The 50,558-nt window shown below is 52.7% G+C and overlaps 3 protein-coding genes across 13 annotated transcripts; 1 reads left to right on the top strand and 2 right to left on the bottom strand.

Moving 5' to 3' along the window:
* Positions 1–11,142: 11,142 nt before the first annotated feature.
* Positions 11,143–15,466, bottom strand: LOC104064917 (alpha-2-macroglobulin-like). Its single transcript, XM_009567317.2, is given in 8 exon segments — positions 11,143–11,156; positions 12,241–12,282; positions 12,447–12,549; positions 12,653–12,721; positions 12,879–12,917; positions 12,977–13,054; positions 13,149–13,205; positions 15,398–15,466. Coding segments are annotated over 8 exon segments (471 nt in total).
* Positions 15,322–21,883, bottom strand: LOC104064916 (1-acyl-sn-glycerol-3-phosphate acyltransferase alpha-like). Of its 2 annotated transcripts, XM_054088472.1 has the most exons (7): positions 21,747–21,883; positions 20,190–20,880; positions 18,380–18,513; positions 17,899–18,074; positions 17,666–17,761; positions 17,215–17,287; positions 15,322–17,037 (listed from the first exon to the last, which is right to left on the bottom strand). In XM_054088472.1, exons 2-7 carry the CDS (start codon positions 20,372–20,374, stop codon positions 16,766–16,768), a joined length of 936 nt encoding a protein of 311 aa, XP_053944447.1. In that variant the 5' UTR covers positions 20,375–20,880; positions 21,747–21,883; the 3' UTR covers positions 15,322–16,765. The 2 variants fall into 2 exon arrangements, with proteins under 2 accessions (XP_053944447.1, XP_009565611.1); XM_009567316.2 differs by lacking the exon at positions 21,747–21,883 and having other exon boundaries at positions 20,190–20,884.
* Positions 21,884–31,361: 9,478 nt separating this feature from the next.
* Positions 31,362–47,819, top strand: LOC104064915 (vasoactive intestinal polypeptide receptor 1). Of its 10 annotated transcripts, XM_054088755.1 has the most exons (14): positions 31,362–31,446; positions 31,694–31,779; positions 38,447–38,561; positions 42,042–42,149; positions 42,867–42,976; positions 43,249–43,346; positions 43,984–44,116; positions 44,595–44,748; positions 45,302–45,362; positions 45,653–45,719; positions 45,828–45,919; positions 46,139–46,268; positions 46,591–46,632; positions 47,027–47,819. In XM_054088755.1, exons 2-14 carry the CDS (start codon positions 31,708–31,710, stop codon positions 47,117–47,119), a joined length of 1,275 nt encoding a protein of 424 aa, XP_053944730.1. In that variant the 5' UTR covers positions 31,362–31,446; positions 31,694–31,707; the 3' UTR covers positions 47,120–47,819. The 10 variants fall into 10 exon arrangements, 9 of the variants coding, with proteins under 9 accessions (XP_053944730.1, XP_053944732.1, XP_053944727.1 ...); XM_054088757.1 differs by lacking the exon at positions 46,139–46,268; XM_054088752.1 differs by having other exon boundaries at positions 46,591–47,819.
* Positions 47,820–50,558: the final 2,739 nt, after the last annotated feature.

The following is a 50,558-nucleotide window of genomic DNA, read 5'->3' as shown; positions in this document are numbered from 1 at the left end:
AGGATGGATGTTGCCACCCAGACAGAACCATGCAGCTACCCAGACCCTGGGCAGTGCCACACCAGCTCATTCCTCTAGTACAGGCTGCACTTGTGGGAGCTGTGCTCGCGTGGGGGAACTCCTTCACATGGTGGCAGAGCTGAGGGAGAAAGTAAATAGGTTAAGAATCTCATATCAGGGAATGTGAGATGGAAATAGATCTTTGGAGCAGCGCCCTCTCACAAACTCAGCAGGCTGCTGGAGCCAGTGTGGCTAAGCAGCTCCCATCTACAAACTGCAAGGCTGGGGGAACAAGAGATGGGGAATGGCAGCAAGTTCCTGTCCGGCGCAGGAAACCTGCTCCCCCCGCCCAGACAACAAACCCCCAAATCACCCTCAAGAACAAATATGAAGCTCTGTAGGTGGATCCTATCCCCAAGCATGAAGAAGATGGTTCCCACAGCCTAGAAACATTCCCTAGGCTCAGGCATCCTCAGAGGACCTTAAGAACATCCTCTGTAAAAAAAAGAGGAGAGTGATTGTCTTAGGGGATTCCCTTCTAAAAGGAGCAGAGGGACCCATCTGCAGACCAGACCCGCTCCACAGGGAGGTCTGCTTCTTACTGGGGGCATCAGTGAAGGATGTCACTAGAAAACTTCCTTCCTTGGTGAAGGAGACAGATTATTACCCCCTGCTGGTATTTCAAATAGGCCATGATGACTTACAGCGCAGAAAGCTGAAAGCCATCAAGAGATACTTCAGGGCTCTGGGGAGAAAGATGGAGGGCTCTGGAGCACAAGTGGTGTTTAGTTCCATGCCAACACTAAGGAATAAGGAACAGGAGGTCAAGGACAAACAGCTGATTAATGCCTGGATCCGAGCCTGGTGTGAGGAGAGAGGCTTTGGATTCTTTGATCATAGAGTGACCCACACACGCCCAGGCTTTCTTAATAGGGATGGGTCATACTTGTCTCCAAGGGGGACTAAAGTACTTTCTAAAAATCTAGCTAGGCTCTTAAATAAAGCTGTAAACTAGATGTGAAGGGGGAAGGGGAGGAGACCAGGCTAGTTGGGAATGAGCCTGGAAGTGGGACTCCAGTGACTGAGATATGGTGTGCTGGAGAGGACCGCCACTACATCACCACAGAGCAAGAGGGGGTGAGTACAAGTGGGGACCGCAAGAATGAAACTGGCACTGTGGAGTTAGTTATTCCAAGGACCAGTCCATTGGGAATGAACTCTATTCCCTTTATGAGGGCTGAAGGTTCATCAGCCCAGCTGAAGTGCATTTACACCAATGCACGCAGCATGGGCAATGAGAAGAAGGAGTTGGAAGCTGTTGTAGGGCAAGGTGACTATGGTGTCATTGCCATCACAGAAACGTGGTGGGATGACTCACATAACTGGACTACAGCTATGGGGGGGTATAAACTCTTCAGGCGGGACAGGAAGGGTAGGACAGGAGGCGGGATAGCCCTCTATGTTAAAGAGTGCTTTGATACCCTTGAGCTCAATTATGGTGAGGAAGGGACTGAGTGCCTGTGCGTTAAAATCAGAGGAGTGCACAAGAAGGCAGACATTGTGATGGAAGTCTGTTACAGACAACCCAGCCAAGAGGAAGCAGCTGATGAGCTCTTCTATAAACAGCTGGGGATGGTCTCTAGATCACTACCTCTTGTCCTCATGGGTGACTTCAATCTTCCGGATATCTGCTGGGAGTACAACACAGCAGAAAGGAAACAGTCTAGGAGGTTCCTGGAGTGCGTGGAAGACAACTTCCTCACAGAACTGGTGAGTGAACCAACAAGGGAGGGTGCCCTCCTGGACCTGCTCTTTGTGAATAGAGAAGGCCTTGTGGGGAATGTGATGGTTGGAGGACGCCTGGGACAAAGCGATCATGAGATGATAGGGTTTTCACTTCTAGGTGGGATAAAGAAGGGGATTAGTAAAACAGTCACATTAAACTTCCAGAGGGCAGACTTTGGACTGTTCAGAAGGCTGGTTGGCAAAGTCCCATGGGAGACAGTCCTTAAGGGCAAGGGAGCCCACGAGGGCTGGGCGCTCTTCAAAAAAGAAATCCTAGCAGCTCAAGAGCAAGCCATGCCCATGTTCCGGAAAAGGAGCCGGCGGGGGAAAAAAATAGCTTGGTTGAGTAGGGAGATCTTGAGATGCATCAAAAAGAAGAAGAATGTCTATGCACTTTGGAAGAAGGGGCAGGCATCTTGGGTGGACTGCAGGGAGGAAGTGAGATCGTGCAGGGAAAAAATCAGGAGTGCTAAGGCCCAACTAGAAATCAAACTGGCTAAGTCTGTGAAAGATAATAAAAAATCTTTCTACAAATACATCAACAAGAAAAGGAGGACTAGGGAGGATATTCAGTCCCTACTGGATGCAGAAGAAACAACAGTGACAGGGGATAAGGACAAGGCCGAGGTACTTAATGCCTTCTTTGCCTCAGTCTTTAACAGCAAGGAAAGCTGTTAACCCTGTGTACAAACCCAGGAGCTAGAGGAGCAGAATGAGGCTCCCATGATCCAAGAGGAGGCGGTTAGAGACTTGCTTGCCCAGCTAGATGCCCACAAGTCTATGGGGCCGGATGGGATCCACCCAAGAGTATTGAAGGAGCTGGTGGATGTCCTTTCCAAACCCCTTTCCATCATCTTCCAGAGGTCCTGGCTGACTGGGGAAGTTCCACTGGACTGGAGGCTGGCTGATGTTGTGCCCATCTACAAGAAGGTTTGCAGGGAAGATCCAGGGAACTACAGGCCTGTCAGTCTGACCTCAGTGCTAGGGAAAGTCATGGAACAGGTAATCTTGAGTGCTATCATGAAGCACATGCAAGAGAACTGGCTGATCAGGCTCAGTCAACACGGGCTCATGAAAGGCAGATCTTGCCAAACTAACCTGATCGCCTTCTATAACAAAGTGACTCGACTACTGGATGGGGGAAAGGCTGTGGATGTAGTCTTCTTGGACTTCAGTAAAGCCTTTGACACAGTTTCTCACAGCATTCTGCTTCAGAAACTGTCAGCCTCTGGCCTGGACAGGCGCACACTCTCCTGGGTTGAAAACTGGTTGGATGGCCGGGCCAGAGAGTGGTGGTCAATGGAGTTAACTCCAGCTGGAGGCCAGTCACAAGTGGGGTTCCCCGGGGCTCAGTACTGGGTCCAGCTCTGTTCAATGTCTTTATCAATGACCTGGATTGTTGGGAAATGGTTAAGTGAAAAAGGACATGAGAATGTTGAAAAATGGATCGAGGAATGGTTAAGTGAACAAGGACATGATTTAACAGAAAAGCTTTGTGAGACACGTATTGTATAAATGGAAACCTTGTTAAACTCTAGGTGTGGATATGGACTGAAAGAACAAGAAGGCATGCAAGGAGGAATCTCTAAGAAGAAACTTCTGAAGGACAACTGAATCTTTCCCAAAGGAACAGGATGGAGCACCAAGCCCAGCTGCAACTGTAATATAACTGCAAGTAGATAAACGGAACTCGAAGTAGCAACATAGTATTAATGAATTAGCAAAGGACAATGAATCAATAGAGAACAAATAGTTTTAAGTAACTAATCATGTATAAGGTGCAACAAATTATAAAGCACAAAGCATCTTTTGAATGTTAGGGTATATAATCCGGGCTGATTTTGAATAAAGTCGAAGCTTGCTTTATCACTCACACTGAGTTGTCCGCTTGCTTCCCTCGCCGTCGACACTGGATGAAGGCAAGTTTGCAGATGACACTAAGCTGGGTGGAAGTGTGGATCTGCTGGAGGGTAGGGAGGCTCTGCAAAGGGATCTCAGATATGCTCAGTGGCATCACAAATAGGCAGGCTGTACTGAAACATTCCCCTACCTGTGGTTTGCAGTGGAAAAGCTACCAGAGAGGGTACTAACAAGCAGCAACATTCCGAGCTACCAGGTTCCCTGAAGCAGAGAGGCAGACGGGTTTTATTCTGCACGGGAAAGTCACAAATGAAGAAACTCTACTACAGCGTTCTTCTATTCCTGATTTGCAGTGTGCAATGAAAGTGCTACGTGGAGAAGGAACTAACAAGCAACAGAATTCAGGGCGACAACGTTCCCTTTAGCTGCTCTTGGGGAATTTTAGCAAATTTGCTGCAGAGCTTTTCTGAGCATAGTCCAATCAGGGATGCCAAACTGTACTAAAGAAGTCTCTTATCTGTGCTGTACACTGTGGAGAGAAAGCGCTAACAAGAGAATTGACTAACAAGCAGCAGCTTTTGATGGTAGCAGCTTTCCTCAGGTAGATATGCATCTCGCATTGAATAATGCAGATGCGCCTCAATGTGCATAGTGGCATCACAAGCGATCAAGCTCTACTAAAACATTCCCCTATTCGTGGTTTGCAGCATGCAGTGAGAGAGCTACCAGAGCAGACACTAACAAGCAACAGCATTCGGTGCTAGCAGCTTCCCACTGGTAGATATGTTTCCAGATTTCCAGTTTTGCAGATGTGCCTCAGTATGCATCGTTGCATCAAAAATCAGCAGGCTATACTAAAACATTTCCCTATTTGTGTTTGCAGCTAGCAGTGAAAGAGCTACAAGAAAGGACAGTAACAGTCAGCAGCATTCAGTGCTAGCAGCTTCCCTTTGGCTGCTCTGGGTGAACGTTCCCAATTTTGCAGCAGTTTTCCTGAGCATTTCCCACTCTCAGATGACCAATCTAGATGAAAACAGTCTCTTATTCGTGCCATGCTCTTTGTAGTGAAAGCGCTACCAGAGAAGACACTATCAAGCAGCAGCACTTGGTGCTATCAGGTTCCCTTTTGATGCTGTTGGTTGACATTCCCAGCTTTGCAGCAGAGTTTTTCTGGGCATTTTCCACTCGCAGATGACCAGTCTATTCGAAATCAGTCTCCTATTTGTACTGTACTGTTTGTAGTGAAAGTGCTACCAGAAAGGACACTAACAAGCAGCAGCATGCACTGATAGCAGGGTCCCTCTGGTAGATATGATTCCAGTTTTGTAATTTTGCAGAGGCACCTTAATCCACACAGTTGAGTCCCAAATCACCAGGCTATACTAAATCGCTCTCTTATTTGTGCTTTGTGGAGTTCTGTGAAGGCAGTACCAGAGAAGACTCTAACAAGCAGCAGCATTCTTTACTAGCGAACTTCCTGTGGCACATACTTAGACTGGTATTGCTGTGCAACGGAAAATCACGAAGAATCTCTACTACAGCTTTCTTCTATTCACGGTTTGCAGTTTACAATGAAAGCACTACAGAAGAAGGAATTAACAAGCAGCAGTATTTGAGACTAGTATCTTCCATGAGGTAGGTAGTTTTCCAGATTTCCTGTTTTGCAGAGGCGCCTTGCAAATGCACAGTGGCATCACAAATCAGCAGGCTATACTAAAACTTTCCCCTATCTGTGGTTTGCAACTTGCAGTGAAAGAGCTACCAGAGAGGACAGTAACAAGCAGCAGTATTTGATGCTACCAGGTTCCCTGAAGCAGATAGGCAGACAGGTTTTACTCTGCACGGGAAAGTCACAAATGAAGAAACTCTACTACAGCATTACTCTATTCCAGATTTGCAATGTGCAACAAAAGCGCTGCCAGGAGAAGGGGCTAACAAGCAAGAGCATTCAGTGCTAGCAGGTTCCTCCTGGCTGCTATGGATAAGCGTTACCAATTTAGCAACAGCAGGTTCCTGAGCATTTTGCACTTGCAGATGACCAATCTAGATGAAAACTGTCTCCTATCCGTGCTGTGCACTGTTTGTGGTGAATGAGCTACCAGAGAAGACACTAACAAGCAGCAGCATTCAGTGCTAGCAGGTTCCCTTTAGCTGCTTCTGTTTAACGTTCCCAGTTTTGCAGCAGAGTTTTTCTGAGCATTATCTACTCACAGATGACCAATCTATACTAAATCAGGCTCATATCCGTGCCATGCTTTTTCTTGTGAAAGCGCTACCAGAGAAGACACTAACAAGCAGCAGCATTTGGTTCTAGTGCATTCTGTTTAGCCACTGTTTTTTAATGTTCCGTTTTACAGCAGAGTTTTTCTGCGCATTTTCCACTCGCAGACGACCAATCTAGAGGAAAAGTCTTTCCTGTCCCTGCCGTGCTATTTGTAGTGAAAGAGCTACCAGTGAAGGCACTAACAAGCAGCAACATTCGGTGCTAGCAAGTTCCTTCTGGTAGATAATAGTCCCGCTTTCCAATTTTGCAGATGCACCTTATGGGACCCCCAGGACCACTCAAGGACCCCCTGGAGCCCTCTAGGAGCTCTAGTACAACTCTAGAGATCCCAGGTGCCCCTCCAGGGACCCTCAGCACCTCCCAGGATCCCAGGAAAGTCCCCTCTAAAGCCCCTGGGACCCCTCTAGGACCCACAGGACCCAATTTATGGACACCCAGGACCCCTCCAGAGCCCTCAGGATGCCTCTAGAGAAACCCAGAAGCCTTTAGGGACCCGCAGTACCCTCTAGGACACCCAGGACTCCTTCAGAGACCCACCGGACCTCTCTAGTGAGCACCAGGACCCCTCTGGGGGCTCCCAAGACCCCTTTAGGGATCCACAGGACCCCTCTAGGACCCTTGGGCCATCTTTAGGGACTTTCAGGACCCCTCTAGGACCTCCCAGAACCCTCTAGGGACCCCCAGGACCCCCTCTACAGACTGCTCCAGAGTCCACAGGTCCCCTTTAGAGACCTCCAGGAACCCTCTAGGACCCCAGGACTACTTTCAGGACCCCCAGGTCCCCAGTAGAGACCCCTCTAGAGCCACTAGGACCCCTCTAGGACTCCCAGGACCCAATTTAGGGAACTCCCCAGAACCCCTCTAGAGCACTCAGGATGACTCTGAAGACTTCCAGAACCCCTTTAGGGACTCCTCTAGACTCCTATAGGATCTCTGAGACCCCTTTAGGGACCCCTAGTACCCACTAGGACCCCCAGAACTCCTTCAGAGACTCACTGGACCCATCTAGCAGCCCCGAAGATCCCTTCAGCGACCCCAAGGACCCCTATGACCCATCTAGATACCTATCTAGAGCCCCTAGAACCTCTCTAGGGACAACCAGGACCCTTCTAGGCACACCAGTATCCCTTTAGGTACCCCCTGGACCCATCTGGAGCTGCCAGGACACCTCTTGGGACCCCTGAGTCCACTCTAGGACCCCCAGAATTGATTCAGGGACCACCAGGACCCTTTAGGGATGCACAGAACCCCTCTAGGATCCCCAGGACACCTTCATAGCCCCCAGGACCCCCAGGTTTCCTTAACGGACCACAAGGACCACTCTAGAGATACCAGGATCCTCTAGGGGACATCAGGACCCACAAGGACTCCTCTAGTATCCCCAGGACACCATTTAGGTACCTCCAGGACACCTCTAGAACCCTCAGGATTCCTGTTGATCCCCCAGGACCACTCTAGCGCCCCCAGGATTCCTCTGCAGACACCCAGAACCCCTCTACAGTCCCCAGAACCCATTTAGGGACCCCTGGGACCCTTTTAGGGACCCCCAGTACCCCTCTAGGATCCCCAGGACTCCTTTATGGACCACCAAGACCACTCTAGAGGCTCCAGAACCCCTCTAGGGACCTCCAGGATTCCCAAGGAGTCCTCTAGGGGCCCATCTAGAGCCCTCAGGACCCCCTTAAGACTCCCAGGATGTCATTTAGGGACCCCCACGAATCCTGTTGAGCCCTTGGGACCCCTTGGGACCCAGGACACCTCTAGGGAATACCAGGACTCATTTAGAAACCCCCAGAAACCCTTCATAGCCCCTAGGACTTCCTGTTAACCCGGACATTTCCAGAGTTCCACGGACCCCTTTAGAGATCCCCAAGACCCCTTTACGGCCACCAGGACACCTCTAAAACCTCCCAGGACCATTCTAGGGACCTCCAGAACCTCTCTATGACCTCCAGGACTACCTTAAGGATCCCTAGGTTCCCTCTAATTAACCCCAGGGCTCCCCTAGAAACCCCTCTAGAATCTACAAGAACCACTTTAGCCACCCCCAGGACTCCGCTAGATCCCCCAGGACCCAGGATCCCCAGGATCCTGATGACCCCTTTTGAACACCCAGAATCCCTTTAGGTACACCAAGGACCCCTCTACGACCCTACAGGACCCCCAAGACGCCTTTAGGGACCCTAAGGACCTCTCTAGGACTCCTAGAACCCCCTTAGGGGCCCCCAGGATCCCTCAAGGGCACCCAGAATCTCTCTAGGGATACCCAGGACCACTCTAGGATTGCCAGGACCATTTTAGAGACACCTTAGACCCCTCTAGGACTCTTGAGACACTTTTAGGGACCCCTGGACCAATTTAGTCACCCCCAGGAACCCTCCAGGTCCTCCAGGACCCCTCTAGATACCCTAAGGACCCCTCTAAGGACCTCCATAATCCCCCACAACCCCCCCTAGGGAATCTTCTAGAGTCCCCAGGACCCTTTTAGCGACGTCCAGGGCCCCTCTAGGACCCACAGAACTGCTTTAAAAAACCCCAAGATCCCTCTAGGGAGCCCCATGACCCATGAGGACCCCTCTAAGGACCACTCTGGAGCCCCCAGGACCCCTGTAGTGACCCTCAAGACCCATTTAGGACCACATCAGGACCAGCCAGAATTCCTCTAGGGACCTCTCTCTTGCCCCCAGGACCCCTTTGGAGACCCCCAGGACCCCTTTTAGAGAACCCAAGCACCTCTCTACGACCCTCAGAACTGCTATAATAGCCCTCAGGTCCCCTCAAGGACACCCAGGATCCCTCTAAGGATGCCCCGGACCACTCTAGGATGCCCAGGATACCCTGAACCTCTCTACCTCCTCCAGGACACTTTTAGAGACTCCCACGACCTGTCAAGGACCCCCAGGAACCATATAGTTTCTCCCAGGACTCCTCTAGGACTCCCAGGACTCCTTTAGGCACCCCTCTAGTGAACCCTAGGAACCTTTTTAGGGATAACAGGGACCCCTTTAGGGACCCTCAGGACCCTTCTAAGACCCCCAGGACTACTTTAAGGACCCCCAGGACCCCTCTAGGGATACCCAGGACCCCCTCTGACCCCACTAGCTACCCTGCTAGAGCTACTAGGACCCCTATAGCGACCCTCAGGACCCTTCTAGGACTCCCCAGGACCTTCCAGGTTTCCTCTAGAGATCCCTCCAGAGTCACATTGACACCTCTAAGGACCCCAAGACCACTCTAGAGCCCTCAGAACATCTCTAGAGACACGCAGGACCCCTGTTGAGTCCCCAGGACCCCTATAGGACCCTTCAGGACACCCACAGGGACCCTTTAGGGATCCCTCTAGGGACCCCTAGGACCCACGAGGACTCCTCTAGGGAACACTCTAGAGCCCCCAGTACCCTTATAGCGACACTCAGGACCCCTCTAGGACCCCCCAGGATCTCTCTAGCACCTTGAGGACAACACTTGGGGAGCCCACAGAACTCCTCTAGAATCCTCAGGACAGCTCTAGAGAATCCAAGACCCTTTTTGAGACCCAGTGATCTTGTTAGGGACCACCAGGACCCCACTGGGACCCCCAAGACCTATCTAGAACACCCAGGACTCCTTTAAGGACCCCAAGCATCCCTCTAGCAACCTGAAGGACCCCTCTAGGACCCGCAGGACCCCACTGAGGGACCGCCAGTATCTTCTATGACCCCAAGATCTTTTTGGGTGACCCTCTGGCCACTCTAGGACTCCCAAGACTCTTTCTAGGGACACCCAGATACCCCTCTAGGACAATCCCAGGACTTTTTTACTGACCCCCAGGACCCCTCTAGTATCCCCAGGACCCCTCTAGGACACCCAGGACCCCTCTCAAGCCCTCAAGAACCCTTCTAGTTACCCCCAGGACCCCTTTAGGGACTCCCAGGACACATTTTGGGACTCCCAGGACCCCTCCCGGGACCTATCTAGAACCGCTAGGGCCCCTCTAGGGACAGCCAGGACCCTTCTAGGACCCCCAAGATCCCTCTAGAGACCACAAGATTGCTCTACGGACACCCAGGACCCCTCTACTGTCCGCAAGACCCATTAAGGGAAACCCTGGACCCCCAATGTTTACCCTCTAGGGACCCCCACGACCCTTCTAGGACCCACAGTACACCTTTAGGGACACTCAAGACTCCTCTAGATCCCCTTTATGGACCACCAGAACCCCTGTAGGTCCCCCAGGATCCCTCTAGGGATTCCAATGACCGCTGTTGACCCTTCCCCCCGACCTCTCTAGAGAGCCCGTGGACCCCCTCAAAGGACATATCTAGGGCCCTGAGGACCCCCTGTTGGGACTCCAAGGACCCCTGTAGGACCTTTAGAGCCCCTTTAAGAACTCTCAGGACCACCCTAGAGACCACGGGACCTCTCTTGGGACCCCCAGGTTCCCCAGAACCCATCTAGGGACCATTCTAGAGCCCCAAGACCAATCTAGGGACCCCTAGGATCCCTCTAGAGACCCCAGAACCCCTCTAGGTCTCCTAGGACCCCTTTAGGGACCCCCAGGACTCCTCTAGGACACCCAGGACTTCTTTAGGGACTGCAGGACCTTTCTAGAACCCCCAGAACTCTTCTAGGGGCTCCCAGGACCCCTCTAGAAACCTCCAGGACCTTTCTAGGATATCCAGGATCCCTTTAGTGGCCCCCAGCTCCCCTTTAGAGACTCCCTGGAACCCTCTAGGACTGCAGGACCCTTCTAGGGACCATCAGGACCCCTTTAGGGACTATCAGGACTTATCTAGGACCCTCAGAACTTCTTTAGGGACGCCCAGGACTCCTCTGTAGCCCCCAGGACCCCCAGGACCCCCAGGACCCCTCCTTGGATGCCCAGGACTTCTCTAGGATATCCAGGACCCCCTTGATGGCCCTCAGGGCCCCTTTAGGAACCATCAGGACACTTCTAGAGCCCCCAGGGTCCCTTTAGGGACCACCAGGACACCTCTAGGGTCCCCAGGACTCCTATGGGACCCCTAGCCCTTGCTGTGAGCTGCCACCAGTCTTTGTGTGCTCTTTGATGGAGAGGGCTGTACAGTGGAGGAGGTCCGCATGCCTCTGCTGACAACTCAGCAAGACCACCCAACTCATTTTAGATCTGATAAAGAAGCTGAACAGCAGCTGAATTGCCCAAGACCCCCCCTCCCTGCCCTGACCACAGCAGCCACCTTGTCTCCACCGCCCCTCTAGGTGTGGGACCCTGCACAGATAGGAAAACAAATGCCAAGGGAAAACAAGCATTTGAGCAAATGTATTTATTTAAACCCAGGGCAGGGGCTTCTCTCCACCTGAATCCATTCTGATCGGACTGTGGAGGTGTCCACAGGTCCCTTCTTGGTGACAGTGGCACCACGTTAGCACCAGGGAGGAGGCCATGTAGCACCATGACCCAGGGTGAGCAAGATGGAGTGTGTGGTGGTGGTGGGGACCTGCTGGGACAGGGATGGTTGGACTGGGAGGAAGCCAGACCTGGTGGCCCAGAGCTCCCTCAGGATGGCAACAGGGACAGGGGTGTCCTTGTAAAGCCACCATTTGGCTTCTCAAACAAAGTCAAGTATCTGTGGCAGGGACTTGCAGAGCAGCAAGACGTTCACCCATAGCTCTGTGGGGCTATGGCTTCCTTGGGTCCTGGTGGCCGAGTCGCAAGCAAGCTGTGCCATGTGGTGACAGGGGGGGCTGTGAGCAGCTCTGGGCAACCTTCTGCCCCCGTGGAGGGTCCGGGCTGTGGCCAGGGCAGGACCAGAAGTGTCTCCTGCGCCAGTCCTGGGTGGCTGAGTGAGTTGGGGTGAGTTGAGGGGACAAGCTGTGAGGCTTCAGGCTGTGCTAAAAGTTCTCCTGCTCCTGACAATCAGCCTCTTCCAACTGAAAGAGGGGTGTAGTGTAAAAGGAGACCACTTCTGCCCCTGGCTGCCCCTGTTTCTCCAGCTCCGTTCCCTGGAGCTCTGTCTCATCCCTTGTGTGACTCCAAACCCACAGAGGATAGCTCAGCAGCAGGCACAGGAGGAAGGCCAGATACCATGGGCATATGAGACACCTCCAAAAGGCACAGCTCCTCTCTGCACCTCGCAGCCTGGGCACTTGGGTCCTCCCTGACCTCCCCAGCTTCTGGCCAGCAAGTCCCCATCGATCAGTCCAATTCTCAAGGTTCCTGGCTGGGCTCCTCCATGCCCACTCCCCACCCTCCTTCCCCTGAGTCCAGGGGCTGAACACAGCCCTGGTTGGTCATTTGGGGTCAGCAGGTCTCCATCAGGATCCCAGAGGTGGGGTGACCCCTCTGCCCCTACCTGAGCTGCACGGTGCACTGTAGGCAGTGTCCATGTGGTCACCTGCAGTCAGGAAGGATGGTGGCCAACGGGTTTGGGGTGAGTTTATGAGACAAAGCTCATCACTGTGAATTTGCAGTGAGGCCAGCCCCCCTCTGAGCCGCTGGTGTTGCTAAGGGTGGTGGCAAGGCCAGGCAGCCCAAGACCACATCCCTGGTAAGGCTCACCCATCTCATAGTAGTCATACAGCATCACAGCGGCCAACTGAAGGTTCCTCACTGGGAAGTGCTGGGTGGTGGTGAAAGTGAAGGTCTCCTCCTCCTTTGTCAGCTGTGGGGACATCCCAAGGGTGAGGTGCAACCATCCACAATGGGGAAGCATCCCTACACCCCAGCATGCGGCGTCCTGTTCCTGTCCCCATGCCCAGTCTCACCTGGTCAAGGTAAATCGTCACCTGATCAGGCTGCACCTCCACCTTCTTCACCAGCTTTTGCCTTTACAACTGCAAGGGCATGGCTCAGAATTGGTGGTGGGCACCCCAGCTGGGGCCAGCAACCTAAGTAGGTCCCCCTCCATGTCCTGCTGTCCCTGAAGGACAGGGACACAATGGCAGGGTGGCTTCCTCAGAGGGGCTCCTGGGGGTCCCAGGAGCTTCTCACTTCCACCATGGAGCTCTTGTCTGTGAGGTAGCCAGATGGCTGGTTGCTGGTTGCTGCTGTGCAGCAGAAGGTCATGTGGGGCCTGTTGGAGACGTCACCATCACAGTGAAGTCCCTTTGGCTGCTGTATGTCAGAGCAGCATACTTGGCCGGGACTTGCAGGGCCACCACAGTGTCCTGGGCATGGAGAAAGCACTGAACCAGAGTCACTCCCAATTGCAGATACAGGGAGGGGATGATTGGAGCATCTTCCTGGACCTTGTGGTGGTACCTGTACAGAGGCAAAGCCTCCATAGGGGCTTTGCTGCCTGCTGAGCCAGCGGACAACCTGGGCCAGGGCCTCCTCACCCTCCCAGCAAAACATTTCTTCCTAACATTTCATCTCAAACTCTCCTCTTTCAGCTCAAAACTGTTCCCCCTCGTCCTATCCCTGCACTCCCTGATCAAGAGCCCCTCTCCAGCTTTCCTGTAGTCTTTCAGTACTGGAAGCTGCTCTAAGGTCCCCCCAGAGCCTTCTCTTCTCCAGGCTGAACAACCCCAACTCTCTCAGCCTGTCCTTGTTCGGGAGGTGCTCCAGCCCTCAGATCATCTTCGTCGTCTCCTCTGGACTCGCTCCAACAGCTCCATGTCCTTCCTGTGCTGAGGACTCCAGAACTGGATACAGGGCTCCAGGTGGGGTCTCACCGGAGCAAAGTAGAGGGGCAGAATCCCCTCCCTTGCCCTGCTGGCCCCACTGCTTCAGATGCAGCCCAGGATGCTCATGGGTGGGTACAACCCCAAGCATTTAAACCCTAGCCAATCATCGCATGCACGGGAAGGATTATGTCCAGCTAGGTACTGTCAAGGAGCCAAGACTAAATGCCCTCCCACCATGGACAGACAGACACAGAGTGGGCTTATACTGCAGGTGCCCCAGCTGTGAGGTGCAGGATGAGGAGCAGCAGAATGGGCAGGGCACCTGGGAACATCATTTCTCCAGTTGCAAGGGGATGTTGGGGAGAGCCACAGCTTCCTTCTCCAGGTGTTGGATTGCTGTAGTACTGTGTCTGCTCTCCTGCAGACACTGGAATGAGATCTTTGTTGATCATCCAGTGAGCAAACAATGGTTGGCAGAGGGATCCATTGTGGACCTACACATATGGCCAAGGCAATGTTTACCATCTGCCCACAGCCTGCAGGGTTCCAAGGCTCTGGCAGGTTTTTGCAATTGGAGGCAAAGTTGCCATAAGGCTTGCGAGGTTCCAAAGCAGGGGCTGGACCCACCTACACGCCTGATCGCTGGGAAAATGATGGCAGGAGAGAGAGAGAAAGGGTTCCCAAACAGAAAGTAGGCAGCTCATCATGAGAACAGTCCGTTGAGCTGATGGTGATTTCTCAGAAGTGCTCTGGTTTTCAGTTATTTCAAATTTAGTCCCATAGTACAAATTTGGGCTGAATCACATCTCTCAGGCTGTGTTTTTTCCCCAGTTTCTCCAATTTTCCTCCAATGGAGATCTTAGAGCAGCTTCCAGTAATGAAAGGGGTGCCAGAAAAGCTGGGATGGACTTTTTCCAAGGGCCTGGAGTGATAGGGCAAGGGGGAATGGCTTTAAATTGGAAGGGGAAGATTTAGGTAGATATTAGGAGAAAATTCTTCATGATGAGGGGGTGAGGTTGCCCAGGTTGCCCAGAGAAGTTGTGGCTACCCCATCCCTGGAGGTGTTCAAGGCCAGGTTGGATGGGGCTTGGAGCAACCGGATCCAGTGGGAGGTGTCCCTGCCCGTGGCAGGGGGTTGGAACTGGATGGGCTTTGAGGTATCTTCCAACTCAAACCATTCCATGGTTCTATGGTTCTATGATAAATTATATCAAAGCAAGTAAAGGCACAGAGTGTCTGATGTTTGTGGACAGGAAGGACAGAGACCCTGAGGACACTTGAGCATAGCAGCTGTGCGATGTCCCTCCAGGTCCTAGTACCCTAGGACATCACTGGGGTGGCTTGTTGCTCAGCTGTGCTCAGTGGTCCCCATCCTTCACCAGTGACAAACAGACATAGAGCCAACTCTGATTATGGAAGCTGGTTAGATCAAAAGAAACTGCTGGCACCTCAGTGGAGAATGAGATGCTGAACTGGAGCGCTGAACCCATGTTTGGTTATGGTTTGCTCGTCTCACTTGACGATGGGAAGAAAAGGCTGCCCACCCTACTCCCAGCACTGGAGACAGCCCCACACTGCACTGCTCCCGGCCCGTTTGTCACCCTAGGGTGGCTGAGACAGGAGCTGCTCGGCATGGAAGAAGCCAGCAGGTGCCCAAAGCCCTGCCTAGCTGCAGGGAACCGGCATGAGGAGGTCGTTGCTGGTAGATAGTTCTGCTTGTGCCATGGTCTGGAGGCCATGGGGAGGTCCCTTATGCTCCAGGTGGACATAATCCAGGCATCTCTTCCCTCTGATGTTTCTGGGCTTTATTTCTGCTCCTCCTGTGCACCTACTGCCCATCACCAAGGCAGGGAGAAGTCTACCTCGACGGCAGAGCTAGCTCACCCTGGTGTGACTCTCACTCTGCCACGTGCTCCACAAGCCATCCATCACTGCACCCAATGGAAAAGCCATGGTGTCTGTGAGGACCCAAGCAGCCCCACATCACTGCAAGGAGATGGATCCCCCCTCCCCACACTCCCCTCAGCACCCGAGGCACAGGCAGGACACCGTGCATATACACCTCTAGATCTGGAGTTTTTAATCTTGTATCCTAATCTCATAGTTCAACATCAAGGATGCTCCTCCCTCGTGGTGATATCCCCTGGACCCCCTGACCTGTCCCCAGCCACATGCTGTGCTCTGAACCTCTCCCCAGAGCTGACTGCATCTGAACAGCATTGCCAGGAGCATCCAGAAGAAGAAACTCAGCAAGGCCATGGGTGAACCCCACTGCAAGTCGGGGGTGGAAAATGGTGCAGCAAACCCCGAATCCTGCCTGGCAAAACTCCGTCCCCACCTGGTGTGTGGGCAGGGACCATGCAGACACATAGGGCTCAGTGTCCAGGCCCAAAAATTGTGCCAGATTTGGGGAGACAGGCAGTGCCCCGGGGAGGGGATGCACAGGCATGGCAAAGAGTTTGTGAGGGCAGCTTGGACTCTGTTCTTAGAGAGCCCAGAAGGCCAACCATATCCTGGGCTGCGCCCAAAGCTGTGTGTCCAGCAGGGCGAGGGATGGGATTCTGCCCCTCTGCTCCTCTCTTTTGAGACTCCACCTGGAGTCCTGTGTCCAGTTCTGGAGTCTTCAAGAGAAGAAGGTTATGGAACTGTTAAAATGAATCCAGAGGAGTCCATGAAGATGATCCGAGGGCTGGAGCACCTCTGCTATGAGGACAGGCTGAGGGAGTTGGGGTTGTTCAGCCTGGAGAAAAGAAGGCTCCAGGGAGATGTTAGAACAGCTTCCAGTACTGACAGGGGTGCCAGGAAATCTGGGGAGGGGCTTTTTGCAAGGTCCTGGAGGGATAGGAAAATGGCTTTAAATTGGAAGAGGGAAGATTTGGATCAGACATTAGGAAGGAATTCTTCACAATGAGGGTGAGGAGGCCCCGGCCCAGGCTGCCTGAAGAAGAAGTCAAGTCGTGGCTTCCCTTCACCTCCCATCTCTGGAGGTGCTCAAGGTCAGGTTGGTTGAATCTTTGAGCAACCTGATCCAGTGGGAGGTGTCGCTGCCAATGGCAGGGGGTTGGAACTGGACTTTAAAGTCCCTTCCAACCCAAATCATTCCATGATTCTTTTCAGGATGCTGCCCAGTCCCCATCCTGCACTGCTCTGCTTTCCCTTGCACCCGGGTACCATCCTGCTCTTGCAGGCTGCCAGGGCAGTGACAGGTCTGGTGAACACATCCACAGGGCACAAGAGACAGGGACACCTCCCTTACATCCCCGAGGGCCTCAGTCCCTCTGCCTGACTGCTGGTTCCAGTTGTGTCTTCCTCTTGCTGCAGGCTGCTGGTCCTCCTGACGGCACTGGTCCCAGTACAGCGTGGGACTGGAGCCTGCTCAGTGTGCTGGTCACCACAGTGATTTGCAGACATCTCAGTGAGGACATCAGCCATGGCCTGGCGGACAGTTTCTGTCAGTTTGGGGACATCCTTTGAGCTCAGGCCCCAAGTTTCCACCTTGGGGAGGATTCGGATGGTGTACGTCCCTGGAGAGAGAAGGGAAAGACTGAGGAGGCCATTAGCCAAAGCCACCAGGAGGTGGGTCTTCCCATCAGCACCCTCCACCACCAGCTTCCTCCCCACACCTCAATGTGTTACCTCCAGGCCCCATCCCCACTGCCAGCCCTGTCTTCCAGCAACAGGGTTTCTTGTCTATCACTTACCAGAGGTGAATTTCTTATCCTTTGAGCTGAAGAAGTCCCAGTATGGGGCAATCACTACGGGGAAAATGGGAACCTGTAGGAGATGGAGGATCAGGGGTGTCTTCCACATAGACCTTCTCCCCAGGTGAGATTTCAGCTCCTGCCATGCCCCAGGCTTCAGTAGGTGTCCATCCCTTCCCTGGGTCCTGTGCAGCACAGTGCCTGTCCTGGGGTCTGCTGACCCCCAAAAGACCCTCATGTCCCCCTACCACAGGGTGTTCGCCCACTCTACTCCAACAAGGGCAAGTAGGGGGAAAAGATCATAGAATGGTTTGGGTTGGAAGGGACCTCAGAGCCCATCCAGTTCTAAACCCCCTGCCATGGGCGGGGACACCTCCCACAGGTTACAGTTGCTAAGACCTCATCCAACTTGGCCTTGAACACCTCCAGGGATGGGAGGAGAAGGACTTACCTGAGCCTGCACAGCCAAGTGGAAAGCCCCACGCTTGAAGGGCAGCATGGATTTGTCCTGGTTCCTGGTGCCTTCAGGGAAAATCCACACTCGGAGCTGCACAGAACAGGGAGAGCCATGAATGCGGACCCTGACCAGAGCACCCTGGGACCCACTGTGTCAGTCCTTGCTGTACCACCCTTGCCCCATCAGTGTTTGCTCCTCGATTTCCCTCTGCTGCTGGTCCCCCTCACATTTTCACGTTGCATGGTCCTGGCCGTCTGGGAGATAACATCGATTGCATCTTCTCTTTTGTGGCGGTCAATGAAGATCACACCACTGAGCCAGCAGCTCCATCCCACAGTGCCCAGATACATGAGCTCCTTCTTGGCAATAGGCACACAGCAGTCAGGAATGACCTCCACCATGCCTGGAGGATGGATGAGAAAGGATCAGTTTCTGCCTGATAGCAACCAGGACCAGCCAGCCCTGTGGATGTAGTGACCTGGAGTCATCTCCCATTGTCCTAACCATCTCTCTGGAGCACACCCATGAGCTCCTGTCCCACCAGCTCTTCTGCTCTATGCCTACCACACTACCCTGTGCAAATCCTGGTGCTGGTCTCACTGCGACTGCCTCAGGGTAAGCCTGGTCCAGTCTGCAGTATCCCAAATATTGCCCATGAAGTGATGGCACTCTCCCTTCCCTCCCCCCCCCCCGCCCCCTTGCACGTACCCATAAGGTCAAGGGAAGCTTGGTGGTTGCAAACTATCACGTAGGGACCCTTGATGTTCAGATGCTCAGAGCCCCATACTTGCATCTTGATGCCATAGAAGTGTTTGAGGGGCAGGATCACAGCACGCAGGACCCTAGGGCAAAGGAAAAAGTGTGGGGAGCAGATTGACACTGAGAGGAGGCTGCTTGACTTTTTCCAGCTTCACTGGACCCACAGTGTTAGGAAGAGATGGAGGTTTTTCATCTGCGCATTTCGAAGATGGAACAAGAAGAATGGTGTCCCCATGCAGGTAGGGTTGGACAGAAGGGTGACCTCAGGGTGGCAGTGCTGATGTGGGGTGATGTTCAGTATGCAAATAACGAGAGGAATGGAGGAAGGATGGAGCAACGGGGATTGCAGCACCCATAGTGGAGATACAAACCTGATACACTTTTGGTGTTGAAATGGGTCACTTTCCAACCCAGAACATGAGAAACACCCATAACAGGGTCCACACATCTGGCAGCAATTGGTCCCAGGGAGCCCATAGGGAACAAAGCAGGGGACAGGGCTGTCAGAGAGTGAGCTGAGAAGCCCAGGTAGGGCTGAGAAGTTGTTGGGGAGGGGAGATCAGATGCAGGTGCAGAGACAGAAGGATGCAGGGGAAGCACATGATGCTTAGAGGGCTGATGGTTTCAGAGGAGCACTCATTGTTTGGGAGATGCAGGCTCAGAGGTCCCTGTGTCTGCAGAGAGGCAAATGCTCCGAAGTTAGGAGTGATGGGAGGCACATGCTCCAAGCCGGAGGGTTTGGGATTTGGAGGCTAGGGAGAAGACAAAGCTGGGCATGCTGCTCTGGCAGAGGATGGCTGTGAGGTGTTGGTGGGACAAGATAAGGCAGTGTGAGTCACTGTTACATCACACCCGGTGTTTCCACTAAGCCAGAAGCAGAAGCATTTAAACCAGGGCTTGGAGCACTTATGGATGAGTGCATGCCTGCACAGCATTTCTGCATAGTAAGGACAGGAAATAGAGGCTGCACAATTGAGAACATCAAACCTCTGACCCCATCAAGGGCCTGAGATCCATCAGCGCAAATACATGGTGGCTCAAGCTCAGAAGACACCACATGCTCAAACATTTTTCACTCTGACATAATTACATCCCTTCAGCTATGTTGTCATGCCCAGGAATCCAGTAACAAGATTGCAACAGCCTTGAGAGCAACCAGACCTTCATCTCATGTTGCACAGTGATGTTATCTCATTTGGCACCACCCTCGAGCACAGCTGACAGCACCAGCACGTGATTCACTGGGACACTGTTGGCTGATGGCATCGAGACATCCCCAGGTCTCTCTGGCAAAGCATGACCCCTGGGCTCCCACTGAGCAAGACCTGGCTGCAACAAGTGTGCATTTGCATCCTGCTGATGATTGTACACCTAACCTTGACCAATGTCCCCCATTACCCACCCAGCTGATGACCCCAACACTGCCAGGGCCAAGAATGATCCCATTACACTAGTTCATCCTCCAGGGACTATTATTCCCAAGCCAGCTGACCACCTCCACCGAGGTATAACCCTCTCTAGGCACGGCTAGCACCTCTTCACCACACCACAAGATGCAGATGCACCCTTCATTACCACACGGACCCGACCACAGCCCTCACTGTGGCCACAGGTCTCAACCACTGGCTACAATGCAGCTGTGGGTTCACCCAGGGCAGAAGAGAGAATGTGTCCACAGACTACATGGGCTTCTCCATCACAGACAAGCCCCAACCATCACCATCTTCATGCCAGAACCACAACCCCAGCACATACTCACTTCATGTTCTCCACAGACCGTCCTCGAAGAGCCACAAAAGGGGCCAAGAGGGTGGCCATGGCCACGATCCAGCAGTTGAAGAAGGCCACCTTGCAGAAGTAGTGGAAGGTGGCATTGTACCAGTAAAGCAGCAGGGCTGCCACAGGAAGGAAAAGCAGCAGCCCATGGAGCATGATCACATCCATCTTGCTGCCCCAGTAGGAGGATGCTCAGGAGCTCAGCCTGCATCCCCAGGAACTGGGCAAGGAGCAGGGAGAATGGAGCAGGGGATGCCGAGGTGAATCAGCTGGATCAGAAGAGCAGCGTGTGGGTGTTTGGGGCTGGTCCAGGGGAAGGTATTGTGTGGATCTCACCCTGTGCAGAGGCTCAAACAGGAAGCAGGCTCCCTGGCCAAGGGTGAAGAGTGGTGGCAAGTCAATGTTGGGGACCCTTGGTCACCTGAGGGGTCACTATAGGTGCACTACTGAGCTGTTAAAAGCCATTGCAGTGTCTCCAGCTTGACAGAATCAGCTGTTGCCCTCAAGCATCCATGTTCTAGGCACATCCCCTGGCCACTGTGACCTCCAGCTCTTGGAAGCAGGAATCTCAGCCGGCAGGGAGAGCAGAAACTTAGCTCTTGTCCATGCCCATCACTGTGGCAAGGCTTATCGCAGTTCTCCGTTGAGATTGTGGCTGATCCCCAAACTTCACTCTGCAGAGAATCAGATGATTGGACAATCTCTCCATGCTGCTCCCCACCTGCATGTGCAGTAGACACATAGTGCCAAGGGTCCCCATCTCCCTGCTCCCCCAGTTTGGGCTGCAGGAGCGCCTGTCTTCCCAATGCCCACCATCTGTCACCAAGGTCTAAACAATTCCATAGGGGTCTAAACCCCCTCAACCCCCCGCTAGCACCCTGAGCTGAAGGAGATGCCAGACCTTGCCCCAGCTGGCACCGAGGGGCTGCATTACATGAGCTGTTTACATGGTACAATTAGCAAGTACAGGGCTGTAATTTGCTTCTCCTTCCGCTTTGCTGCTTTTCCACTGAGCACACAGGATCACAGAATGATTTGGATTGGAAAGGACCTCAAAGCCCATCCAGCCTGGCCTTGAACACCTCCAGGGATGGGGCAGCCACCACTTCTCTGGGCAACCTGGTCCAGGGCCTCCCCACCCTTATTGTAAAGACGGGATCCAGGCCAACTCTGGGTTGCCCTGCAGACCCTCTGGTCTTGCTTTTAAAAACCAAGTGTTGGCCATTGCAAAAATCCCTGTGGCCTGGTTTCATCCACCAGCAGCATCTCCCACCGGAGGGAATGGCTTCTCAATGTCCCCAGCCCTGCCAGGGACATCCATGTGCTGCTACCTAGATCCATCAATTCGTTTCCGACCCCCAGGGCAGGAGCCTGTGAGCAGCACCCTCTGCCCACGCTGTCCCCACAACAATGCCACCAGGGCTGTGGGACAAACAGCCCCACCGTATCATGCTGGGAAGAGGCATCACCAGGTCAAACCGAGCAGCACTGCCCCTCATCTGACACATCCTACCTTCAGCAAAACCACTCTGCATCTCACCTGCTGCATTCTCCTCCATGCCCATGGCTGCTTTTTCCACCCACACCTTCTTCCTGTCTCTGTAGAGGTGGGTGCAAGTGGATGCCTTTGGGCTCCTGGCTGTGAAATGCTCTCCGCATTGCCAGATGAAGGGTGCCCTGGTTCCTCCAGCGTGACCCAGAGAGAGCTCCAGGGTGTACTTCTGCCACTGGTGTTGTCATCCCCATTGCTTCAACCTCCTTCCATTCCTCTCATTAATCTCATATTCATGCTAAGATTGTGTCATATCTTGAGCCCACTCTTCCTGTCCACCCTATCCCTAGGCAATTCCTCTCCTCTTTCAGTCTACAGAAGCCTTTGTGCACCAGCCTGGTTTCCCATCAAACTCTGCTTTGCTTTCAATTGTTCTTCACTTCTTCCCTCGCCGCTCTGCTCAGACAGTCTCACAGCCTCTCAAGGTGCTCTCAGCTGGAGGAACCTTCATGCCAGAACACAACATGGCTCTTCCGCTCTACATTGGGAGGCTTGTTCCCCAGTTTCAGCAGGAGCCAGGCTGAACTTTGCTGCAGGAGATCTTCCTGTGCCATCTCCCCTGAGCTCAGGCAGGATGAGCTCTCCTTTCCATAGGGACCCCAAAAGAGAGGCAGGGGTGTCCTTGTGCCCAGTGAAGGCAGAAGGAGGGGATTTAAGGTGCTTGGCACCATCTTTCTGCATGCTCTGAGCTCCAGAAACCATCAGCCCTGAAGCATCCTGCAAGGAGCTCTGCCCTTAAGGCAAAGCCTCTGGACAACCAGCCTGTAACTCTGCTAGTGTTAGACCAGGGCTGTCGCCCCTAAGCACGGCTGAGGGGGAACAGAGGCAGGGGGCACAATCCAGCACCCAAAATGCATCTTCCCTTACTTTCTCCATCTTCATGGTGAGCAAAGGGGACACTGAATCCTGTGGAACTCCATGCTCCCCCATTTCAGACTGCTGCCACAACCACATCCCCACTAGAAAGGAGCTGCAGAGAAGATCGTGCCAACTTGTGCTGTGCTCTGTGAGGCTGTCAGATCCAGCTGTCCCCACCCTGTTCTCAGCCAGGAGCATCCCAATCCCAGCACCAACCACCAACAGCCCCCCACATTGCCCCAGCACCTGCATCAGGCCATGATAAACCCCTTCATTAACTGCAAGAAGCTCACATTCCCTGTCATCCTCACAGCTTGGAGGGAGCCCTGTGCTTAGGCACAAAGCCAGCAGGCAGGGTAATTGCAGATGCTTAATTAGTGACAGCAGGAAGCTTTCTTAACAAAGCAAATTAATTACAGGCAATGTGCTTCTCTGAGATCTGAAGGGACTAACGAAGACCAGGGCCACCTTGGCTACTATCACCCTCCCCACCCACCCACAGGGACACAGCACAGCTCAGGCCACAGTGTCCTCATGGTTTGGCAGAGACGTGTTGCTCAGCCAGGATAGAATCACAGAATGGTTTGGGTTGGAAGACACCGTAAAGCCCATCAGGTTCCAACCCACCGTTGTGAACAGGGACACCTCCCACTGGATCTGGTTGCTGCAAGCCCCATCCAACCTGGCCTTGAACACCTCCAAGGATGGGGCAGCCACCGCTTTTCTGGGCAACCTGGGCCAGGGCCTCCCCACCCTCACCCATGGCAGAGGTGTTAGAACTGGATGATCACTAAGCTTCCTTCCAACCCAAATCATTCCATGATTCTGTGATTCTGAAACTCCAAGGGGCTGCAGATCCTGGAGCAAGATGGGTTGAGACCACTCAGCTTCTGTGCCCAGAGGGGTGCCACACCATGTCAAAGCAAGACATGAGCATCCAACTCTCCTGAGCAGATCCAGACAGCTCCCTTTGCCCATCCTTTTGGTCCTATGGTCTCTCTGCCTATCCAACATCCCTGACCCTCTCTTGCACATGAGCTGGGGCTGGCCTGAACCTGAAGGACATCATCGCCGATACAGCCAGGCTGCTCATCACCACCTGGTGGATTTGCAAGTTTTGAATCATCATCAACTTGATAAAATCTGCCGGAGAGCAAGAGGCTCTGCATCTGAGAGAGATCAGAGCAAAGGCATGAGGAACACAGCTATGGGATGAGTGAATGGGATGGGGAGGCATCAAGGCTTGTCCCTGTGCCCCTGTGGGGGGAGCTAAGCCAAGCAGCCCTCACTCCCATAAGGCGCATGTGGCACTTAACAATTATGTTGCTTGGCTAAAGCTTTAAAATAACCATATTTTAGCCTTTTCTTATTCGCAAATGTGATTAAACATCTGGTCTGGCTTGCTGAAGGCGACCAGAAAAGGTAATTAGTAGTGCTGGAAGCATCATACTGCCCACCCATTTGGAGAATTGCTGTAGTCCTGGCAGCACTCAGCAGCTTGGCAAGCCTTTGCCTTGGCATCAGGAGGCAGAGCTGGTGTCCTAGGGGTGGCATCACATGGGGAGCACATCAAGGTCAGCTCTAAATCGCACGACATCATGCACAGGGCATCTCAGACTTCCCCCAAGGAGGCAGGACCTGGGGCTGGTCCCATCTCCATTCCCAGGAGCAAGCACTTCTGGAGCTGAGTCCAGGAGAGAAGGAGGCTGGGATGCTCGGTGCCTCCTCAGACCCTGCCTGGCTCTGCACGAGGAGCTGGGACCCGGAGCAGCTGTGCAAGTACAGGTTAATGTCCCAGTCCCCTTTGCTGGATGCCCAAGCTGCGGGGTGGCTGCTGAGGGCAATTCAGCTGCAGAGGAAGCACGACATCTGGCTCCGCATCTCCATCAAAACATCCCCATCTGCTGCAGGTGTGAAATTCCACTGCAAAATGTGTGTAAACATGCTGGAGGGCTGCCTCTGAGATCCTGCCGGCTTTGTGCATGAGACCTGTGAGTCCCTGTTAGCTGGAGCCTGGGTTAAAAAGGGTTTGGGCATCCCTGTGCCCCATGTGCCACATCCCAACGTGTTTACAGCTGCAGGGATGGGCTTCAGGGGCACCCATGAGGCAGCCAGCCCTCCAGTAAGGAAGCCAGCCCAGTCTGGGCGGTGGACAAAGGTGGAGTGGCAAGGAAGAAACAGGCCAGCAGCCAAGCTTTGAAATAGGAGGAGGAAGCACTTGAAGGACTGGCAACTTTTAATGAATCCCATCCATCCTGCCTGGAAACACAGCCACCCTCCACTGCAGGGCTCAGAGGGGCCAGGCTGGGGTCTCCAGACCAATTTTGAGTGTGCCCTTTCCTCTATGTGTTTTTTAAAAAACCTCAATCTTCCCCCCTCTCCCCACAACACTGCACAGCTTCACTCATGGACCAAAAGCCCCCTCATCTCTCCTGCCTGCTCCCCCAGCCCAGATTGCTGCACCTTAGGGGTGCACAAGCTTGGCTGAAGTCGCCCATAGACAATCAGGCTGTCCTCCTGCTTGCACATCTCATGGGCTCTGATGCTGGCAAGTGTCCCATTCCAGTCTCACCGTGGCCAAGGAGCATGTATCACCTTGTCTTTCTTTGGTGATCCTCCCTACACCGCAAGAAATGGAATTTTGGAGGACAAGGAAAGGTGGATTTCAAAAAAACAGCCCCAAACCATTCCCTGGGAGCATCCCTGTGTGGCCAAATCCAGCCGAGACTTCCAGGTTGGTAAACCCACACAAAATTGCATCCTGTGGAGCAAAGCAACAGTTGAAAAGGTGTAGACAGCCCTGTGAGGCTGCGAAGGGTGGAACAGCCCCCCTCCCGCCTGTCCCACACACTGGAAAGGCTGGAAAAAAAAGAAGAGGGTGAAGTTAAGCTAGTTTTAATGCTTAAACCGCTTGACGTTCACCATCATGCACCTTCCTGAACATGTGGGAGTCTGTCAGTGGGGGGGGTCAGGGTTCCAGGAAGCTGTTGGAGAACCATCACCAGCTACTGGGGCACCAAGGGGAAATTGCTTGGCTCAGAACTGAAAGGCAGGAAGGAAAGGAAAAACCCAGGGATCACCCATTCTTGGTTTAATGTAGTGCCCTATTAGTATAGCAGATGGGGAGGAGAGGGGAGAGAAGCTGGTGGTGGGAAGGGGAGCAACGCTGTCCCCAGGGGGAGCAGGGCTGAGAGCCCTGATGGAGGCAGTGGCTTGCACTGACTCCCCTCATACCAGGTGTGCAGCCCTGCAAACCTGAATAAATTGTACGCCTGGCAAATTCCAGCCTCTGGGACGTGTCCCTGTGCAGAAGTGGCCTTTTGGGGGACTGTGGGATCTGCAGGGATCAAGGAGGTGCTTTGCAAAGAGCAGCTTTGCTGCCCCAGTTCCCACCTGAAACCTTAACCTCTCCCCTAGCACGAATCCTCCCAGGTTGCTCATACAGGGATTTGTGCGCAGCTCCTGTTTTGCCTTTATCTCGTCCTGGCCAGAGCACTCTGCATGTTTGATTTCATCTCAAGGAAACCCTGCACAAAACATTTAAGCCCTAGCAAACATAATGCCATGAAAAACCACTTTCTCTCCCCAAACAACCCAACTCTCTGCTAGTCTCAGGTATCTTTCCTCCACCTTCATCAGCTGCCATTTCCCCCAACTGCTCTTCTGGGTTATTATTTCCAGCAATATCGCATCCAAAAGCTGCCATCCACCAATAGAGATCTGGGAAATTCTCCAGCCTGCAGCCAGCCCTGCTCATGAAGCAGGAACAAATCTCTTCAAAACACTTGTTCTGCCCTAAACCAGCCCTGGAGACACCCAAGGGGTGGAGTGTTCCAACGCTGGCTGCTCCACCCCCAGCTTTGGCTCCAGTTGTGTTATTTTCTGCTTGATTAGATTTTGATGTGCATTCCTGATTTCTCCAAGCCCCTCCAAATTATTTCTCTGCCTTTTGTTATAACTCCCAAATTCCCATTATTTGCACATTTAATTACTTGTGCTGATTACCCCTTGCTTTTGGCAGAGCCTGGCTTGCTCTGAACAGGGAGCGGGTATGTCTCACTGGTGCCGATATCGTTCTTGAATGCAGGAAAGATTCAAGGTCGAGGGTAAGGGCTGAGCAGCATAAGGAAACCTGCCAGTGGTGGGACGACAAGGGGAGGCAGGGGACCTGTTGTGAATGTCCTCACATCCCCTATGGCAGCCTGAGGGTGCTCAGCAGATAATTTTACTGCCGTCTCTCACTTTGGAAGCTCTTGAGCCCCTCTCTTTGTGTAAGTCTGGAATTTCTTGTTCTGTAAACTCTCACCTAAATCTCCACCCTACGTCAAACCAAGGCCAGGAAGTCAGCCCCATTTCCTGCTTCAGCAGAGCATTGGCTCCACTAGCAGCATTGGTCCTGAGATAGGATCAATCCTCTAGGGAACGGGAGGGACAGGCACATTCTGCCACCACCTCCTTGGGTGTGAACCCAACGTCTGTACCCTGTAGGTGCACAAGCCAGGAGCTGGGAATCATGCTGCACTGGGCATCTGGAGCAGGGACAATGTGATCCAGCCCTTTGGAAGCATGTGTTGCTCTCCCTGCACAGGAGACCTGTTGCAATGCAAGCAAAGAAAGCTGAGCATCAACAAGCTTTGGCAAATTAGCCAAGAAGCAGAGCAGGGGCACCCAGGGTGTGACAGCCATCCGGCAGACTGGGAACAGCAGGCTGGTGATGCATCAAGCCCGGATGAGCAGCGCTTTGATATGGCCCGGCGACAATGACTCAGTGAGCTTCCCTCTGATAACTGAGGAAGGGCAGCGAGCTGACAGCACATCCCTTGTGCCATTATCCTTCCTTGGAGATAGATTTGAGCCAGGGAGATTCCCAAACTCTGGAAAAACAGGCTGGAGGCAGCGACCTTGCCCAAGACTCATGGAAGATGAAGTAAGCAAAACTGAGGCAACACATCCCCCCATAATTGCTGCTAGCTCTTAAGGGATTTTAAAAAACCAGTCCAGAAACCAGTTTGACCTTTCACATGAAGTAAGAACCCCAGATACCGAGTGGCAGCTCAGCAACCCCTGTCCTCTGTGCTCTGTGTCACATTGTCACAAAGAGCTTGTATCTCTCAGGGAGGCTCTGTGGGTCCACGAGGATGAGGAGATGGAAGCATCTCACTTTGAAAGCTAGTTATGAAAAACTACCGCTTTCCCTTCCAGGAGATCTCATGGTGATGACCGCAGTACCAGGAGAAACTCTTCCAGTATAGAAAGGGGCTCTAGGAAAGCTGGGGAGGTGCTCTTGATCGGGGAGTGCAGGGGCAGGACAAAGGTGAATGGTTTTCAGCTGAATGAGGGAAGATTGAGATGAGATCTTAAGGAAGAAATGTTTTCCTGGGAGGGTGGGGAGGCCCTGGCCCAGGTTGCCCAGTGCAGTGGTGGCTGCCCCATCCCTGGAGGTGTTCAAGGCCAGGTTGGATGGGGCTTGGAGCAACCGGATCCAGTGGGAGGTGTCCCTGCCCATGGCAGGGGGTGGAACTGTATGGGCTTTGAGATCCCTTCCAACCCAAACCATTCTGTGATTCTATGCATCACCCTTCACAGACAGTTTCCTTCCACAGGGTCTGAAATTAAGAAAAAGGCTGTCGACAAGGGCTGGGGACACCCCACTATGTTGCTGCAAGGTAGGCTGGAGGTGACACAATTAGCCCTTGGTAAATGGGCATTCACTACTTGCAAGATTACTGTGAATGACTTCATTTGCTTTGGAAATGGCTGAGTCATTTGTGATTACCCACATGCACCAGCGCAGGCGTTGGATTAATGGGAGTGTCCGTGGCTGGAGGAAAGCCTCCAGGAGCTTCCCTGGGGCTTTGGCACAGACACAGATTCACAGTCACCATTCTCCAATTCCCACGGCCATGTGTGTCTCACCAAAGCAATGTCTATAAGGCAGATCCTCCTTGTCTGTCCCCTCCAGCCAGCCACCACTGTCCCCATTGCTGTCACCATTGCATACCCATATGCTGGTCCAGGTGGGGATCCCAGAGGGGTCTGGATGGTCCTGGGCTGGCCAGGACTTGCAGTGCAGTGTTGGACCTCATTTATTTTCCACTTGCTTCTGCGAAAGATAGCAATGATGCTAATGCCAGCAGGTCACCCAGTGCCAGGGAGGAGGTTCCAGCCACTATCATCTGTCCCAGCTCATCTTCACTGGAGGAAGGGCGGGACCAGCTCATGAAGGCAGAGGTGATTGGGCATCACCTGAGGTGATGGGCTGGGCAAGGGAAGGTCAAAGCCCGTCTTCCAGTGATGCAATGCTTTGCCAACCTGACCTGGCCCTTCCCACCGCAGGGACCAGACCGGGCCACCTCCAAAATTGAGCTGCGCCCCTCCAGCAACCAGCTGGGAATGGGATCCCCTGGTCAATTTGCCAGCAAATAAACCAGCCTTGCAGGGACACATTGGGTGGTTTGGGGCCACCATCACCCCCAAACCAGACCCTGTTCCTCATCATCTCATCCCTCTGCCCCCATATCAGCCAGCAGCAGCTGGAATTTCACCCATGGGGCGATGCAGCCGGCTCGGGCACAGGGTTATTTGCATCAGGTATTGTTTTATTTGGTTTTAATCATAGAATCATAGAATCACCAGGTTGGAAAGGACCCGCTGGATCATCGAGTCCAACCATTCCTAACACTCCCTAAACCATGTCCCTATGCACTTCCTCCACCCGTTCCTTAAACACCTCCAGGGAAGGCGACTCGACCACCTCCCTGGGCAGCCTCTGCCAGTGCCCAATGACCCTTTCCATGAAGCAGCATTTGGTAATGCACCCTGCTGCTGCACGTTGGCAAATTAAATTATTAAGATTGGATAGTTGTATTTCAGTGTAAACAAACTGTAATGAGTACGGCTGGGTCTTGGCAGCCTTTTGTGTCAAAATAGACTTTGCCTGTCTGCATCTCCGAGAGTGGCATTGGTCACTGCTAATAATGTCAAACAAGTGCTTTCAAACATTAAAAAAACTGGTTCTTTTATTTGCGTTATTTTGGGGGTATTTAATTTACATTAAAATTCTTGTTGAGGTCTTTGGTAGAAGAGCAGAGGTGCATTCGTTGGCTTTGAAGTTATCAAGATATATAGGGAAGTTATGGAAGGGGCAGCTAATGAGATCTGCTGTCTCGTTAAGAAATTGTAATGATGTAGGATTGCTAATATTAGCACCATAAATGGTTCACCCTCCTCCCACCCCAGTATAAAGTGCAGTGTGCCCCCTCCCCGCAGCTGTGCCCCTCAGCAAGCACCTTTGGGGCCATTGTCAGTCTCTTCTCAGCAGCGTTGCTCACATCTGAGTTGCTTTAGTGAGGATGATTTTGGGTGGTCCAGGAGTGCAGTGCTGGGTCTGTAATCCAAAAAGGTGATCAGGGATGCTTTCCTTGTGCTCGTAGGTTTCCTCCTCCTTCCCTCTTCTCTGCTGCTTTCTCTGCTTCATCACTAAAAGCATTAAAATGGTGATGTTTGGATCAGAATTCCTCTTGCTAAAGGGACTGGAGATTTCTAGCATTGAGAATTACATACATCTTAGAATCATAGAGTGGTTTGGGTTGGAAGGGACCTCAAAGCCCATTCAGTCCCACCCCCTGCCATGGGCAAGGACACCTCCCACTGGATCCGGTTGCTCCAAGCCCCATCCAACCTGGCCTTTAACCCCTCCAGGGATGGGGCAGCCACCACCGCTCTGGGCAACCTGGGCCATGGCCTCCCCACCCTCACAGCAAAACATTTAATCTTAAGATCTCATCTCGATCTCCCCTCTTTCAGCTGAAAACGGTACCCCTCATCCTATCCCTGTACTCCCTGATCAAGAGCCCTCCCCAGCTTTCCTGGAGCCCCTTTCCATAATGGAAGAGTTTCCCCTGGTACCCCAACATCCTGGTCCACCAATGAGTTTCTCCTGGTCCACCAACATCCACTCTGCTCTGGTTTGGTACTGAGGTCACAGCACCCCGTCTCCTGGTAGCATCAACCCACCAGCATCAGAAGCTGAGCTGTGCCCCAAAACCTCAGCTAAGGTAGAATTATGGTTATTTCACATAGCTAAGCTTGCAGAATTGTGGTGATTTTGCTGCTCTCAGACACCCAGTGCTTATCCTGGGTCTTTCTGGGAATGAGGTGGGTTATGCAAAGGGGGTCTGTGGTGCAGGAGAGGCAGGATGGACCTGGGGATAGGAAGGAACAGTGCTGCTTGCGGTACTTGGGGGGGACAGAGCCTCCTGCGCAGGCAAAGCTTGAAGGAGCATCACTGCCTCACTCCATCTGCACACATGTGTCCAGGCAGGCACACACGTGTCAGGGCACATTTGTGCGCAATCCCAGCGTCACATCTCTTGAGCTCTCTACCTTCCTCTAATCCCATGTCCCACATGCAGCTGGCTAGAGAGCAGCGTAACCCTTGGGTTGCCACCTGCACCCCATCCTGGCTGCACCCCCACTTCCACAGCCTTTAGCCAGCAGTTTTCCAGCTCAGCAGCATTCAAGGAGCATGCAAGAGAGCTCCACACCCCTCTGTGCATCCTGCAGTCCTGATGGGAGCAGAAAAGGGGATCCTGGGAGCCCAGTGGGGGTCAGGCTGGGCACTGCCAGGCTGGGGTGTCCCGTGTCCCCCCACCCTCGGTGCTGCTCTTTGCATCCAACCCTCTGGATAGGGAGGGAGAGCGGAGGGTGGAGCCTGCAATATTACTGGATTCAGGAGCTGTGACATTCAGTCTCACAGAGAAAAGGAGCCCAACAGTACTGGGCAGGGATGGCGAGGCAGGGATAAGAGTGAGAGGACAGCCAGAGCCAGGTGGGCATGGGAAGAGGGTCAGGGACACTTGAGTAGGACCAAGCATCTGCTGCCAGCAAAGGTCCTGGAGGGAGGCAGGAGCAGGATAAGGCCGGGAGGGAGCGGCAAAGTGGGGTTGGGGGAGCAGGGTGCTGGGTCACTCCTTGGAGTCAGGGTCCCGATTGAGGCTCTACACTTGCAAGGCCGTGCAGGAGGAGCTGGGTTGTCCCCAGCCCCTCTGGGACTGAGCAGGGACGTCTGTTGGCAGGGTTGGTTCCAGCTATGGGGGACCCATGGCATTCTCTCAGCACCTGGATGCTGCTGGCCCTGCTGCTCCCACTCCTAATGCTTCAGGTAAGTGTCCCCAGGAAGGACGGGATTGTGGTGGGGAGAGGGTGGGCAATGGGTGTGGGACAACCACTTCGGGGTCTGGGCAGCCCTGGGGAGCAGCATCCCTCTGGTCCTGGTCAGGGATCAGGTCATCTCATCCCATCCCATCCATTCCTACCCCATTCCTATCCCACCCCCATCCCACCCCCATCCCTGTCCTCATCCCTCATGCTGCCTGAAGCAGAGGTGATGCCAAACCACAGCCCTGCGAGCTGCCAGCTCTGCTGCACCCACTTGGGTGCTTTCACAGCAGCTTCTGGGGGAGGATTTGCTGACAGACAGGGCAGGGAGGGAGGCGAGTGATGCTGGGACCCCACTGCCCTTGCTGGGGCTGAGACAGCACTCGAGGGCACCACCAAAGCTCCCAGTGGGTTGAGGTCTAGGGGCTGCTCCAGGGCATTCCCCAGGGAGTGTGACCCCACTCTGCCTTGTCCCAGAGATGGTCCCCTCCATCCTCATGTGATTGTGGAGAAGAGGGCTTCTCTCACATCACTCTCCATGCCTCGAAAACAAACTCCAAGGGCCAGGACCACACACATCTGCAGGTGTGAGGGTTGGGATGAGTGCACAGGTAGCAGGCCATGTTCATGGTGTTTGCCATCCAGGAATGGCTTCCATTGCTGGGTAGACCCATGGGGACACCTGGTGCTGAGCCCCAGCTGAAATGAGTGGCGCGTGGAGTGGTTTTGCTGCTGGATCAATGCAGCCTGGCAAACCCAGCCGCAACTTCTCAAATTGCTCTGACGGCAATGCAGGGGGGTGGAGGACTTGGGTGTGTGAGAGAGGAGTTTCAGCTTGAAATACACCTGCAAAGCCTTTGGGATTTGTCTTAGCACTGCTTTGCTCCCCAAGGTCTTTGCTGACATGGGAGCTTTGAATAATGGAAAGGAAAAGAAAATGAAATGGAATAGAAGGGGGCAAAAGGAGAGGAAAAATGGAAAGGAAAAAGAAAGGAAAAAGAGAAGGGAAGGGAAGGGAAGGGAAGGGAAGGGAAGGGAAGGGAAGGGAAGGGAAGGGAAGGGAAGGGAAGGGAAGGGAAGGGAAGGGAAGGGAAGGGAAGGGAAGGGAAGGGAAGGGAAGGGAAGGGAAGGGAAGGGAAGGGAAGGGAAGGGAAGGGAAGGGAAGGGAAGGGAAGGGAAGGGAAGGGAAGGGAAGGGAAGGGAAGGGAAGGGAAGGGAAGGGAAGGGAAGGGAAGGGAAGGGAAGGGAAGGGAAGGGAAGGGAAGGGAAGGGAAGGAAAAAAAAAAAGGAAACAAGCAGGGTCAGGGGACCGCTGTTGGCTTTGAGGGCTTTCTAAGGTGAGCGATAGCATCAGACCCCTTCCCAGGTGGAGAAACAAAAGCACAGCAAGGAGTTGCCTGCCCCGAAGCAAGCTCTGAGGGGGGCAGCACGCATCACCCCCTCTGCTGCTCCAGTAGCTGTGCCACATTGCCATAAATAAAAAAAGCCAGCTCTTTGCCATTAAAAGGGACTGCAGCACCTCTGTTTGCTCCAGGTCCTTCCCCCTATGATGAAGAAGGTGGCTTTCTCAGTGCTGTGGCCATCCACCTTCACCAAAATCACAAGAAAGCTTCCATCCCTGGTAAAGCCTACGGATTATTACCCTCTCTTAATATTCCAAGTAGACAATAATGATATCTAGAGGAAGAAACTGAGGACTTAAGAGAGACTTCATGGCCCTGGGAAGAATGATGAAGAGCTCCAGGGCACAATTATTGTTTACCTCTACCATTCCAATTACAAGGAATGAGGAGGGAGAGAACAAGAAAAAATCAGATAATTAATACCTGGCTCCAAATCTGGTGTGAGGAGCAAAACTTTGGGTTCTTTGACCACAGACTGGCCTACACACCTCCAGGCTTCCTTTCCAGGGATGGGGCACACTTCTCCCCTAGGGGTGTAAGAATTCTGTCCAAAAATCTAGCAGGGCTCATTAATAGAGCTTTAAACTAGATATGAATGGGAGGGGGATAAAACCAGGCTTGACAGAAAAGAGCTTGGAAATGGCACTCCAGTGCCTGAGAGCTGGTGTACTGGCGGGAACCTCCAGCATGTCACCTCAAGAGTGAGTGGGGGCGAGTACGTCTAGTGACAGAAAAGACGTAAACAGCACTGATGGGTTAGATAATTTAAAGACCAGTCATTTGGGAATGAAGACTATTCCCTTTATGAGTACTGTGGGATTAACAGCCCAACTGAAGTGCATTTACGCCAGTGCATGCAGCATGGGCAATACACAGGAGGAACTGGAAGCTATTGTAGGACAAGGAGGCTATGATGTAATTGCCTTTACAGAAATGTGGTGGGACGACTCATATAACTGGAGTGCTGCTGTGGCGTGATATAAACTCTTCAGGCGGGACAGGAAAGGTAGGAGAGGTAGTGGGGTAGCCTTCTGTGTTAGAGAGTGCTTTGACACCCTTGAGCTTGATAATGGTGATGATCAGATTGAGTGTCTCTGGGTAAAAATCAGAGGAGCCTGATTTTTTTGTGAAAAAGGCAGATATTGTGATGGGAGTCTGTTATAGATCACCTATCCAGGAAGAAGAGACTGATGAGCTTTTTTACAAACAACTGGGAGAAGTCCCAAGATTGCTAGCTGTTGTCCTTGTGGGAGACTTTAACCTACCAGATGTCTGCTGGAAGTAGAGCAGAGAGGAAGAAGTCTAGGAGATTTCTGGAGTGCAAGGAAGACAACTTCCTCACACAACTGGTGAATGAGCTGACAAGGGAAGGCACCCTCCTGGACCTGCTGTTTGTGAACAGAGAAGGCCTTGTGGGGAATGTGATGGTTGAAGGATGCTCAGGGCAAAGCCATCATGAGATAGTAGAATTCTGAGTTCCAGGTGAAGTGGGGGGAGGGGGGGGGGGGAGGGGTAGCAGAACGGCCACCTTTGACTTCCAGAGGGCAGACTTTGGACTGTTCAGAAAGCTGGTTGATAAAGTCCCACGGGAGACAGTCCTTAAGGGCAAAGAAGCCCAAGAGGGCTGGGTACTCTTCAAGAAGGAAATCCTGGCAGCACAAGAGCAAGCTGTCCCTATGTGCCAGAAAATGAGCCGGTGGGGAAAAACAACAGCTTGATTGAGCAGGGAGATCTAAGTGGACATCAAAAAGAAGAGGAGTGTCTACGAGCTTTGGAAGAAGGGACAGGCATCTTGGGAGGACTACAGGGAAGAAGTGAGATCATGCAGAGGAAAACTCAGGAGGGCTAAGGCCCAGCTAGAACTCAGACTGAGAATTCTGTGAAAGATAATAAAAAATCTTTCTACAAATACATCGACAGTAAAAGGAGGACCAGGGAGAATATCCAGTCTTTATTGGATGCAAAGGGAACAACTGTGACAAAGGATGAGGACAAGGCTGAGATACTTAATGCCTTCTTTGCTTCACTCTTCAATAGTAAGGAAAATTTTTCCCTGGGTATACATCCTCACAAGCTAGAGGAGCAGAACAAAGCTCCCATGATCCAAGAGGAGGAGGTTAAAGACTTGCTTGGCCAATTAGACATTCACAAGTCTATGGGGCCGGATGGGATCCACCCAAGGGAATTGAGGGAGCTGGCGGATGTCCTTTCCAAACCCCTATCCATCATCTTCCAGCAGTCCTGGCTGACTGGGGAAGTTCCACTGGACTGGAGGCTGGCTGATGTTGTGCCCATCTACAAGAAGGGTGGCAGGGAGGATCCAGGGAACTACAGACCTCTCAGTCCGACCCCAGTGCGGGGAAAGTAATGGAACAGGTGATCCTGAGTGCTATCATGAAGCACATGCAAGAGAACCGGCTGATCGGGCCAAGTCAACACGGGTTCAGGAAAGGCAATTCCTGCCAAACTAACCTGATCGCCTTCTGTGACAAGGTGACCAGCTTACTGGATGAGCGAAAGGCTGAGGATGTAGTCTTCTTGGACTTCAGTAAAGCCTTTGACACAGTTTCTCACAGCATTCTGCTTCAGAAACTGTCAGCCTCTGGCCTGGACAGGCGCACACTCTCCTGGGTTGAAAACTGGTTGGATGGCCCAGAGAGTGGTGGTCAATGGAGTTAACTCCAGCTGGAGGCCAGTCACAAGTGGAGTTCCTCAGGGCTCAGTACTGGGTCCAGCTCTGTTCTGTGTCTTTATCAATGACCTGGGTGAAGGCATTGAGTGCACCCTCAGCAAGTTCAGATGGCACTAAGCTGGGACAACGTGTGGATCTGCTGGAGGGTAGGGATGCTCCAAAGGGATCCGAACAGGCTGGACTGCTTGGCTGAGACCAATGGCAGGAGGTTTAACAAGGCCAAATGCCGGGTCCTGCACTTGGGGCACAATGACCCTGTGCAGCTACAGACCAGGGGGAGAGTGGCTGGAGAGCTGCCTGGAGGAGAAGGGCCTGGGGGTGTTGATCGACTGACCAGGAGCCAGCAGTGGCCCAGGTGGCCAAGAAGACCAATGGCATCTTGGCTTGGATCAGAAACGGTGTGACCAGCAGGGCCAGGGAGGGGATTCTGCTCCTGGACTCAACACTGGGGAGACCAAACCTCGAATCCTGTGTTTAGTTCTGGGCCCCTCATGACAAGAAGGATGTTGAGGCTCTGGAGCGTGTCTAGAGAAGAGAATGAAGCTGGTGAGGGGCTGGAGAACAAGGGTTACAAGGAGCAGCTGAGAGAGCTGGGGTTGTTTAGCCTGGAGAAGAGGAGGCTGAGGGGAAACCTTATTGCTCTCTACAACTGCCTGAAAGGAGGTTGTAGAGAGATGGGTGCTGGCCTCTTCTCCCAAATGACAGGGGACAGGACAAGGAGGAATGGCCTCAAGCTGCGCCAGGTGAGGACCAGACTGGATATCAGGAAAAAGTTTTTCACATAAAGGATCATTGGGCACTGGCAGAGGCTGCCCAGAGAGGGGCTGGAGTGACCATCCCTGGAGGTATTTAAAAGACAGGTAGACAAGGTGGTGAGGGCCATGGTTTAGTGGCAGATAGGAATGATTGGACTTGATGATCTAAGAGGTCTTTTCCAACCCAGTGATTCTATGATTCCTCTAGGGACTCCTCTAGGGCCATGAAGACCCCTCTAGGGACGCCCAGCACCCCCCAGGACCCCAGTAGAGACCCCTCTAGAGCCCCTAGGACCCCTCTAGGACTCCCAGGATCCAATTTGGGGACCCCACCTGGAGCCCTCTAGAGCCCTCAGGATCACTCTGGAGGCCTCCAGAACCCCTTTAGGGACCCCTCTAGATTCCTCTAGGATCCCCAAGAGCAGGGGAGGTTCAGACTGGATATCAGGAAAAAAATTTTCACAGAAAGGGTCATTGGTAGAGGCTGCCCAGGGAGGTGGTTGAGTCACAGTCCTGGAGGTATTTAAAAGACAGGTAGATGAGGTGCTCAGGGACAAGGTTTAGTGGCAGATAGGAATGATTGGACTCGATCTAAGAGGTCTTTTTCAACCTGGTGATTCTATGATTTTATTATTCTATGAAAATGCAATTTTCAGACTGGCAATTTCCTTGTAGGTCTTGTGTTCAGCAGGAAAAGGGAATGTAATCTCCCGGGGGATGTGAAGGGAGCCCAGAGGAGCAGCTGCGTGGTGGCCAGGACAGGGCAGGGAAGGACCGCACTCATTCAAGCGATGCTTTAACACCTCCAACTTCCCTCCAGTCCTTGGGTCTGCTTACCCATCCTCATCCCTCTATTGCTCCAGTTTTTATATCTCTGTTCACACACCTAAACCCATCCGCAGCCCAATATTGTGTCCTGGCTCAAAACCACTGCTGTACAGGCCCTGTATCTGGATGCTGCAGCACCCATCATAACTCACCATGGGCATGGATGCATGGGAATGGGCATGGATGCATGGGAATGGGCATGGATGTATGTGAATGGGCATGGATGCTTGAGAATGGGCAGGCAAAATTCATGATCTGCTGTCAGTTCAGGCTCGATCTCTCAGATCTCCATTTGAAAGCCAACAGGGCAAACCTCCAAACCGGGAGCTTCAAAACCGAGTAGCCCCTCTTCCTCTGAGCCACAACATCCCTTGCATTTTGGGGAGCTGTGGGGCCATAGTGTTCTCTCTGGTGTCTCAGCACTTCTGCCAGCAAACCCAAAAGATTTAAGGAGCTCAACATGCTCAGAGTGCAGCGTCTGCCCAGAAAGCCAGGGAACAGAACAATCAACTCCAACAACCATTACCGATGCCTCTAATTAAAACATACGAGCCTGAATGTGAGCAAAACTCATGTGAGCAAAAACCAGCTGGCAAGGGAAGGATTAGACATGCCTGAATAGATGGGTGCTTTTTAAATCTCTAATTCCATTATTTCATCTGCTAAGGCTTTGAAGGTGCTCGAATCTGCTCTGCTGATGGGGTCAGTCACTTTGTGTTTAAGCTCTGCATGCAGCTTGCGTTTTGGTGGAGCAGTGCCCTTAAACATCGCATGCTTTCGGAGGGAATTAGAAATAATTACAGCGGTTCTTTATGGTGTTTGCAAGGCAAACAGTAGAAAGTGAAGGAAATGTCAGGGCCCAACAGCACCATTACATAGATGGACTCTCGTGGGGCCGGCTGCCTCAGCAATAGTGAATATTGGCTGGCACCCTGCCTCCTCAGGTCTTTTAATGCCCAGCCTCCTATTGTCTGCCCTTTCTACCCTCCCAAGGTGCAAGCAACACATCCTGACTGCTCTGTCGTCCTCTATTTCCAAAAGCAAGAAGCTGAATGTCTGGAGATTCTGAGGAGTGAAAGCCAAACACCAGCCCCCTTGGGGAGGCAAGGTGGGTGTGAGAAGCCCAGTGGGCACAGGGCTCATCTCCCTCGGGAGGAGGGGAAGGATTTGTTAATGGGATCTTTGGAGGCTAATCCATGATTTGGGGCTGCAGAGTGTACATGGGTGCAGAAAAACGTGTGTTTTGTGCAAAATGGAGAGCAGCACTGAAGTGAAGGCTAAGAAGCATCCTTGAAGGATGCTGCTGCAGGGACAGAGGGGTCTGAGATTGCAGCCGGGGGTACAGGTGGGCTGACAGATGCAAACAATCACAAGGGCTGAGTCCCCACGATTTATGGCACTGTAATGACGGGCTGGTCCATGCCCAAGTGGAGCCTCCTGCTCCTCTCCCATTCCCCCTGCACTGATGCTGTGGGGCCAGGCAGGGCTGCGGGCACACACGATGCAGAGCTCTGGCCATCAGCACATGTACACAGGATGCATCACCGCTTCATGCCTCCTTGCCCTCCTAATTCAGTTTGTTTTAATGCTAAATGTATTTTGATCAAGTTAATTTTTATGTATTTGGGACTTTTAAACCAGTTTACTAATTGAAAACCAGATTTAAAGTGCTGATTTGTACACTTTTTTGTTTAAATTGCATTTCAATTTCCATCCAAAAGCAGCTTGGCTCAAATTCTGGGTGAAAATTGTCACCTAGTGAATCAGAAATGCATCATTCAAGCGATTTCAACAAACACAAATATGAAAATGAAGCCTCTCAATAAATGCATGTGAGGGTGCTTAATTGGTTAATTTTACTGCAGAGAGGTAACGTATCATCCAGCTCAGCACTGAAAAGGCAAGTTGAGTGTAGAAGGTGCATTTTGCAGCTCAGCTTGTGGCAGCCAGAGAAAAGGAATCTCACTGTAGGGAAATAACCCAGAAGCACGAATGCATAATTAAAATCAGTGTTTAATCCCAAGTCTCCTGTTTGGCACCTGCCTCCGCTGCCCACCCAAACTCCATTTATCCCTTCCCCCTTGCTTGCCATTTGCCAACGTGAGGAGGGTCCTGCTGAGAGCATGACATGAAGTGAAAACAGAGGAGAAGCCTCAAATGCTCTGGAGATGGTGGCAACATAGTGTAAAGGAACAGGACAGGGATATTGGGGTCCAGCATCCCGCTGGGGAACCAACCGTGAGGCCCTAATACTGGTTAAATATTGGGTTTGTAATGCTCTTGCTTCAATGTCTGCTCTGGCCCACATTTACATTTACAGAATTTACTACTCTGGAGTAGCTGGGAAGAAATACCTGCTGGTGAGCTGCAAATAGTCTCTTTTAGAAGTAACCACATATCAGCAAGAGCAGCAAGAAACAGGATGGCAGCCCTGGCAGGTCTGCGTAGAATTAACCAGTAGAAATGATGAGCAGGAACGCCCCATCAGAGTGCATTTTGAGGGAACAAAATACTCTTTTTAGCCATGTCAAGAAGATCACAAAGATAATGTTGATGTTGGGATGAGCCCTCTGCTGGGAAAATTGGAATGAAACAGGTAGCTCTGGCTCAATCCAAACCAAACACCTCGGGCTGGCTGGGAGCCTGAGGACAGGGGACAGTGTGAGGATGTGGTGGCCTCTGGAGACCAACAGTATGTGGACATTGACAGCACAGCTCCTGCCGGTGAGGTCTGCAATGAGACATATTGCTAGTTCCTTTGCTCATTGGGTTTTCTTCCCTGTTCACCCAGAAATTGCCTCCATCTTCTCTTGTCCATGGGAGAGAAGTTCCAGTTTTGCACAACTCTGAGAAATGCGACTTTTTTTGGATGCTACAGCAGCCCAGGAGAGGGGAAACAGAGTGGGAAGGAGGATTTAAAACTTCTTGCTCCATTCGTAATGGATGGGTGACTTTAATTCCTGGGAATGCACTGCAACGCTGCATGACTCTCAGCTCAAATTCTGTGCCTGGTGCTGCTCCTCTGGCTCTGTACTGAGTGGTCCCACAGCACTCATCGTGCTGGACAAACTTGTCCATATGGCAAGAGATGCATATATGGAGCAGAACAGCTCTGCTGTAGAAATATCTAGATATTTTGCTCAGACCCCAAGAAATGAATCACAGAATCATGGAATGATTTGAGTTGGAAGGGACCTCAGAGCCCACCCAGTCCCACCCCCTGCCATGGGCAGGAACACCTCCCACTGGATCTGGTTGCTCCGAGCCCCATCCAACCTGGCCTGGAACCCCTCCAGGGATGGGGCAGCCACCACTGCTCTGGGCAACCTGGGCCAGGGCCTCCCCACCCTCACAGGAAAACTTTCTCCCTAAGATCCCTCCTCAGTCTCCTCTCTTTCAGATTCAAACCATTCACTCTCATCCTGTCCCTGCACTCCCTGATCAAGAACCCCTCCCCAGCCTTCCCGGAGCCCCTTTCCATACTGGAAGGTATTGGAAGAGCTCTCAGCAATGGTTCCAACAGCTGTGCTGAGTTCACTTACCTTCCAGAGCAGAAATTAAGACATACCTTGACATTGCAATGACAGCCCTGCAAATCCCTCATGAAAAGCCTGGCCAGGTACCTACAGACCACTCCACTGAAAGCAGAAAGAACTAATTAGACTTGTCTGAGTCTACATTCCCTAGGTGGGAATAGATGTGCCTCCAGGTTAATAATGCATATTTACACTGAGGAGAGGTGGCCTGAAGTGCAGTGGCTATGTCTCATCCTGGTGTGCTGCAGCACTAATTCTCCAAGGCCCCACGTCTGCTTGGTTGTGCTTGTTTCCAAGGCAATTGGAGAGTCACTTAAAGATAAACTTAGTGCTAGGCGAGAATCATAGAATCATAGAATGGTTTTGGTTGGAAGGGACATCAAAACCCATCCAGTTCCACCCCCTGCCATGGGCAGGGACAACTCCCACCAGATCTCTGGTTGCTCCAAGTGCCATCCAACCTGGCCTTGAACACTTTCAGGGATGGGGCAGCCACCACTTCTCTGGGTAACCTGGGCCAAGGCCTTACCCCCTTCACAGGAAAATATTTCTTCCTAAGATCTCACCTAAGAGAGAAGTAAAATGTGTTTAACTGATTGCTCTCCAGCAAGTTTCACTGTGCTTTCTCCTGTCCTCCTCCTCTGGGCTGGAGAGACATCCCAAGCTGGGCTCCCACAGATGCTGGCTGCAGAAATACAGTGCAAACCTGAATTATTTTAGATGCCACCATGAAAGTCACAGACCTTCCCGGAACTTCACCATTCCCTCCACCCCTCCCAGGAGCTCTGTCTGATGTAGACCCAGGAAATTACAGGTCCTGTCTCAGCGTGGGGCTAAAAGGAGAGCTCAGCACTGGGGGATCTCATTCCCAATACTGGAGCAGCAATGCTCCTAATTCCTGTGAGGGCACGTCATGGCTCCATAGATCGAGTGACAGCTGGGCACTCTCTGCTCTCCTATTACAGCTGTGGGCTGTGCCTGGAGACTGGAGGGTTGTGTGTGCCTCCAGTATGTCCCTTCCCAGCGGCACTAACCGTCCTGTCCCTCCCCAGGCTGCCTGACCGAGTGGGATGGAGTGAGCTGCTGGTCGGCTGTGCCGGTTGGTGAGTCCCGAGCAGTCACCTGCCCTGACATCCTCCACATCTTCAAGAAGTCCAAAGGTGCAGTGTTTTGAATCCAACCCAGACCGCTTATCCCCTGTGATGCACCCAGCCCTCCCTGTCTGGGACCTTTGTGCCACCCCAGACCTTCGCATCTGGTCCCCCAGCTACTACCTTGTCCAAAACTTGGCATATATTGCAATCAAGTAGGCAAAAGCAGAAATGCAGGGTGCTGCCATGGCAGGAAACCCCACAGACCCTTCCATCACCCAGTACCATGCATCCTCTGTGGGCAAAGCCCTTGGAGATGTCATCCTCAAGCTGGGTGGCACCAGGACAGCCCCTCAGCTGCTCAGTGCTTTCCTTCCCCCACCAGCACATCAACCTGATCATAGAAACATAAAATCACTAGGTCGGAAAAGACCTTTGAGATCATCAAGTCAAAACATCCCTGCCCACTACTAAACCATCCCTGAGCACCTCATCTACCTGGATTTAAATGCTTCCAGGGATGGGGACTCCACCACCTCCCTGGGCAGCCTCTGTCAGTGCCTGAGAACCATTTCCATGAAGGCATTTTTCCTGATATCCAAGGATGGGAGGGATGGGACAGCCAGGCCATGTGGGCACAATGCTGTTGTCACAGCCGGGATGCTGGTGCTAGGATTTAGGCACTGTCCCAGACAGCAGGATGCTGTCCCCAGGCGGGACATGTTGAGGATGCTGATGCAGAGGCGATGCTCATGGCTCTCAAGAGGTCCCTTCTTGTTGCTGCAGCACTGATCCGGAGGAACTGCACCGAGTTGGGATGGAGCTTGCCCAGCCCCCCCTACTACAATGCCTGCGAGCTGGAGGCCGTTGGCAGTGCTAGCGACACTGAGGCCAAGGCAAGTGGGTCCCCTGGGGGCTGTGGGCATCCTCCTAGTATCACTCTGCCCCACGTCAACCCATGCCATGGGGTAATGAAAAACAAAGATGTTTTGGGGATCTCTCGTAGGCATCGCCCTCATTGCTGGGCAGCCTGGAGGGGTCTCAGCTTGGCTGGGCACAAGCCCAGCCTGGGCAAGGGTTGTGGCATCATCTTGTCACCTCCCTGCCCACCATGGACCAGCACCTCCCAGCCCATGCTGCCTCACTTTACTGGTGCTTTCCCTTCCAGAGAGGCTATTTTATTACCATAAAGGTGCTTTACACTTGCGGCTACTCCACGTCCTTGGCAGCCCTGTTCTTGGCCATCGGCATCTTCTCCTGCTTCAGGTAGGGCTTGGTGCTGGCTGCTCCTTGGGCTGGAGCTGGAGGAAAGCAGGGTAAATCATGAGCAGGGTAAATCACCTCCCAGAGCAGCCAGGTCTATCCTTCCCTGCCAACACGGATAACGAGGGAGGTAGGAGATGAACTGCAGCATTGTTCTTTCCTGCTGACACAAGGACTTTAAACCTTGCTGTGCTGCAGAAGGGTGCTCTCTGGAGGTGGCTGGAGGACCCTGTGCATCTTGTCCCTGGGCAGCAGCTTTGAGCACAGCACAGCCCAACGCTGCCCTTCATGATTTCAGAGCAAGAAAGCCCCTTCCAAGGCTTCCTGCTTGACCATCCCTACCTAACACATGGTCCCCTAGGCTGGGGTCCATTCCACCCAATGAATCACAGAATCATGGAGTCATTAAGGTTGGAAAAGACCTCTAAGCTCATCCAGTCCAACCGCCTACCCAACATCACTGTGGCCCAAAGTGCCACTTTGTGCCATATGTATTTTGAACCCCTCTGGGAAAGGAAACTCCACCACTTCCCTGGGCAGATTGTTCCTATGTTTGACCAAAGTGGGTATTGAAGGAGGAGCTTCTCTGCCCACCTACTCCCTCTGCTCCTTCCTGGGCGCAGTTGTCTTCCTCTCATAGGAAGCTGCATTGCACCAGGAATTCTATCCACATCCACTTCTTCTGCTCCTTCATACTGCGTGGGGCTGCTGTGTTCATCAAGGATGCTGTCCTCTTCTCGGATGAGTCTGTCGACCACTGCATGATGTCAACGGTGAGGTGCTGAGCCCTGGCACAGTGCAGGAGCAAGTACCATGTGCTGAGCTGCTTTTGTAGCAGATTTAACACTGCAAAGAGGAGGGAGAGAGAGGCTGAGAGCATGGGGAGGGAAGGCTGGCTTGCATGGACCTCAGAAAGTTCATGAGAGCATCTCTGCATGATTCCTGTCTGCAAAGAGCATGTTCTGCCCTCAAAGCTCTCCCTGGTCTCTGAGAGAGTCTCGCAGTGGGAGTAAAGCTCTGCCCAACCCCAGCAGAACAGGCAAACAGACCTTGCACTGGTGGAGGCACAGATTTGGCATTGTCAATAGGAACAGAAACCCCTGTGTGCAGCCCAGATGCAGCACGGTGGACACCAGCAGACACAGGGTCTCCTCAAGTGACTGGATAGGGGAGTGGGCCATTCCCTGTGCCCCAGGACACAGTTGACTCCAACCAGCACTGCTGAGCCTTTCCCCTTCCTGATCCTCACAGGCGAACTGCAAAGCAGCCATCGCCTTCTTCCAGTACTCAGTCCTGGCCAACTTCTACTGGCTGCTGGTGGAGGGTATGTATCTGCAGACCCTGCTGCTGCTCACCTTCACCTCTGACAAGAAGTACATCTGGTGGTACATCCTCATTGGCTGGGGTGAGTATGAGGCCTCCCAGCACATCAGCTCCCCTCCAGTGGGCTCCCATTGACGCAGTTTAGGGGGTTTGCCTGGACTTGCTTCTCCAAGATCTTCCTGGCTAACGGTCTGTAGACATGGTGCTCCTCATGGCTGCTCTCAGCACGTCCCCTACTCCAGCTTCGCTATGCTCACTAACACTGACCAAAGAACCTCCTTGGCATCTGCTGCTGACCCATACTGAATATGGTATGGGTGGAACAGAGACAGATCGTTCTTCCCACCTCCACCTGGGGCTGGAAACACCCATCCTGGGTGCCCAGGTTACATGTAAGAGCACAGAGAGGGGCAAGAGGGTGGCCAGGAGGTGACACATAGACAGGCACCTCGCTTCAGCGGGCACCACCTCCTTTAGAAACCTGGACAAGGGGGAAAGGCTGTCACCTTCCTGCGACCTCCAGAGCCCCAGACCTGACCCAGGCACATGGTTTTGAGGAGAAGGGATGGAGGGGATGTACAGGGCCTCCAGAGACACGGGTGACTCTGCATTCCCACCCTGTCCTGTCCTTGCAGGAGTCCCCATGCTGACCGTCTGTGTGTGGGTGGTCACCAGGCTGCAGTATGACAACCACGGGTAAGAGCAGCCATCCCTCATCTTTCTCTAGGTCAGCTTGGCCACTTGTGCCCCAAGCACACCCAGGGAATGGAGGTTCACCTCACACCTGCTCAGGAGGTTCAGGAGGGGATAAGTGGGGCAGCTTTATTTCAAATACTATTTCTGTTTTCTGGTGGAGCCCGTGCTATGGCAGGACCCATCACCAGAAGTGCTGTGCATCCGGGACAGGGGCGTGGCGAAGGTCGCAGGGCAAGACTCAAGCTAAAAGGGTGCAAGTAGGAGGTAGAGCCATTTCTTCTCTCCCATAGGTGCTGGGATGACTACACCAGCCCTTACTGGTGGGTAATCAAGGCTCCCATCCTCTTGGCCATATTTGTGAGTATGTCCCCTCAGCATCTTAGCTCCAGAGCTGGGGGTCCCATATGGACAGGGGAACCCAACCAGGGATCTGTGAAGAGCCTAAGACACAGCTTCCCATGGCAGGTGAACTTCCTCATCTTTCTCAATGTCATCAGGATGTTAGCACAGAAGATCCGGTTCCCAGACATCAGCAAAAACTACAAGCAGCAATACATGTAAGGGCAAGCTTGGGCAAGCGGGACCTCCCCTCAGCCCCAGAACAGCAGTGACCCTTTCCTGGCAGAGGAGAACCTCCTGGTAGAGGAGCCTCCAAGACCTCCCTTTCAGAGAAAACCTGTTTTGGGTTAAGACCTAGCTCTTGGGAAGGCTTGTCTCCAAGGCAGCAGAACCATTGCCTGCATCCTGGCTCCCACTCATGGCACCACTCTCTGCAGGAGGCTGACGAAGTCCACACTGCTCCTTATCCCTCTCTTTGGGGTCCACTACATGGTGTTTGCACTCTTCCCTGAGCACATTGGTGTGGATGTCCGGCTTTACTTCGAGCTGGTCCTCGGTTCCTACCAGGTACAGACTAAGGTAGATGGGTGGGCATCTACACCACATGTACCCATCCTGTCCCATCCCAAGATTACACCAGGAGATCCTGGGACATGCTGCTGGGGCTCTGCACTCTTTCGGGAGAGGACTGTGTCCCAGGCACCCCTCAAACACCTGGGACAAAGCACAAGGATTGTGGTGGTGTTAACAACTTGCACTGATCACATACCCCTACTGTCCACGGGATGGGGTAAGAGGTGTGGGAGGACCCCAGATGCAGGCAGGAGGTGAACACAGAGGCATCCAGCCTATTTCATCAGGTGAAATTTGCTCTTTCCGTTCTTTTCAGGGGTTCCTGGTGGCCCTGCTCTACTGCTTCCTGAATGGAGAGGTGTGTGTGTGTGTCCCAAAACCAACCTCTGGGCATCACAGCCACAAGTGGGCAAAGACATCCCCAAGTGTGCACCCCGATGTGCACCACACACAACCATGCATGTGTGCACCCCTGGGCATACAGACACCCTCAAGGGTGTGCCCTGATGAGTGCTGCATGCACACAACCATGCATGTGTGCATCCCTGGGCATGGAGATACCCTCAAGAGCACACCCCGATGAGTGCTGCGTGCACACAACATGTGTGTGTGAACCCCTGGACACACACACATGGATGGGGTTCCCCACCCTCTTGCACTCCAAATCCCTTGTCAAGCCCAGAGCACAGCTCCGGCCCCTCTGCTGGGTGCTTCTGGGTGCCCCAGGGTGGCAGTTTGTGGTGTCGGTTCAGGTCCAGGTTGAGATCAAGAGGAACTGGAGAAAGTGGCAGTCATCCATGGAGAGCAACATATTCAACCTGGCAACCCAAGACTTCACAGCATGATGAGGAAGGTGTTCGGGGGGGGAAATATCTCCCCAGGGACCGCGTGGTGGTGCAGCTCCATGGCTACAGTCCCCAAAGCACGACAGGAAGGATGTTGTAGGTTCTGGCTCTGGCATCCTCAGAAAATGGTGTGAACGGCTGTTGGGAGAGGCTCTGGGTGGTGACATACATGATGATGTCGCCCCTGCCCAAAACTCTCTTCATTGTTTGGTCAGTGTTTTCAGTAAAAGAAAGTTCTTCCACCTATTCTGGTCCAGGACTGGCAGGAAACACAAATCTCATTCACAAAGGACATCTGGAATTTTTTATTTGGGATTGGAATGAAAACTCAAGTGGCCTCAATGTTAAGAGGATTTGTTTTCCCCTTTTTCCTTGGTTTACAGACCCATTTCCTTATCGGAATATGCCCAGACAGAGCCCCCAGAAGCCATTTCTGGTGGGAGAAGCAAAGACAGAGACAGACAAAAACCTGACAGCTCTCTACTCAGATCCACCTGATCACCCAATCCTTTTTCCTTTCTCCCCCGTCTGTTGCTTCCACCACCCTCAGTGTCAGGGAAGATGGTCCATCACCCTTGCTATGCCAGCTCAGAGGGGCTCTGTCCCTCCCCAGAGGCTTTCACCAGAGGGATGGGGTGCTTGGCAAGCAGCATGGCTCACCCATCTTCACTGGGGAACTGTTTGTCTGGAACTAATAAGATTTTTGCAAATAAATTCTTCTGAAATCCAGCATCGCTTTGCAGAGGTTTGATTTGCTTTACAAACCTGAAGAACTCGCTGTCAAGCTTGCTAGAGGGTGAAAACCCTGCAAATAACTGCCTGTAAATACCCCCACCGGAGAAATATCTACTTTTTCTCTGCCTAGTGAAGCAACCAGGCTCTGGACACAGCCATGGAGAGGGGGTGGAGGAGGAAGGCAAAGGAGAGCACAAAACGAGTATGAAACAGGCTGTCCCAGATGTGCTGGGGTACCTTCCAGGATTGGAGTTGTCACTGCACATGCCATAGCCTGCCCCATTTCACACTCATACACATCTTTTACCCTCCCTGGGGAGAGCTCCTGTCTCAGCAGGTACTCTCTCCAGGAGCGAGAAAGGCCCCAAATGCCCTTTCCCCAAAAACTCCTGGCCTCTCCCACCCGACACTGTGTTTCCCAAGACCCGAGCCACACAATCTCCTCTCACACTTCCTGGGTTGTAATTTCTCTGTACGGCCATATGTCCTTCCTTAAAAAAAAACCCATGTGATGGCCACTTTCCAGACTGCATGATCTCCAGAGGTCCTGTCTAGTCTTACAAACAGGCGTTGAGAGAGAAACAGAGACCCAGACTCGATTTGAGGTGAGATAGAAGATGCTTTGTTAAACAACAGCCTGTGTTGCTGGCCCGGAAACCTCCAGAGGATCATGGTAGCTGTCAAATAAATGCTTCCCTGTGGCCACGAAGAACTCACAGGTGAATAAACATCTCTCTCCATCATTAGTGAGGAAGATTCTGTTTCGGCAGGGATGCGAGGCAGACAGCACAGCAGATTGCTCTAGGGCTGGGGATTTTCAGTAGGAATGCCACTGTTCATAGAATCATGGAATGGCTTGGGTTGGAAGGGACCTCAAAGCCCATCCAGTTCCGTGGGACCTTCCACTGGTCCAGGCTGCTCAAAGCCACATTCAACCTGGCCTTGGACACCTCCAGGGATGGGGCATATGGCACAGTTGCCATAAAGCGTTGAAAAGCATCAGATTTTGCATTTATTAACAGCTTGAAATGGGCTTTTCTGGGTGCTAAAACTGTGTCACAAATGACACGTTGGGGTTTGCTGGACACTGATCCTGTGGCCTCCAGGGTGCTCGGCAGTGCCTGCGAAGGCAGCAGCTCACCATGGGTGTGGGAGAGCTGGTGTGCCAGCACCACAGGGACTGAGCATCACTTTCAGTCTGCGGGAAAGGGGTTCAGAAAGGTTTGCAGCATCTCTAGCATGGACCGTGCCCCAACGCTGGGGTAGCTGAGCCTGGGCGGAGGGCTCAGGTTTTCCCCATCTCCTGGCCTGGGGTGCAAGAGCAGCCTGGCCCCCCCATATCCTGCGCTCGGACAGCTGGGTGTCCCGGAGAAGGTGGGTGTTTTGCCTGGAGCCATTGGGTGGCACTGCGGCCACACCACAGCACTCTGGGCACTGACAGGGTGTCAGCCCTGGAGCACACACTGTCCCCACACACACCCCTGGACACAGACTTAGCCTGCGGAGGGACCCTGGGGGCTGCCAGCTGGTGACCCTGGGTGCTGGCACCCAGTGACTCTGCCCCTGAGGGCACCCAGGGAGTCGTGCCACGTCAGGGAGTGTCACCTGGCCCTGTGCATGTCCCAGGGCTTCAGCAAGAGCTGGGAAACCCAGAAGGTCCCCCTCTGTAGCCCTGGCAAGGTGAGGGTTAAGCAGCGACAGGGTGGGAACAAAAGGGCTGGTGAAAGTGCTGGCAAATAAACTCTCTGAGACTCATTTTGGAGTTTTAGAAAGCAAGCCTCCTTTAATGAGGCCTGGGCAACAGGAAGGAGCGATCTCCATCAATCATGTGCAGAGAGACAAGAGATGGGACAGAATATATTTCCCACTCACATGGATAAATTCTCCAGAAATCTTATGCATCTTCTATTCATTTCCAAGCACTAATTTTAATGTTATTATGAACTTCACAACAGTCAAAACTCCTGTTCGTTTGGAGCTGGCTTCACTTCTCTGCCTGACCTTCTTTCCTTTGAGGTAGGGAGTGACTGCAAACAGAGGGGATTGCAGAACACGTATCATCTGTTCAGCAGAACACACATCTGTTCAGCACAGATTGTACTGAACACAAGATGTTATCATCTTCAAAGAATGAACAGTGCCTGGAAAAAAAACCACAGTCTAAAAGAATCCATGCTATCAGAGGGGACAGCTCTGTCTAAATTTTTAAACCCCATAACTGCTTAGATGAAACTTTACTTTAGCTTAAATCAAAATATTCCACTTTTTCTAACAGTAACTTCTTGCATCACTGAGAGCTGTGCCTTTGCCTGTGGCTTCGTTCCCTGCCTGCATCCCCCCTGCTCCTCTGGGGGTGTGGTGTGGAATGGCCAAGCCCTGTGACATTTTGAGTTGACAAAGACAAACTTGTTCTGCAAAATAGGCTTGATTTTTGCAGAAAAGAGTGGTTGGCAAAGAGAGAGGCCGACAATGGACAATGCATCTAGTAAAAGGGACAACAGCATCCGTTGCCCCAGGGCAGGTTCAGATTGTACATCACAAACAATTTGTTCTCGGAAAGGGTTCTGGGGCACCGGCAGAGGCTGCCTGGGGAGGTGGAGTCCCCATCCCTGGGGGGATTCAAAAGCTGGGCAGACAAGGTGTTCGGAGATGGTTCAGTAGTGGCCACGTATGGTTGGGCTCAATGATCACAAAGGTCTTTTCC

The sequence above is a fragment of the Cuculus canorus genome, chromosome 25, assembly GCF_017976375.1.
Source record: "Cuculus canorus isolate bCucCan1 chromosome 25, bCucCan1.pri, whole genome shotgun sequence".
In the NCBI taxonomy this organism is placed as follows: domain Eukaryota; kingdom Metazoa; phylum Chordata; class Aves; order Cuculiformes; family Cuculidae; genus Cuculus; species Cuculus canorus.
The sequence above is the reverse complement of the archived record's forward strand: the minus strand, read 5'-3'. Positions and strand labels throughout refer to the sequence as shown.

Excerpts from the sequence above, each read along its gene's own strand:
- LOC104064916 (XM_054088472.1), bottom strand. The coding sequence starts at position 20,374 with ATGGATGTGATCATGCTCCATGGGCTGCTGCTTTTCCTTCCTGTGGCA. Across the intron at positions 17,288-17,665 it reads ACTTGGCTGTGCAGGCTCAG|GTTCCCATTTTCCCCGTAGT; the intron begins GTAAGTCCTTCT and ends CATCTCCTACAG. Across the intron at positions 17,038-17,214 it reads GGATAAGAAATTCACCTCTG|GGACGTACACCATCCGAATC; the intron begins GTAAGTGATAGA and ends TTCTCTCTCCAG.
- LOC104064915 (XM_054088749.1), top strand. The coding sequence starts at position 31,708 with ATGGGGGACCCATGGCATTCTCTCAGCACCTGGATGCTGCTGGCCCTG. Across the intron at positions 42,977-43,248 it reads CTAGCGACACTGAGGCCAAG|AGAGGCTATTTTATTACCAT; the intron begins GCAAGTGGGTCC and ends TTTCCCTTCCAG. Across the intron at positions 44,117-44,594 it reads ACCACTGCATGATGTCAACG|GCGAACTGCAAAGCAGCCAT; the intron begins GTGAGGTGCTGA and ends TGATCCTCACAG.